This window comes from Xenopus laevis, chromosome 9_10L (assembly GCF_017654675.1).
Source record: "Xenopus laevis strain J_2021 chromosome 9_10L, Xenopus_laevis_v10.1, whole genome shotgun sequence".
Taxonomy (NCBI): Eukaryota; Metazoa; Chordata; class Amphibia; order Anura; family Pipidae; genus Xenopus; species Xenopus laevis.
Genome location: NC_054387.1, coordinates 114174657 through 114243967, shown reverse-complemented (window position 1 = coordinate 114243967; position 69311 = coordinate 114174657). Strand labels below are relative to the sequence as shown.

Here is a 69311-nt window from a genome sequence, read left to right as displayed (position 1 = left end):
TAAGTAATGATAACATGGTCCTTTCTGTGGCTGGTTCGGCAGGGAGGCGTTTTGATGTACTGTATACTATGGTATTTTCTGATGCGCAGATGCATGAATTAGTGGTAAAATTCCATTTTTTTGCACAACTAGTAAATCATCATCGATGGCCAGTGCTGGTACTGCAGACTGTGTGGAGGTCGGTTATGTACAGTATATAGGTCAGTCTAACCCTAACCCCTTGTTGCCATAATCATTGGTGAATAAGAAGCCACAGCACAGCTTTTTGTTTGTGGGTGAAGGTCAGCCACAGCTTTATTGTGCATAAATTACCCATGTCCTTTCCATTAATCGCATGACCATTGATGACTAGTGATGACCAATTTGTCCAGTTTCGATTCACCGTAAAATTATTTTGATGCGCATCAATTTTGACGCCCGCGACAATTTTTATACGTGCATCTATTTTGTCCAAATGCATTAAAGTCAATGGAGCATGCGAATCATTTTTATGCGAGCGACTATTCTGACACGTGCCAAATTCTTCTTGACGTGGTGGATTTTTAAACTGCAAATACTAGCTGGAGCCACGTCGTCTTGTCTCACTGTATATTCGTTTACTGCTGAGATAACAAGAAAGTTTGACTTTGACTATTCGCCACAGTTTCATGAGTTTATTTGCTGGCAGTGAAATGTGGAAATTCACCACAAATTCGCACCTGGCAAATTTATTCGCCCATCGCCATTAAAGACTAAAAAATGTCTGATATCCACTAACCATTACCAGCCTTCAACAATTGAGGTCATGTGAAGTAAAGTAACCCCAGTCATGTTCATTTATGAGCTCAGTGTATTGCAATACCCATTCCCACCACATAGTATTAAAGATTGTATAACACACCAAAAGGTGAACTGCTCCTTTAACCTATGTCTGGTCATTCTCAGCCTCTATCTTAGTGATTTATCTTTTGATGCCTCGAAAGCAGCCTTTTGCTTTAACCAGTCAGATCTTCAACTATCTGAAAGCATCTTTAGGGAATAATACAGTAAAATTTCTATGGGTCTAGTAACCTGTAGCAACCAATCAGCAGGTATCATTTACTAGCCACAGAAAGAAATCGTTAGCGCTCGGTCTACCTCACGCTGTGGAGCTGACCAGCTGCAGTAGACACCATTGTCCCATTGCTCGGACTAACCCACATTCTGGAATGACCAGCTGCAGAAAACGATAAAATGCCAATTTTTGTACACAGAAAGATTTGCCAGCGTTCGGTTTGCCTTAATAAAAATAATTGGCAAAATGTGATGTACGTGAGTCCTACACCGTTTGTGAGCATTACAAGTTTGTGGTGCATTTAAAATCAAGCCCCCCAGCAACCAGTGTGACGAGTAGTAAGACCATTGTGCACTTACCCTGAGCTCAGGAGCTCTTATGGGAAAGCAGGGAGCTTTTAAGCCCCAGCCACAGCCAACAAAAAATTCCTTTCTACACTATTAGCATTTTAACTTTGTAGTGCATTTAAAATCAAGTCCCCCAGTAAACATGTGATTGAGTAATAAGACCATGGTTCACTTTGACTTAAAGGGCATGTAAAGGCAAAAAAATAAAATCCCATTTTTACTTTCTTTAATGTAAAAGAAACCTATCTCCAATATATTTTCATTAAAAAATGTGTACCGTTTTTATAAGAAACCTGACTGTATGCAGTGAAATTCTCCCTTTATTTACTGCTGTGGATAGGAATTGTCAGACAGTCCCTAACTGCTGAGCAGGGAAACAATCATACTTATGAACAGCAGGGGGAGCCCCCGCCTTACTTCCCAGCCATGCAGAACTCAAGCAGCTTTGTTTATGACGATCCCTAAGCAGCCCAGACCACACTGAGCATGTGCACATGGTCTTGGTCTTGCAAAGATGTTTAACAAAGTTACAAGATGGTGACCCCCTGTGGCCAACTTTGAAAGCATAAATTATTTGTTTGATTAGGCTTGTGGTGCAGTAAGTTCATGTTTATATTTAGTATACAAAATACAGCATTTCTAGCCTTATTCTATTTTAGACATGCCCTTTAACTCAGGGGCTGTAGTTAAATAGCAAAAAGCTTTTTAGCCCCAGCCAATTAACATACATCTACATTATAAGCGTTTCCCTGTTTTGAAAGGCTAAGTGGCAGCCACCCATAGGCAATATTTGGCTACAATTTGTACACGAAACACAGAAAGAAATAATTTACTAGGCAGCTGTTTAAAAGGAAACACCTGATTGATTGCTTAGGGTTGCTAGACCTGGGCAAACATTGCACCTTTTATTATATAAGCCCTTTAGTTGTGGCTGGAAGGTCTGGCATTAAGAGACAGGTGGTAAGCCAGGCTTCAAATCGAAAAATATGATATAATGATTAATTAATTAATGACAATCCTGCATCTTTCCAATGGCAGCTATGGAGCTGTCACTTGATGTCTCTGTACCTAATCAGCTTTTTTCCCCTCATTTGGGGATTGTCTGGTGATTGGAGACTAGGGCTAAATGCTCCCTCTTTCCCACAGAGTGAAGGGAGCTGATTGTATACTGTCAATCTAATTATCTACCTCTCAAGGACCAAACATGGAGTACCCACTGTTCCCTGTTTATCTCAAGAAATAACATATAACCATATATTTTTCTTGATTTAAACAATAGGCAAAAAGTAGCCCACGGCCTATATATGGCACTTGTGCTGAATTACCCCATTAACAATGGAATTTTATTACAAATCCTAGCATTCTCCATTGGCCAATTCCTAGAGGGCTTCTAATTGGAATGCTGCTACTTGGGTCTCGGTACTGAGCTTGGTATATGAGAAATCTGCCTATGGCTCCTGATGGGACACGTGCAGAGTTCTCTATCACTGGGCACCACAGGAATTTCTGCTATTTCAATTGCATTACTTGTGCCATATCAAAAATGGCTGGATGAACAAGTTCCAAATCATTTTGAGGAATTATTTCCCCAGTAAATACTTGAGTAAGTAAATATAAGGATGTATCAAGGATGGAATAAGTAAATCCATTCTTGAGATTCAGTTAGGGCCAAATAATTACATGAGTCAGGCATTGCTAAAGGTCTAGTGCACCTGCCCATCTTGCACTCCCAACAACACTCCCCTTTGAGAATATCCATGTTTTTGATTAATTCCACAACTTAAACAGATAAGTAAATATAGCATTATAATACACAAAAGCCATGAATATCTTGTAAATTATATTCTTATATCCCTTATATCCTTATAATACAGAAAAGCCATGAATAATTTGTAAATTATATAGTGAATAAAGTACCCCCTCTTGTAAAATATAAGGATATTATAAGTTACCGAGGCGTTTCATGACCATATAAAAACATGAGGCCGAAGGCCGAGTGTTTTTATACAAGTCATGAAACTCCGAGGTAACTTCTAATATCCTCATATTTTACAACTGGGGGTACTTTATTAATTATAATACACAAATTTTAGTGAGTCATGTGACAGAAATTACATCACTACTCACCGTTTATAACTGATGACATCACTACTCACCGTTTATAAGGATATAATTTACAAGATATTCATGGTTTTTGTGTATTATATCCTTATAAACGGTGAATTCTGATGTCATCAGTTATAAACGGTGGGTTTTGATGTCATTTCTGTCACATGACTCACTGAAATTTGTGTATTATAATAAAGTACCCCCAGTTGCAAAATATGAGGCTATTAGAAGTTACCTCGGAGTTCCATGACCTGTATAAAAACACTCGGCCTTCGGCCTCGTGTTTTTATATGGTCATGAAACTCCTCGGTAACTTATAATATCCTTATATTTTACAAGAGGGGGTACTTTATTCACTATATAAACAGTGAGTACTGAGTACTGATGTCATCAGTTATAAATGGTGAGTAGTGATGTCATTTCTGTCACATGACTCACTGAATCTTGTGTATTATAATAAATAAAGTTCCCCCTGTTGCAAAATTTCATGGATGGTCATGAAACTCCTCGGTAACTTATAATATCAGTATAATTTACAAGAGGGGGATACTTTATTCACTGTATAAACTGAAACTTGTGTATTATAATAAAGTACCCCCTGTTCGGCCTCTAGTTTTAATATGGTCATGGAACACCTTGGTAACTTATAATATCCTATATCCTATAATATCACTATATAACGTAACAAGATGGTTTAATTTCCAGAACATAAGGAACCCTTTATGGCAGTAGTTCTGAAACTGTGAAGAAGGCTTGTAGCAGTGGCAAGGTCAATAAAGGTCCCATAGCAGAGTCGGATTGGGGGGCCCGGAGCCCCCCTCTGCTGCCGTCAGCCCCCTTTTGCTGCCGCTGGACCCCCTCCACCACTGCAGAAAAACAAGGGAGGTAATTGAAACAAGTGCCAATATTTGGCATCTGTCTTCAATATTCCTCAATATTTTTCTGCATGGGGCAGGCAGCGGGTTAGTGGGAGGACATGTTCCTCCAAAGATTTTTTTGCAGGGGCCCCGGCACACTCTAGTTTTACCACTGCTTATAGGTGGTAAAACTATTCTTTTGGGTTAATTTAATGTTTAAATACATTTTTATAGATCCAAGGTGCAGTAATGGAAATACTCCTTAACCCCAGGTCCCAGGCTTTCTGAATAATAGATCCATACATATATACATGATACTCAAGCAGACTGAATGTGGTTTGGTGGAGTTACATTCAAATAAGTTTGGAAACGGCATTCGTAAATGTATGTATTTGATCTTTTAAACCAGGGATGGACTGCTTTAATGTATTCTCCTTGTTTTGTGGTACAGGTATGGGATCTGTTATCCGGAGACCCATTATCCAGAAAGCTCCAAATTACAGAATGGCCATCTCCCATAGACTCTGTAATAATAAAACAGTAGCTTGTATTTGATCCCAACTAAGATATAAATAATCCTTATTGGAAACAAAGCCAGCCTATTGAGTTTATTTAATGTTTACATGATTTTCTAGTAGACTTAGGGCATGAAGATCCAAATTACAGAAAGATCCGTTATCCAGAAAACCTCAGGTCATTCTGGATAACAGGTCCCATACCTGTATTGTACATCCTGGATGTCATGTAAATCATGTTGGCAAGATAATAATGCAATATGGTGTGCTTTTAAAATGACAAGATTTGGGAGATAGGTATATTAACACTAGTGATAGTGTGAATTTGCGGCAAATTTCCGTGTTTCACCAGCTGCAAATAAATTGTTGAATTTGCAGTGAAAATTTGATGCCTGCGACGGTTTTGACACCAGCAACAATCAATGGATGCCCATTGACTTTAAGTCAGCTTCGACGCTGGTGCCAATTTTTACGAATTGTTGCCGGCGTCAAAATTCCATTTAGCTAATTTTTTCAACCCCTCACTAATCAACACAAATTTAGCCCTCTAATGACTCTAATGGGCAACAAATAAACTGTCCTCCCTTTAAAGTATATGAACTGTATTACTGGAGCTCATGAAATTAAATGGGTAATTCCATAACAGATTATATATGTCCAAAACAACGGTCTTTATTATTATTATTATTATTATTAGTAGTAGTAGTATTATAAATAATAATAATAATGACACACAGAAGTATTAGGCTGGGGATTGGCTATAAATACTTGAAGTGAAGTGTAACCAATGACAGCAATTTTATGTCATGGCATTTGCTAAAAATACAAAGTACAGCTTTGCCTAGTGATCCACTCCAAACCAGATCGGGTCGGTTGATCCATGTCATAATCTTGGCAAAGGAACCTGATATGGATCAAATGAGTCTATATGACTAGGGAGAACAGTATGTCTCAGGGGACAGGCTTCTATTCTCTCTCTCTCTCTCTGGTTGGTTTACTTAACACATTGGCGTGTCCATCTAAATATGGGGTTTTGGCATAATGTTGTGTAAGTCTGGGTCTAAACAAAGTGAATAAATAGTAATTAAACTTATCTGTTGTGATTGGCAGTAAGTGCAGCCTTTTAGTGTCACTAGACAAGCAGCCCTTTTCCAGCCAAAAATCTAAAGAATGTCATAAAATACAATTTAATATTCACTAGAAAAAACTGTAGAGCTGCCTCCCTGTGTTATGTAAAAAGATGGCAAATGTGGCATTGATGGGCAGGATTCTCAATGGAGTATTGTCTTGTTCCTGTAATTAGTTAGTTAATATTGTCTTGTACCTGTCAGTTAGCAGACATGACAACTCACCTGTATTTTTAGGGTGTCATCCCGCCACCTAACTGGCAGTTAGGCAGGTTAAAAAAAGTTAAAAGGTTGAACTTGATGGATGTGTGTCTTTTTTCAACCTAACTTACTATGTTACCTGCTGTCAGTAATTTGTTCCCAAAACCTAACCTGCTCCATTAAATGCAAAGAGTCATCACTGAAAGTCCCCCTATATCATCTGAAGCAATGGATCATGGAGCACAGCAGGGGGTCAGGTTGGAATGATAGTGTTGGCAAAATTATTGTTATTATTATTATTATTATTAATGTATTTTTAGAGCACTAACATATTGCGCAGTTCTGTAAAATGAATGTGCTTATACAAAGAATTACATACATATAACATACAGAGTTACATACATAACAACCGGTACCGGTACAAAAGGTAATGAAGGCCCTGTGGAAAAGAGCTTACAATCTAAAGGGGAAGGGAATAAGACAAAAGGTGCGGGAGTGGGCAAAATCAAAAATAACAGGTGAGAGATGTAGAATATGGTTTTGCATTTGGTAGCTAAACAAAATGTTCCCGGATCCCTTTGGATCCAAGTTGATATCTCTGGGTTTGCTTTATGGAAGGTATCGGTAACCTTTAAAGGAGACATAAAGCAAGACCACCGGGCTCCTTCAAATGCACCTCCCCCCCTCACCACTATAGAGGGACCAGGCCCCCCAGCAGGGGTGTAACTATAGAGGAAGCAGACCCTGCAGCTGCAGGGGGCCCCAAATGTATAGGGGCCCCATGAGGCAATAATTAATGAGCAATTTCAATATATATTGTAAAACAGGACAACCTCTGCATATTTTTGTGGCCCTAAAATTAATTTGCTGTGAGGCCCAGTAATAGCTAGTTACGTCACTGCCCCCCCTGATTGTGGGGGGCCCAGACCGTGGGGGTGTGCTTCCTCTAAAGTTGAGTTGGCGGGAGCAATGAAAACGGGTGGGCGGGAAGCAGGTCAGCGGATAACTCTACATGTCGGGAATCACTTAAGACATTATTTGCAGGGGGAGCCCGGCAGCAAGTTTTTTACACCACTGACCACACACCAGAGAACATCCTTATTTCCCCAAGAAGAGTTTTGGAGTTTGGGTTGGTAGTTGCCATGTCTGGCCACTTGACTAGTCTTTGGGTCACTGACCATTAGGGATTGCTCCGAATCCAGGATTCAGTTTGGGATTCAGCAGAATTCGGATTCGGCCATTTTCTGCAGGATTTGAATTCGGCCAAATCCTTGTGCCTGGCCAAACTGAACCAAATCCTAATTTGCATATGCAAATTAGGGCCAGGAAGGGAAATCGTGTAACTTGTACTCACAACACAACACAAGTAAAAATATTATTTTCCACTTTTTCCATTTCCATCCTTAATTTGCATCTGCAAATTTGGATTCGGTTTGGTATTAGGACGAATCTTTCATGAAGGATTCGGGGATTTGGCCGAATCCCAAATAGTGGATTAGGTGCATCCCTACCGACCATGAGCATGTGTAGGGGAAGCCAGAAAATACCCAGTGTTACTTAATAATTGACATTTTTGATTGACATGAGATCACAATTACACAATCAGAAAAATAAATGAGTAAGAATGAAATGCCCAAATGTTTCCGCCGATACCTCCCCTTTAAAAAATCATGTGGTTCTGTTTGTTTCTCTCTTATGATCTGGAGAGCGGCTCCCTTGCATATTCTGTGTTTCCCTTACTGTACAGCTGTTATTGCAAAGGAAGAAATTGTTTTGCTGCTGATCAAGTGTCTTACATAATATCCATGAGAGCACTTTACTCCCGCTTATTTTTTTTCTTTTAGAAATGAAAGTGCATATTTTAGGAGGGCATTAGGGCAGAAGTGGCACTTATTGAGATTTTATGTTTAAGATAGAAATGCTAATAGGCATGGGCTGCCGATGTAGAAAGGACAGAAACATTTGTTGTAATGCTGCTATTACACCTGAGGAAGGTGTTGGTTCCTGAAAGCTTGTGCTTCAATTTCTGCAATAAAATGAGATGAAGGCATTTGCCAGAATAAGTTGGTGTGCTTTTTCCCTATATATAACCTGGACAGTGACGTAACTAGAGGGGGGCGGGCCCTGGCATGGGACACGCTGCCGGGCCCCCCTCCGTACACCCGGAAACGGCCGGGAATTGTGGCGCGTGAGCTGCTGGGGGGGCCCTGAGGGAGTGTGGGCCCTGGCCCAATCGCACCACCTGCTCCCCCAGTAGTTACACCACTGAACCTGGAGTGTAATTGTGGCCAACATTACTCACTGGCTAGATCTTTAGTAAGCCGCTCCAGGGCAGATCTTTCCCTTCCAAGGGCAAACAGGCTCTGGTTGATTGTAATCTGTACTGCATAGATATTATTCAAAAGCATGAGTAGACTTTGGCCCTTACCGCTGAAACACAAAGAGCTGTACCCAATTCTGAATGCAGCACTACTTGCGTTTGCCAGTGCCGTATGCAGAAAGGGTGTACTTCAAAGGACTGCATTATACACCTTGGTGCAGATTTCTGATTTGGTGCAAAGGACATTTACAAAATATATATGAAAGAATGGATGCAGTCATCATGCGAATCAACACCATTTATTAAAGTTGATTATTTCCATAGTCGCCCCTTGAATTTCTGCATAGTTGCACTACGATTCTGCGTCTGTCCCTCCTCCTGTTGCGAATTGTGCCTATTGATACTGGTGAACCCTTGTGCTACACCAACTCAAATGTGGCGGTAGCTCAAGGGTTTCCATTTTGGACAGTGTCAATAGGTGCAATAGCATACATGGGAAGTGACTGAGTCCCATTTCAGTGCAACAGTCAGTCGGCATATGGCAGGAAATCTGCACGATATCTATTAATTAAGTTTGAAAATCCCATTGGGTGAGGACCATATATACATATTCTTGGGGTCCACATATAACAGGTCCCATATTCCCTGCAGTATGATCAGATCATACTCAACTTTGCTGGCCTTACCAAACAAGCTATAGAGAGTAGAGAGTTACCAGGTATTGAAATTGACTTATTGAAACAACATCATTGAAATTCATCTGTGCAGTTGGCCATATTTGAAAACCAGGGACAAAAACAGTCGAACCACATGGGGGACCATTGGCAATTATATGAATTATAAATTATATGAAAACAGGAATGTTCCATTGCCCCGTGTGAGTTCAGCCCCTGACTCAGCATTTACTGTGCAAGCATGTGTGCTAAGAAGGAATGCAAGGAGGGATCAGATGAAGAGGAATGGGCTGCATTCTAATTACAGTGCCAGAATGTTCCCACAGCATGCATTCTAATGAATAGATACTCAGAAAATTCCAAAGGACATACTTATAACCTTCAAAAGATAACAAAATACCTAGGCTTTTACATTTCTTGCTTGGTCAGTAGAAATCAAACTAGGGAACTTGCATATAATACAACGTTTTGATGATTGCAAGACATAGAGCAGGATCACTCTTTAAAAGGGCTCATCTAGAAAAACAGATGCAACTTCAAAGCTGCCAATCACCACCAGTATCTTAATCCTCCCACGGACCAATAGAATTGTCCAGTGGCCCATTTATGTTACTATGAGAAAATATCCAATGTTGGCGAGACTTGAGGAAAGGTTGGAGAACTTTTGGTCTATAGTATACATTCCATTCAGCAGGGAAAACAATAAAAGCCTGAATTAGTGCAGTTGCACTGAGCCAACCTTGAACTAACTCTAGCAACTAACCTGTGTCTATGTGGAATCTGGAACTCCATGTATTGTGTTGTATATTAATTCTTATTGTGGAGTAAAGAAATGTATATATAACAACGATGTGAGCACTCCGTTCCTCAAATATTGTATTCCTGATTGAGTAACTTACTGAGTAATTACATCTTACATCTCGTGTTCTTTCAGTTTTTGCTCTGTAGAATGCAGGAGTGGGAATGACGGGGGAATTACTATGCTGCATATGACCAAGTAGATGGTACTATCCATAGGACACCAGATAAATACATACTTTATTGAATTAGCCAACGAGAGCTATCAGTTTGATTACAGTATGTGATTTACCTATTATTGGAACTGTGTTATAAATCCTGGTGGCAGCAAGAGGATGGCAGCTCTCCATATACTATATAATTTACATAGAGGGGGAAAATGAAGCCAAGTTACACAGTTCATGCCTGAAAGTATTCTCTGGTTACAAGCAATGTCACCACTGAAGACTGGTAGCTATCTAAATAAGATGGCATCAGTAGGTTAAGATGGTGAAAGTAGCATTGTCCCTCCCTGCTGCCACCCACTTCTAAACTCTGTACAAGGGCATCTGTTGACGCAAGGACACCCTGGAGTTACCTAGAAGGTGACAGCAGCTCCAGAGTCATAAATGAAGCCTTATTTGTTTCAAGCTCTGAACACCTAAAAAGAGGCACTTTATACCACTGGACACGCAACATTTTTGCTTCATTTTCTATCCCCCCCATTATTATATTCATTAACTTGAGAAGGACGGCCGATCATTTTGCCCACTTTGCTGCTTGAAGGATATAAGGATCTGCAGCAGTCGTATTTCTCGTGTCAGTTCTTTTCCAGAAACCTGCAATTACTGCATTCCCAGCATATGAACTTCACATATTTCTTCCCAGTGGCCCTGCTAGATGATTCTGATTTTCAGAATAATTGGATGGACACAAAAGACTGCTTTGTACAGCCAAGTGACACACAATCCCATATAGAAAGGTTTTGGGGAAAAGGATAAACATTTTAGTTACCAAAAAGAGACACAGGGTCTGCTTAGTTACATGCGTCTATTATATCTACCCCAGCCTTGCCACCACTAAAGCTTGGCTCAATAATGAAGCCAATGTTATAATGTATGATATGTAGTAGTGCTGGTATTCATTGTGTTTTACACAATCCGATAACCTTACTCTAGTTAGTTACTTCCTTAATGGCTCTCAAGTGAAAAGTCATAGGTCATAGCATTAGCAACCCCCCCCCCAAGATAATGGGCCCCAATTCAGCCAGCAGAAGGTGTACAGAGTCACAAGTGACAGTGCTAATAAAAGTGGTGTAAACCCTCCAATAACAGCTGGGCAAAGCATGGTTAAGCATCAACAATTAAATCCAATTTTAAGGTAAGCAGGTTCAGTTAGAACAAAATTTTTCATTTTTAGAATGTAGGAATCAGGCTCAGTTTGCTAATCTGTGGGTTCTGTTTGGGCCTATGTGTGTGCTGTTTGGGCTTCTGTGTTTTCAGGGCCTATTTTGAGTCTCAGCCCAGGCCTGGTAGGAATAATTCATTTTTTGAGCACCAACAACACATTTCTTGACCCTACATGCCATAAGCTTAATTTAGTGTAAAGTTTTAGTTGTGACAACCAATATAAAGCTTGCCTGGATCATTCCTTGGGGCACAAGTAGGGTTGCCACCTGACCAGTATTTTACCGGCCTGGCCGGTAAAAATGATGGCTGATCCCAATGTTATTAATAGGAAAAAAAGATAAATATATAGGAAGGCCGATATTTTTTTCCAGAAAAGGTGGCAACCCTAGGCACAAGGGGACATAATAAGTCATTAAGGTATTCACTCTCACCACAACACACCTGTGTGGAGGCTAAAAACACAGCTGGCAATTGGTCTGCATGTGGCAAACAGAAACCGTGAGCTTTGATTGGATAATGATGATACATGCTTTAAAAAGGTTGTACACTCTGTTCATTGCACCCCCAGTACGTGGCCTAAAATGAACTCTTCTTGAATGCCAGTTCCCCTTTCCTCTATATTTAACAGGACTGTAATCCCAGAATATACAGAGCTAAGGAGAAAGAACTGGCATTCTCAGACAGCCAAATTGCATTGTGAGCCAATAGACTTACACTTTTCCCTAATTGTCTCTGGACCTCCCCATCTTTGCTTTCTTGGTGAGCCCTTTCCTTTGGTTGGCAACCTTTGACATGCTCAGTGACTATAGGTTTCCTTCAGAGTAGTGGTGGTTGAAACTGTACCTAGAGCAGCAGAAATCAACTGCCTCTATCAAAGAAGTATTTTAATCAAAGTAGATAAAGTCAGTCATGTTTTGGGGCTGATGAGCCCAGGTATAGCTATAGAAATAAGTCAAATCAACTGGACTTTCTGTGTTTTTCTTGAAGACGTTTCACCAGTCATCCAACTGGCTTTCTCAAATAACTTGAATAACTTGTACATAGGATCTTGCTTCGCTATATACAGTATCTTCTGGAATGTTGCTCCAATCAGCATAATCTGTTTCTCATAATCCACAATGATGTCTTTGCGTTAGGTGTTGATTGTATTAGCAAGATTAGAGGTTTGATGTGTTATTGAACCTTCCAGGGAGAGGTGACAAAACCTTTGCATGTGGCAGACAATAGATGTTGCACCCCCCCACCTCTATTCAAACTTGGTTTTTCAGTTTTTACATATATGGCTTCTTTATCACCTCTTTTGAAACAGTCGCTCTCCCGGTCTAGAATCTGGACTTGGCAGTCTTCAAACGTGTGTCCTTTTCCTTTTCTGACCAGAGGAGCTGGCTCTTCTGTGCTGTGCCATACGCTGGTGTAACTGTTGTTTGGTTTCCCCCACAAATCAGAGCACTCCTCACTGCACTGCACTGCATACACAATGTTACTCTTCTTGTGCTTTGGGGTTGGGTCTTTTGGGCAAACTATTTGCTGCCTCAGTGTGTTGCTGGGTTTAAAGCAGATAGGGATGTGGTGTTTATTAAAAATCCTTCTAAGTTTTCTCGACACCCCAGCTACATATGGGAGGACCAAGTTCTTTCTCCTTGGTGTCTTGGTGTTGTTGATTTTTTTCTACCGGTTTTCACAAAAGCCCATCTGGATACCCACATGTCTTCAGGGCCCCTCTGAGATGTTCCCTCTCTTTCAACTTAGCCTCTGTGCTGGTGGAGATCTTGTCTGCATTGTGATGTAGAGTTTTGATGACCCCAGTTTGTGATCTAGTGGATGGTGGGAGTCAAACAGCAGGTACTGGTCTGTGTGGGTAGGTTTCCTGTAGACCTCTCTTTCCAGCTTATCACAATCTCTGACTCTTACCAAACAGTCCAAAAAAAGCCAGTGTGTTATCTTGCACATCTTCTTGTGTAAACTTGATGTTGTGGTCCACTATGTTGATGTGTTCAGTGAAAGTCTGTACCTCCTGTGTGTGTATTTTAACCCATGTATCATCCACATAATAGAACCAATGACTGGGAGTGATTCCTTTGAAGCTATCCAAGGCCTTTCTTTCCACTATCTTCATGTACAGGTTTGTCACAATGGGCGAAACTGCCGACCCCATGGTGCAGCCATGCTTCTGCCTGTAGAACTTAGACTTGTACTTGAAATATGTGATACTTAGGCATAGGTCCAGTAAGGAATATACTTGCACACACACAGCAAGTCCAGTTGAGTTGACTTATTTTTATAGATATACCATGACCTGGATGAATGAGAACTTTCACAAACATGAGCCCAGGTACCTTCTTCTGCAGGGAGATGTTTGTCATCCCTCTTTAAGCACCACTGGAGGGTTTGGTACTCACCTTCCATATTGAGGAAATGCCCCTGCATGTGCCGACATGTAATCGTACCAAATAAATAGTTAACTGTGGCCAAACAGTCTGAGATAGTCCTTCAGTGACCCAGACAACTTAAAGTGTGTGCTCTAATTTTCCAGAAATGTAAATATGTGCCCTCATTTGCCTTTGTCTCCAAAGCTGTAAGACAAAGGCAGTTTCAGGTAGGTTCCCAGCAGCATCAAAGTTGAGAAGTTGTCTGAAGCCTCACCAGAGTCTTCTGCACCCTGGCGGGTCCATGATGTTGTCCTTAATGTAAGTTACTATATAATATATAGCAGTGGTTGTAATGTTTTCACTAAGGCCAAACATGTTTTTCATAGTGAACACCCAGGCTGTTCAGAGGTTCTATAATCCAGCTCATGCCAACCAGACAGCTTCTATTTGTGTTGTTATATTGCCAGTGTGAAAGAAAAATGAACCAAACCAACTACTATACATTTATATATATATTTAGTTATTAGTTCTACAATGGAAACCCTCAACCACACAAAAATGTCACCCTTCAATGTCACCCTTCACTCTGAATGGAATTAGCATTTGAAATGAATTGGTTCCTAAATTAGGCCTTTTGTGTGAAAAACAAGAATTTATCAGTGCATTATTCCTATAGAAGGAATGTGTTTTTTAGGAATGTGTGTTTTAGGCTTATTTATTAAACACAAACAAAGAAGAAGAAAGAAATGACCCATCCAATTGCACCATCCCATTCAAGTATTGCCAAACTCCAGTGAAGTAATTCATAAAACTTAACTTTTAATAAACTATTAAAACCATAGTCTAGATAGCACCATTAAAAAGAAGGTAAAGGTAAGGAGGCTGGTAGACTGAAAACCAGGGGGTTGGAGGGGTTTGCTGAAATCAGGAGTGACGGTTGGTTCAGGAGAGTTGATGTATAAACAGCCAGCACATTGTTAACACTATATATCTGTAAGTACACCAGTAGTGCCCCGCGTGCAGCCACCCCTTCACCCACTTCAGGATCCCTCCCTTCAGGTGTACGGGCGAATCGCTAAAGGATTCGATTAGCAAACCTCAATACATTTAAATCGTTCCAGAACTGTTTATATTAGGATGCTAGCTTCAATTGGTAAACCCACGGATCGTATATTGAGCCAACCCCTTCACCCTCCAGAGTCCCCTCCCGATCCGATTGCCCCCGTGATAGATTCTTTGACGCCTACCTAACCAGAGCTAAAAGTGCGCCTGACGCGCGTTTCACCCGCCAATTTGCGGGCTTGAGTTTGAATGAGCCAATCAGTAGGCTCCAACTCACTACCGGCATCACGCCCCAGCAGCCAACCGGCGCACTGAGCGTCATCAGGCAATGACAGGCAATGACACGGAAACATACCTATAACTATTTGCCATTCGCAACTCGTAGTCCCTTGTTCCTACCCATTACGTAGTATGCGCTGTGCAATGCGCAACATTGTAACATCTGATGCTCAGTCTCTCAAAATAGAAACGATGTAACAGACAATGTTGCTAAGGGTAGGAAGGTGTAGATTGGAGAATAGAAACATTTGTAGCATAAGTAGCTGTCCCTTATTATCCACATCGACCTATATGAAATACTGTAACCGTATTAATGAGCCCAAAGGCATATGGAATATGAGAGTAAAAACACGATTAGGACATATTAACAATCCAAACTAATAAATATAAATATGGATCGTAGATATAGAACGTAACAACTGCCTACTAAAGTGGTGACTAACCACCATCCACTGTGACTACTACCAAAGAGAAAAGTATAATATTTACAATTGAGTTGATCACAGTTAGGATACGAGGTCTTGATGGCAACATAGTTAATATGAGAGCAAGTTTATTGAGTAAGATGGTCAGTGTATTCCTCAGGTCAATGCATAGACCCTGATGTATAGGATAGCAATCCCTCACACCATTAAATAAATATATTCATTGTGATGCTCTCATTGAGGCCGTTGGGGCTTAACGCATTCATTAAGATTATCCACTCGCTCTCTCTAGATAGAAGAGCTGTTTCGAGGTCTCCACCTCTGATACCCAAAGACACTTTCGATAGGCCCATTGCTTTCAAGCCAGAGCTTGAATGGTTGTGTACTTCAAAAAAATGTCGGCTTACCGGCGGTAATTTTTTATGATCTTTTATTAGATCCAATGCATTATCAATACTGAGGATATGCTCCATTAGCCTTTTCTTGAAGGCTCTGTTAGTTTTTCCAATATATATTTTGCTGCAGGGACAAGTCAGCATATAAATGATATTATTGGTATTACATGTAAAATCATGAGTGATCTTGTGACTTCTACCAAATCTGTCAACCACAGGATTTTGATTATGCATATACTTGCAAGCTTTACATTTGCCACATATAGATGTACCATTCACCATTGTCCTAGGTTGTCTGAAGAAATTGCTCTTGACCAGCCGGTCTCTAAGATTCGGTGCCCGTCTGCAGCAAGTCAGCGGACGTGGGCCCACTATTGTAGAAAGGACCGGATCTGTGTGTAGAATATGCCAATGTTTATTCAGAACTGAATCAATAATTGGCCATTGTTTACAGAAAGTCCCTATGAATCTGATAGGTTGACTGCTGTTATGTGATTTCTGTCTACGTGAGTCCAATAATGAGTTCCTAGGATAGGAAGGATAGAGTTGGTCGCAGTAGCTTTGCGATATAAATCTGTGCCAATGGTGCCATCTTCCCTGATCATGATAGTAATGTCAAGGAAATCGATGCTTTCCTTGCTTATAGTGTGTGTGAGCTTGATGTTCAGATGATTTACGTTCAGGCATTGTAGGAATTCACTCAGATCTTCCCTATTACCAGTCCAGAAGAACATCAGGTCATCTATATAGCGAAACAACAATCTGATCTTGGATGGCCTACACACTGGTCTTATCACTGCCAGTGAATCCAAAGCACTGCGTAATGATGTATCAGTGACCCCTACCTTTTACATGCTCCCCAAAGTACACAAAAGTTTAACGAAACCCCCTGGGCGCCCAATTGTATCTGGTAATGGGAATATGTGTGAGAAGGCGAGTCAATTCATTGATATGAAACTACGTAAATTTGTTACCACTCTTCCCTCTTACATCAAGGATACTGGGGACCTATTAGAAAAGTTGGTGGAAGTTAAGGTTGATAAGGATACATATATAGTGAGCTGTGATGTTGAATCCCTCTATTCCTCCATTTCTCATAAGTATGGTTTACAAGCAATACGGTACTTTATGGAAACGGAATCGGACTGGGACGGTCAATTTATTGACTTTATGGCAGACCTGACTAACTTCTGCCTTAATCATAATTTCTTTGTGTTCAACGAAAAATTCTATTTGCAAATAAGGGGTGTTGCCATGGGTGCAGCTTTCGCTCCTACGTATGCCAATCTATTCATGGGATGGTGGGAGGCCAATAGTGTATTTGGAGATCAGATGACACAATATACCCAATACATATCATATTGGTTTCGCTATATAGATGACCTGATGTTCTTCTGGACTGGTAATAGGGAAGATCTGAGTGAATTCCTACACTGCCTGAACGTAAATCATCTGAACATCAAGCTCACACACACTATAAGCAAGGAAAGCATCGATTTCCTTGACATTACTATCATTGTCAGGGAAGATGGCACCATTGGCACAGCTTTATATCGCAAAGCTACTGCGACCAACTCCATCCTTCACTTTCAGAGCCATCACCCAATGGCTACAAAAAGAGGAATTCCGGTGGGTGAATTTCTTAGGTTACGTCGTAACTGCTCTGACTTTGATCTCTTTCGTAAGAGGGCCAGCGAACTAACGGAACGCCTAACACAGAGAGGATATTCAAAGAATGTTATCCACAAAGCTTACACTAGAGCAGTTGGAACACCTAGGAACTCATTATTGGACTCACGTAGACAGAAATCACATAACAGCAATCAACCTATCAGATTCATAGGGACTTTCTGTAAACAATGGCCAATTATTGATTCAGTTCTGAATAAACATTGGCATATTCTACACACAGATCCGGTCCTTTCTACAATAGTGGGCCCACGTCCGCTGACTTGCTGCAGACGGGCACCGAATCTTAGAGACCGGCTGGTCAAGAGCCATTTCTCCAGACAACCTAGGACAATGGTGAATGGTACATCTATATGTGGCAAATGTAAAGCTTGCAAGTATATGCATAATCAAAATCCTGTGGTTGACAGATTTGGTAGAAGTCACAAGATCACTCATAATTTTACATGTAATACCAATAATATCATTTATATGCTGACTTGTCGCTGCAGCAAAATCAGCCTTCAAGAAAAGGCTAATGGAGCATATCCTCAGTATTGATAATGCATTGGATCTAATAAAAGATCATAAAAAATTACCGCCGGTAAGCCGACATTTTTTTGAAGTACACAACCATTCAAGCTCTGGCTTGAAAGCAATGGGCCTATCGAAAGTGTCTTTGGGTATCAGAGGTGGAGACCTCGAAACAGCTCTTCTATCTAGAGAGAGCGAGTGGATATTCTTAATGAATGCGTTAAGCCCCAACGGCCTCAATGAGAGCATCACAATGAATATATTTATTTAATGGTGTGAGGGATTGCTATCCTATACATCAGGGTCTATGCATTGACCTGAGGAATACACTGACCATCTTACTCAATAAACTTGCTCTCATATTAACTATGTTGCCATCAAGACCTCGTATCCTAACTGTGATCAACTCAATTGTAAATATTATACTTTACTCTTTGGTAGTAGTCACAGTGGATGGTGGTTAGTCACCACTTTAGTAGGCAGTTGTTACGTTCTATATCTACGATCCATATTTATATTTATTAGATTGGATTGTTAATATGTCCTAATCGTGTTTTTACTCTCATATTCCATATGCCTTTGGGCTCATTAATACGGTTACAGTATTTCATATAGGTCGATGTGGATAATAAGGGACAGCTACTTATGCTACAAATGTTTCTATTCTCCAATCTACACCTTCCTACCCTTAGCAACATTGTCTGTTACATCGTTTCTATTTTGAGAGACTGAGCATCAGATGTTACAATGTTGCGCATTGCACAGCGCATACTACGTAATGGGTAGGAACAAGGGACTACGAGTTGCGAATGGCAAATAGTGGGTTTACCAATTGAAGCTAGCATCCTAATATAAACAGTTCTGGAACGATTTAAATGTATTGAGGTTTGCTAATCGAATCCTTTAGCGATTCGCCCGTACACCTGAAGGGAGGGATCCTGAAGTGGGTGAAGGGGTGGCTGCACGCGGGGCACTACTGGTGTACTTACAGATATATAGTGTTAACAATGTGCTGGCTGTTTATACATCAACTCTCCTGAACCAACCGTCACTCCTGATTTCAGCAAACCCCTCCAACCCCCTGGTTTTCAGTCTACCAGCCTCCTTACCTTTACCTTCTTTTTAATGGTGCTATCTAGACTATGGTTTTAATAGTTTATTAAAAGTTAAGTTTTATGAATTACTTCACTGGAGTTTGGCAATACTTGAATGGGATGGTGCAATTGGATGGGTCATTTCTTTCTTCTTCTTTGTTTGTGTTAATTATTATTTGACCCTGCACACCATTCTTTGTGTTTGATGGATGGTGCTCCCCAACCCCTAATTTGTTAATTATTTATTAAACAAAAGTTATAATATCACTAACATGCTGCAGTCTATAAGGCCTGTTTATTTCCCTCCTGGGCGCTTCTTGTTGTCCTTATTTTTCAGTTGTACAATGATCTTTCAGTGGCCACTTCAGTATAAACAATTAAAGGTGGTACACGTTTTTCACCCATCCTGTAGCGCTTGTTGAACTGTGAGACCAGGAAAGAAATGAAATCGAATACATGTGCTCTCTTTCTAGAGAAGTTGTACCAACAGAGAGGTTCTTACGTTACATGCTATTTTTGAAGATAATGGTGATCTCCTCCCAAAGTGATTGTTGATAAATACACGACATAGAAATACCCCCTTGGGTTTAATTGCTCCCTAGATGGTTTCAGATGGTACTTTGTATTATTCAATAACTCATGCATTGTCTGAGTATGTCTAATTATTTTTTTATTTCCATACTATCCTTTTCATGGTGAACAAAGGCCTTACAGAGCAAGAACCCCGGTCACTATGGGCTATAGAGAGCTAGGTTATTCATTATGATGTTTAAAAAGAACTTTTTGGATAATAACTGTAAGGAATATTTATGCTGTCCAGTACTTCCGCGTGGCACATTCTGACTCCAATGTGTCAAAACGTGCGCATCATCAGGACGCCGGCACGTGACTCATGATGTCATCATGCCCGTTTGGCGTGAAAATAGGCCTATAAAAGATGCCAGAGCCTTACAGACCTTGCCCAGTTATAGGTTCAACTTGTTGTGTTCCTGGGTGTGTTTGAATATACTATTCTTGATTCCTGTTATTGACCTTGGCCTGTTATATCGACTAAGAATCTTGCTGCCTAAATTGACCTTTGCCTGGACTTGACTTTTCTTCTGCTTTAAACCCTTTCACATAACTTGAACTGTATTTGGACTTGCCACTTCCTCCTTGGTCTGCAAATCCTTGAGGAGCCTTCGGGCCCTGACAATAACACAACTCTTGTCAATAATAAGACCCTCATCTTTTTAACCTGGGGCATAAACAGTGGAGCTCATTTGACAACACTGGGCAAATTTGTACCTTGGCAGTAACCCATAGCTGTCTGGTGTATTTGTAAATAACCCCTATTGATCTCCAATCTCTGCACTTCTGTCTGGGGTCTTCCTACCTTTTCCTTAATTGCACCTTTTGTGGTCAGTTTGGTGAGTGCAAAAAATCAGAACAGCATAGGGACCAGGTGCAAAATTCCAAGAACAAAGGCATGTTACCCCTTGACCTGCAATAATAACTGAGCAATAAAAGATGTAAATGCAACTTGAAAAACTGATTGTTATAACAAAATAAAAGATAGAATTCAATACTATAGTGATGATTCTTTAACTTCAGTGTTGTCATTCCTGCCTCCCGTTACATGGCACCATTGTAATACTATATTGTTATGATATGACCTAGAGACTGGATAAAAGAGAAACAGCATGGTAGTAATACCAATTCCAGCACAGAATAGAGTTGAGCAGCATTTGCTTTCCAAAAAAAAAGAGAATGTACCGACTTTAAACCATGAGCTACATAAATGAATAGCACGCAGACTCACGTTACTTACTACAGTTATTGTAGGTATGAATGAGACCCTGATGCTAAGCCTTGATTGAGTTTCAGGGATTAGAGTCACAGTGTTTCTTGTTTCATGGAAATATCTGATGCATTCGCCAAACTACACGACTCACGTGGCTCCTACAAAGTCTTCGATTTTCTTTGTCCAAGTAAACAATGGACCACTTGCATCTATTTATATTTATTTTCCAGGAAGGAATTAATTATCCTCTATGGTGGTGAGAAGCTCTAGGAGTGAAGATCATACAGAGACTATTTCTTTAACTGAGAGGACCATGGCAAAACTTATAGCAACTACTAGTTTTGATAGACTTTAGTAAATTGTGCCTTGTTTTATAAAATGAATTGCATTTGAAGGATCAGGACAGACGGTTGCTGCCTTGGGAAATAGCTGGAGGACATAAGATGAAGATCTATTAAAAGTAACAAAAGAAAAACACTCAGAAATTTGGGATTGTTCAGGAAAAAACAAGTACAAGGATAATAAACCTGGTTTTCAATGCACAACCTGTATGCTGAAAAGTAATTCAATGGGTTGCAATATATGTTGGGAAATGGGTAAATGCAAGTATCTATAAGGACTTTGTTATTAATGGCTCCTCACAATGCAACTCCATGTGGGTCATTTGGTGCTCCAAGGTCAGGTAAACAACTGTCAATGGTCATATGCTTTCTACTGTTTGATGGCAGCCCCACGAGGGTAAGCTTGGTCCTAGGGTGGTGGCAGACAGGGAGATTAGTCGCCCAGCGACTCTACTCTACTCTACTCTACTCTACTGAGGCAACTAATCTCCCTGAAAGGCCTTCCCGGAATGGCATATGGATCGCTTCAGATTAATGAAGTCTCCTTGTGAGGCAAATATGGCTCACTAGTTATTATATACATTGGTCAGGTTTGGGAAAATACAAATATGGTGTATTTTCATATATTAATATCCAAAATATAGAATGGTTGATATATACGGCCAGATTTCTATTTTAGAGTCTGTCTGCTCCATGCGCACACGCTTTCAGCACTGAGGACTGAGCGCGCAGGTAAGTAAAGATTGTATTCCACGTAGTCCCCTATTTTTAGGTTGGCAAATCAAGACCATCTAAATACATATAAAACATTCCTATAACCAAATAATTTTCTAGGAAGCTTGCTTCTCAACTGAAACAAGACACAGTAGTGCAGATTATTTACTATTAAACCACAAGGTTAAGAGCTTCTGTTGACTGCCAACATTTTCCTACTTGCAGGTCTGTTTATTTGGTAACTATAGAGAGGGATGCTGCCAGTAACCACTTAACAATCGTAAAAGTGCACCTTCTTGTGAATGGCAATACCTAATGTGCCCCTTGACCTTCACCCAGGGCATTCGAGACGTTGCAAGATATACAAATACACTCACCAAGAACATTAAAAGTGATTTAGTTCTGTAGGTTTGTGAATCTTTTTAAAGTTTTCATTTCCAAGGCTCATTATGAGAGGAGAGACAACAGGAGACATTTGTTCTGGTGAAACTAGAGCTGGGCCAACACTATAGGATGCCCAAGACAAGTCCCCAACCTGACTCCCTACAACTGCCCCCCCAGCTCCCTAAATATATTCCTCTATCTGCTTGCTCCTCTGTCCTACCTGATGGGCAACTCTCTATTATCCCGCTGATACTACACTCGATAAAGCTGCTGATCCGATTTACAGGGCCGGAGTTAGAGGAGGAAGAAGAAGTATGTGCCTGTGGTCCAACTCCCTCCCGTCCCCTAGGTACATGCTTCCTGTGACACTTGAATGGAAGGTTATAAGGAAAGCTGTAGGAAACGCTTGAGAAAAAAAAAACTGATGTGACCATAAACTGCCAGATGCACTTGTTTGGTGAGGTTACTAAATATGTGGATCTGGGTCTGATTGACCACCCACGCACAGGACCAAATCAGAATAATCCAAATGTAAAAATGGGACTTTTTAGAGATTTATGTAAAGCTTGATTTTTTGTTGTTATTGAGACATTGTTTAGGTGGATTCTGTAAGCATTGGAAAAGGTGCTCAGGTGTTGTTAGATGTTTGCAAAGAGAACTAAAGCTCAGCAAAGAATTAGTCTAGAAATGATATGCATTATGTTTTGAGCTTTTCTACCACAGCCCTTTAGCAGTCAGTGAAGATCTGTACCCCTAAAGATGCCTCTAGAACTCGGGTGCCCACAAGTTAGATCGGAATCTACCAGTAGACCTTTAGTTGGTGATCAGTAGATCTCAAGACACTGTCAACAAACATCTTGTCTAAATCACCCTCCTGTTTCATGCTTTTCATTCAGATATTTATTATGTTAAGATTACATAAGAAATATTTGTTTGTTAAATATAGCAATATAAATCTTTCATAAATCAATATTTAAGTCATATTTTCCATGGAAGAGAATGCTAATGCTTTTATGGATGTAGATTATAACGGGACAACATCACTAAAAGTAGACCTTTCATTAGTAAAGTATGGGCGCCTCTGCTCTAGAAGCTCCCAATGTTGTTAAGAATGGGTTTAGATTGGATCAAGTCTGAATTGCTCATTGCTCATGGGCGAGTTAAACCCAATGATCAGAAAGGGCAAAGAGTATGAATTTTGTTATGGTCTCCTACTGGGATCCCTTCAGTACACTCATCGATAAGCACAACTCAGGAGTGCAGGAGGTATATAACACACCTGAGAACACCCAACCACACAGAATTATTGTGGCTTAATACAGCATCTCCAGGTAATTACACCAGATCCATTAAACTACCTACCGCCATTGTGTTTTTGTGAATCACCATATAGGCTTCATTAATTGTCCCCTGAATAAATTATTTCCACCCACCCCCAGTTAAAACCAATTGCTTAGACAATAAAACATTTCCATATTCTTTTTTTCATACATCTGACCATACTCTCAACATGTGGAAACCACAAGGCCCTTTTCTTGATCCCATGCTATCTGGTCATTTGTGTTTTATGGATCCTTTGTTTTCTTGGGTTATTCATTGACCCAGAACAAGGGCCTGTGTTTGTATGAGTGTGTGGGTGTGTTTTTCTGTGCATTAGAAAGCAAGGCAGGAAGATGTATTGCAGTACAATGTTGTTTGGTAACTGGGCTCTTCAAAAACTTGTTTTGCCAGTCTTCGTAGATGACATACATTACATAGTGAAGTTGGCAGAGCAAAGACATGTTGGATGTAACTGTGTGGGTGGCCTTATAGAGCTGGGATCTAGTGATGGGTGAATAAATTCACCAGGAGTGAATATGCTGCGAATTTCAGCGTTTAAATTTGCAAAACTGGCGCGAAAATTCACGGCGTCAAAATATTTTGGACACGAGTCGGAAAAATTGCTTGCATCAAAACTGTCGCATGTCAACACTATTCGGACGCCCATTCACTTTAATGCCGGCATCAAAATTGACGTGAACGTCAAAATTGACGAGAATTGACTCAGGGTCAAAATTTGTGTTTCGCTAATTTTTTGCTGTTTCGACGAAGCAAAAGAAATTTGCCCATCACTACTGGGATCCTGTCTTCACTTCTACCTGGGTACAATGTAGAAAGAGTTGCCATGTATTCTCACTGTGCCTGCAAAAGCTTATGTTCACATGCCAAATAGGGTTGCCACCCTTTCTGAAAAAAAATACCAGCCTTCCTATATTCTTGCCATTTTTTCCTATTAATAACATTGGCATCAAGCATCATTTTTACTGGCTAGGCCGGTAAAACACCGGCCAGGTGGCAACCCTAATGCCAAAACATACAGGTTAAATTACACTTTTGATGTATTTGATTGTTATTATTAAAGTCTATGAACGCTTTACATTAACTATTGTGTAAATCGGTGACCAACCAGTATTAGGGGGTTATTTACTAGATTTATTATACCCTGATGTTGCAAAAAGCCAGAATCTGAAAATCTGCCATTTCATACCTGTCAAGGTCATGTATAAGTCAATGGGAGATGCACCTATCCCAATTGGAAGTTATCTTGTTTTACGCTGGGTTTAAAATTTAATTATGAGATAAATTTGGATTTTAGTAAATAACTCCCTTAATGTTGTTTATGATGTAATTGAAACTAGAAACCCATCTTTGAGGACAATACGATTCAGTGACGATGTGAAAGTTAAAGGGGTGGTTCAACTTCAAGTTAACTTTTAGTATGTTACAGAATGGCCAATTCTAAGCAACTTTTCAATCAGCCTTAATTTTTTTAATATAGAATTATTGTAAGGGCTTACCCTGGGCTTACCCTGGTGGTCTAGCGTGGGAACGCCAGCAGCCCTAGTCCTTTCGGTTCCTGTGCCGGCTTCTCTATGGTACGCGCGGCCGCGCACTTCCTTGTTTTATGTGCCGGCCGCGTGCGCGAAATTCAAATATTTAAAGGGGCTTCTGATCCAAACTTATTGCTTATTTCTGAGTTCCTGGGTGCGCTTTGTTTGTATTCTGATTCCTGTTTTGGCCCTGACTGCCTTTGCTGACTTCTGTGATCCCGACCTCTGCCTGTTATCCGACTATCCTGCTATCCGTATTCCGACCCGTGCCTGTCTTGACCATTCTGATTGATCTCCTGGCTTTGATCCTTGCCTGTCTGAATTCTGCCCGCAGACCCGGCCTGTTTGACTACGCTTTACGTCTGTTCCTTGAATTGTAACCTTTTGCCCAAAGACTTTTGTTTAACGATCGTGCCCCTCTGATCATCCAGAACCCTTCGCTTGGCTCTTCTCTTATTAAGACCTGGCGGCATCCAATTAGCCGAGGGCTCCTCCCGAGGTGAAAGGCGGCTGTTAAAGGCGGAAGCAAGAGGCGAGACCAGGGAGCTTCGCATTGGTTCTGAAATCTGTGCCGATCCTGACAATTATTTGCCTTTTTCTTCTGACTCTTTCCAGCTTTCAAATGGGGTCACTGACCCCATCTAAAAAACAAATGCTCTGTAAGGCTACACATTTATTGTTATTGCTATTTGAATGAATGAATGAATGAATGAATGAATGAATGAATGAATGAATGCATGGTTGCTAGGGTAATTTGAGTGCTGACATTGCTAGAGAATTGCTGAATAAAAAAACAAATAACTCAGAAACCACAAATAATAAGAAAAAAATGAAAACCAGTTGCAAACTGTCTCATGATGTCATTCTTCACATCATACTAAAATTGAATTTAAAGGTGAACAACCCCTTTAATAAGGTGCAGAAACAGGGGAATACCAGTGGAAGCCGCATAACTAACTCCCCTAAAGAACCAGGTTCTGATGGGATTTGCCTGAGATATATGACCAGGTGAAATAGCCAATTAATACCCACCTGTTAACTTTGCACTCAAATCCTAGTAGCAAAAACCCCTGTTAACACCTGTGCATCCCATTATACGCCCATTGCAATATGATAGCATCATAATCTTCTGAACCTCAGGCACCTACTCCTGCCTCACTGCTCATAATAGTATTCCCACATTTGCAGAAAATTACAATGTAGGGTACTAGCACGTTAAGTTTGGGTTTAGCTTGGATCAAGTCTGAATTGCTCACAAGGCTGTCGTCAGACCCAAAACAAATCTGGCAGTCAGATGCAATTCATTTTCTGATTCTCATTAGGTATTCTAGAATGTCATTTTGGCATCTTCCATATCCTGATACATCAGCTTACATAGTAGTATGTACCAGATCTAAATTTAGAACTGGAGATACCCACAGCTTCTCGACCTGCTCTAACCAAACACGACTGGTTTTTGCTGGAACAGATGTAATCAGGCCAACATTATGACACTGGATCAATTAATGACACATTAAATCATTTGATACAGCCCAATGTATTATCTTGATATAGAACACACATGCCAAGGGCTGTCTCTGCATTAGATAAAAATGGCAGATCAATATAAGGAACTGGAACACAAATTCCAAGGGCTGTCTCTGCATTAATGCAGAGATACACGGTCAGATTCTGGGAACAATTTTGCCTTTGCAAACACTTTGCCCCTCACGCGACAGTAGGATAGGGAACTTTATAGTTTGCACAGTGTATGTAATAAAACTTCTTAATTAGGGATGCACCGAAATCCAGGATTTGGTTCAGCCAAGATTCTGCCTTTTTCAGCAGGATTCGGATTCGATTCAATCCTTCTGCCCAGCCGAACGGAATCCGAATCTTAATTTGCATATGCAAATTAGGGGCAGGGAGGGAAATCACGTGACTTTTTGTCACAAAACAAGGAAGTAAAAAATGTTTCCCCCTTCCCACCCCTAATTTGCATATGCAAATTCGGTTCTGTATTCAGCCGAATCTTTCACAAAGGATTCAGGGGTTCGGCCGAATCCAAAATAGAGAATTTTACTTACCTACTTGACGTAAATTCCTTTTCTTCTAGTCCCGACATGTCAGTACACATGGGCATTGCCCCTCCCAGACCTGGAGGTAGGACCTATAACATAGCCAATCAAAATGAATCATGACCTATAAGACCACATGACCTCCTCCTCACCACAGTTATACTTTTGCCATAGCAGTACAGTAACCAAAATAAATAATTGGGATGGGAAACCCTGTACTGACATGTCGGGACTAGAAGAAAAGGAATTTACGTCAAGTAGGTAAGTAAAATTCTCTATTTCTTCTACGTCCCTCCATGTCAGTACACATGGGATCTACCAAGCCATGCACCGAAAACAAGTGGTGGGAATAACCAACATAATGCAAAAACCAAACTGATGCTAAGGAGGCCCTGAGAAAAGGCCAGCATCACATCCATCCAACAGGGGAGTTGATAAATGTATATCTCCTGAAAAGGGTAGATAAAGGCACAAGAACATGTCCTAGGACATGATAAACGATTAACAAGAGCTACAAAATAAACCACAAAATTACAGAGATCGGTACTTGAGGATCAAGCATTGCAGATTACGAATAAACATATTCTGTTTAAAAAGGTTCCCTCAGTGACTAGAGGGATACCTGCAATATGGTTATCTGACAAAACCCCACCTGGGGAAGAACAAAAATCCTGCAACTGTTAAAACAAAAAAGGTGCCTAGGACAAAACCAGAATGATGGCAATAGCCATCTCAGAACTAAAACACCCTAGAAACCACCAGGAAATCAATCAGATCAGAAACTAAACACAACTTGAATGCATCTATCACCAGTGCTGGAGAAATACACGATCCTCAGCAATAGCAAGTGGCCCTAAAAAGACTTGGCCCACATTAGCCTGGTCCTGCATCTTAATGGAAGCAGCTCAAACCAGTGCTGACCAGAGTCACCTCTACACCAGAGATCAGTCCAAGCTCCACTAACTCCATGCTAATAATACCTAATGAAGACTTAACTAAATGAACACCAACTCTGGGTTATCATAAATCAGCATATCATTGTAACCATTGTAGAGCCATGCTGGTACAGCCCAGTAGCTCCACCAACCACCAAATCTAAACTGGGTATACAACAGCACAAGGATAAGCTGCTGAACCAACCAATGTGACTTAAAGCCATCTACCAGTAAGCTATGCTGTTGCCCCAGCCAACTGCTATACAAGCAAGCAATGGGACCCAAGCCAATTACAGTTCTAGAAAACACCCACAAAAGCCGAGGCCACTACAGCTCAAGCTGCACAATGCTACAGTTTATGCAAAAACTGAACCAAACCTGTGACCATACATAGAAGCTACTGAACCAGCCAACAGCTGGGATCACAATCCAAAATCAGGCATGCCAGAAGCTTATAGCCTACAAAAACTGGAACCAGCAATGATGCACAATCCACTGGCAGAGAGCCAGCCACCATACATGCAACCAGTGGTGGACCAGCCAGCTATTATGTATTACAATATAGATGTGCAAGGCCATTGTCACACTAGCAGGCCAAGATGCCCGTCAGCTGAAGTGTTTGCAAAAAACCAGAGTGGAATTCTAATACACAAGCAATAGAAAATAAGCCAGCTATTGTGAATGCCACCCTTAGGGACAAGGTAACCAACTGCACTGGCACCTGACACAAACGTCAATTTCCATACATGCAACAACGGAGCACGTCAGTTGTTGAACTTGCAAAACCCTGGTCCACAAGCCAGCCTTATTGATAATAAGCAGTGGCATACAAGACCAAAAACATTGCATGTAAGGCAGAAGAAAAGGTTAGCTGTAAGCCAATATATGACCAACATCAGCTGCTGAATACCAATCAGCAACAAAATTAGCTATGGGCTGTGAAACTCAGAGCAAACACCAGCTGATGGTACAACCCATGCTAGATCCAACCAAATAGTCAATCATGCCTACGGTGTAACCAGAACCATACCTGCAAGGATTGCAGACAAGACAAAAAAAAAAAAAAAAAATGGCTGTTGTCCTGCCAAGGATTGCCGCAAGGCAAACAGACATGCCCACCAAGGGCCACAGCAAGAATAGTAACCATGCCTATCAGCCGCCACAGCCTGGCTGGTGACCTATGCACCATAGGTCACAGCCAAGACTGGCAGCCACAAGCGGCCACCTTAGCCAGGGGCCACAGAAAAGGCCAACAGCCCAAGAACCCTGGTAAAAGGCAAGCAAGTGCCTAAGTTAAGGGCCATGAAAACAGGCCTGCAGCCATAATAACCCAGGTAAAAGGACAACCAAACAAATTTGCCAAGGGTAAAAGACCACATGAGCCAAAGGCTCATGCAACAGGCCAGCAGAACAAGGGCCCTTGTAAAAGGCCAGCAGACCCAGGAGCCGAGGACCATGGTAAAAAGCCATGGACCAAAACAAGGGCTCTAATCCAAGCCAAGGGCCATAATGAAAGCTAGAGGCCACACAAACCCAGCTCCCTGGCGAGATGCCCGAGGCCACACAAAGGGCCATAGACTACAAGCTGGCTTCAAGCCTGTTAAGGTGCCAATAGACATAACAGTAAGTGCCCTTTAATCTACCAACAATTAAAGAAGGGAAACCTACAGTCACAAAAACTCAGTAGATGTAGTATAACTACAACTGAGCTCCCAACAAAAGCCACCAGATGGGAATAGAATATCTAAGAGAAGGCCTATATCACACAAAAAGACACCATATAACTCGGAACACTGCCTGTTAAGTGTGGAAACATCATAGGAAAAAATGGGGTACAATGCTGCTACAGCAGAACAAACCCCTAGCCGGTCCTGGAAATACCAGGTGTAATAAGAGCACACTTGCCTACTGTGTCTGCACAGAGAACTCGGGCTCACAAACCTAAGACCTCAGATGACAACTATACAAGAAGTCAGAGGAATACAGGCACCTAACCAGATAATATGCGCTAGACAGTAGGAATAATCCAGACAGATCCTTGGTGGCAGACTGCTTCTAAGGAGCAGACTCAGGGGCGTAACTAAAGAGGAAGCAGACCCTGCGGCTGCAGGTGGGCCCAAAAGGTATAGGGACCCATGAGGCCCAAATAAGAGCAATTTCAATACGTATTGGTAAAAAAGCACAACCTCTGGATATATTAGGGGCCCTAAAATGAATTTGCTGTGGGGCCCAATGAGATCAGGTTACAGCACTGAGCAGACTCAATGTAAGGAAGGGGCTACCATACTGCTTCAGCAGTGCAAGCCTCCAGCCAACCCTGCAAGCACCCAGTGTAATAAAAGGCAAATATAACCTGTGTCTGCACAGAGGACAATAGAAACAACAGAAGCAAACTGAGGAGTATCTGCCCATTACCTGATAGCAATGAAAAGTCTGCAGGTTGGAAACTTCAGCTAGAACCCGGATAGCTTTCAGCTGAGGGACATAATTAGCTTATTAACATGCAGACTTAGTACCTTGTGTAACTGCATTTTGCACAGAGGACTCCAGCTCACAACATACGACTTCATATAATATAAGAAGGAACACAGGCAGCTTACCAGATAGCTCAGACTTGTCAGCAGGAATATCCAGTCCAGTGGAACACTGCTTGTTAAGAGCAGACTCATAAGAAAGGAAGGAGGTGCCATACTGCTTGAGCACATGAGCCAATATAACCACTGTGTCAGCCAAGAGGATGCAGGTTCACCCATACAAAACTTAAAATATTAAACAGCAATAGCAAATGGGCCAAAGGAACACCTGCACCTTACCAGATAGTGACTAGTTAGCTTGATGGAAACTCCAGCCAAAGCCCTGATAGCTTTCAGCTGAGGGACATATTAAGCATATTAACATGCAGACTTCCCAGTGAAATTAATGTTTCAAATACACAATGGATACTGAGAAATCAAAATCTCTGGATTCAGGTACCACACTGCTTAGGCAGAGGGATTCACCAGCCAGTACTTAAAGTGTAGCAAGAGCCAATACTGTATTTGGCACAGAGGACTCCAGCTCACAACATAAGACTTCAGATAATACAAAAAGTCAGGGGAACACAGGCACCTTACCAGATAGCTCAGGCTTGTCAGCAGGAATATCCAGGTGGAACACTGCTTGTTAAGAGCAGACTCATAAGAAGGAAGGAGGTGCCATATTGCTTGATCAGTGCAACCTCTAGCCCTTCCTGGAGGTGCCAATATAACTTCTGTGTCTGCACAGATGATGCAGGGTCACCCATACAAGGCTTAAAATATTAAACAGCAATAGCAAAACGGGGCGAAGGCACACCTGCACCTTATCAGAGTGGCTAATTAGCTGGATGGAAACTCCAGCCAAAGCCCCAATAGCTCTCAGCTGAGGGACATAATTAGCTAATTAGCATGCAGACTTCCCAGTGCACTACACACAGTAGATAATGAAGAATCATACTCACCAGCTTCAGGCTGTTATAACTAGCCCATATGCATACCCACGGCCCTTTTGCAGAAGTTCTGTAGAGTTCTGTAAAGTCTCACATAACTCAAAAGAAAAGGGGAGTCCAAAAAGCTCACAGGTAACAATGTGGGAAGCCCACACCTGTGTCTGTTCCCAAAAAAGCACTAGATTGAATCTTGTGCCTCGCTGGGCATATAGCAGGGGGGCTATTTTAGCACAGGGCTAGGACCATGGGTATGCCCACACCTGCACTTCTTCCCAATAAGCGATAATTTACAGATTATGCGTCTTGAGGCATCAGGTAAATTCTTCTCCATTACCTGGGAATCATCCCTCTGTGTCTACACAGAGGTAAAAAATAGATAAACAAATAGAAAATGCAAAAGAAAAACAAAAAACAAAAACTGTGTTTGATTTCGCTCAAAATTTAACAAAAAATAAAAAGTGAGGAGGGAGATCCTACCTCCCTGTCCAGTAGGACAAAAAACAACTGTGGTGAGGAGGAGGTCATGTGGTCTTATAGGTCATGATTCATTTTGATTGGCTATGTTATAGGTCCTACCTCCAGGTCTGGGAGGGGCAATGCCCATGTGTACTGACATGGAGGGACGTAGAAGAAATAGTGGATTTGGAGCATCCCTATTCTTAATGAAAAAATTCTTACGTTTGCTCCAAAAATTTACACCTTCAAACAGGTATTAAAGGTTCACAGTGCGCAATTAAGATTCACAATGCAATAAAAGCCTAATGAAGAATTTACATTATGACATGCAAATTTTTATTCGTAAATTTGTTCACTTTTACAAATTTAATTACATTGCCCCCATAATCCAGATTCCTGTGTGTTTATTTCACATGGCAGTGAAGTACATGGCAGGGGGCAGGCTATAGTGCTGCAAAATGTATACAGGATGCTGATTGGTAGACAATATATGAATGCCCCCTCCATACATTGCCAGATGGTGCTCAAAGCTGTAGGTTAATGGCAAATAAGGAGATTGACAATGTCACCCAAATTTCTCATTGGTGACAAATCTCCTTGTCTGCCATTACTCATAGGAGTTGGAAGGCAGCAGATTCTAAAGCAAAACTATATCCCAAGTAACAAAATAGCTTTGGTCAAAAGAGGTCCCCAGTAGTGATGGGCAATTTAATTCCCCAGACACGAATTTGCAGCGAATTTCCACGTTTCACCGCCAGTGAATAAATTGCAAAACTGCGGCAAAAATTCACCAGAACAAAATTGTCACCCGTCTGAATAGTCGCACATATAAAATTGATGCGTCAAATTTATTCGGGCACCTATTGACCTTAACGCATATAAAAATCGCCACTTGTGTCAAAATTGTTGCGTGGCAAAACTATTTTGACGCCCATTGACTTCAATGTTTCGCGAATTTTTAGATGAAGTGAAACGGCACAGATTCGCCCGTCACTAGTCTCCAACCCAACATTACACACATAGGGGCAGATTTATCAAAGGTCGAATTTTGAAGTGAAATATACTTCGAAAGTCGACCATCGAATGGCTATACTTCAACTTCGAATATCGAAGTCGAAGTTGTTGTTACTGAATTTGACCATTTTGCGATCGATCAAACGATTTTACTTCGACTACAAAAAACTTCGGCAGGTTTAATTTGGCGAACTATTGAAGTCGAAGAATTTTTTAAAGAGACAGTACTTTGATTATCGAATATTCGAATATTAAAACTATTTTACTTCGAATTGAATTCGAAGTAAATTTGAAGTCATAGTATCCTATTCGATGGTTGAAGTATCCAAAAAATTAGTTAAAACTTCTATAATTTCATCGAATTCACTTCGACCCTTGATAAATCTGCCCCATAGTGATATATATAAATTTAAAATGTAAAATAGAGAGTTTGCCAGTGGGAAATTTCACAGCTCTCTCGCCATAGTACTTCCAGACTGGATTTGTCAGTGATATAATTTTATAAAAAAAAGAATATATATTTACATATATATGTCACTGCGTTACAACATATTTAAATATCAGGACAGGAATACCAACACTCTACCATCGACTGAATAAGACAAACGTAAGCTGAGAAATGTTTATAAATTGCTAGCAGTATGATTCTATGTACCACGCAGTTGTTAGTTGCATTCCGCTGGGGATAACAAACAAATTATAATTTATATAGCACCAGCACATTTGCATCACTCTCTGTCCCTGACAATTTCCATTAGAACCCAATTAGCCCGCCTGTATGTATGTATTGAATGTGGGAGGAAACCAGAATAATCCTCATGCAGTCATAAACGAAAATGATCTCAGATCTCCAGGCCTGCAAGTCAGCTGTACAACCCACTGAGCTGCCCAGGTTTATGTTTGCCAGTCTTGGAATAACATGGCAGTAGGACTGGGTTGTTGCTGGCACATACGATCATTATGTGAAACACACCTTAAAGTGAAGTAAAGATCATACACAGTAATTTGGACTAAATGTTCCTTAAAGCAAAAACCTGTCACAAGCTTATTACATTAGCATTTTGGGTCATATATTGTCAGGTAGGTTGGCCTCTCTTCGCAAGCAAATTGTATAGTTACATAGGCATTAGTAGAATCTGGCATCACAACATCATCCGGGAGGGCATTCCCCAACACACCCTCACAGTGAAGAACCACCTACTTTGCTTCAAAGGAAAGTTCTGTTCCTTTAGTCTAAAGGGTTGGCCTCTGGTTCTCTGTTCTTTTTTCATGGGAAACAAGATGCCCCACTACTTGTAAAGAGAAAATCATGACCCCTCGCAAGTGCCTAACAACTCTGCTCTTTCCTCATAGTTTATTCTTCCATGCCTTTTACCAGTTTAGTTGCACATCTCTGCTCTCTCTCCAGCTCTTTAATATACGTGTTAAGGGCTGGGGCCAAAAGCTGCACTGCATACTCAAGGTGAGGCCTTACTAGGGATCTATAAAAAAAGGCAGAATTGTGTTTTCATCCCTTCAGTTAATGCCCTATTTTATGCAAGACAGCACTTAATTTGCTTTAGTAGCTGCTGAATGACTCTGCCCAGAGTTACACAGCTTGTTAACCACAAAAAGCCCCAGATTCTTCTTAAAGGAACAGTAATGTCAAAAAATGAATGTTTAAAAGTAATGAAAATATAATGCAGTGTTGCCCTGCACTGGTAAAACTGATGTGTTTGCTTCAGAAACACTATTATTGTTTATATAAATTAGCTGCTGTGTAGCAATGGGGGCAGCCATTCAAAGGAGAAAAGGCTCAGGTTACACAGCAGATAGCAGATAAGTTCTGTAATAGTGTTATCTGTGATCCACTATTTAAAGGGGGCTCGTCATTTAAAAAAAATATTCCAAATCCTATTTTATCATGTTAGTCAAGCAAAATGAACTTTAATTACACTGTATAAATTATTTGAATCTTGTTTTCTTCAGTCTGGGAATTCATAATTATAATAAGCAGGCTGGAGCCATTTTGTGGACACTGTTATTAAGACAAGCCTTGTATCATCTCAGAATCTTGTTTGTGCACCAGAATGGGGGACCCCATGTCCATCTCCATGACCTGCCTACACAATTAAATGGTTAAGAGAACTGGAGGAATGTGGGGAGGGCAGTGACATCTAGGAATGGAAAGTGAAAGTAGTTGCCTGCCCCGCCCCTATGCCTAAGGTACAGAGGAGGGGCAGGCAGTATTTCATCGACAGATGAGATTTTTAAATGAGTTTACAACAGCTATGAATGCTTTAATAATAAAAGGAATTTGTAATTTCATGTTTAATTTGAAAGGACTATTATTGTACAGCTTTTTATGTCTGGGTAACAGGTCCACTTTAACCTGTGCCATATAACCTTTGTTCAGTTTCCACCATTGCTACACAGCAGGTTGTTTATATGAACTCTAGTAGTGTTTCTGAAGCAAACACATCAGTGTTAACAGTGCAGGGCAACAGTACATGATATTTTCATTACTTTAAAATGCTTACCTTTTTTGGTGTTACTGTTCCCTTAACTAAGGAGGACCCATACTCAAACATACTACCAATTAGTTGCATGAGTTTGAGAAATCCTACACTCAGTTGCACGCTCACATTGTTTGTTTGCTACCTGCACCATGAATGTGTATTATAAGGCAAATCTTTGATTTTACATTTCCTCCTACTTTTAGAGAATCATTGACCACATTCCAAAGTGTGTTTCCCCCTCTCACATTTATAACCTCTTATAAAATGCTTTTTCGGTTTATGGGGACAGTGACCCCCAACACCATTATAATCTGCAAACTGGTAAGAGGCCGAAGAGAAAGGAAAATAAGTTTAATGTAAAAAAAAAAGAAAAATGAAGACTAATCAAGAGTTGGTAAAAATAGGACAATTCAACTTAAAGGAGATATAATGCATAACTACAACACCCTCCCTAATATTGTAGGCAATAATGATTAATTCATAGTCCCGGTTTTTCTTTGAGACAAAAATTTATATTTATCTTTAAAAATGGCTCCTTTATTGGAGCTCCCTATATGTCTCTACAGTCCCTGTAGGCGTGTCCTAACTGTGTCAGAAGCACAGTGTCACGGTCGGAATCCTAAATCCAGAACCAATGCTAAGCACCCTGTTCTTGGCTCTTGCTTCTGCCTTTAACAGCCGACTTTCACCTCCGGAGGAGCCCTCGGCTAATCAGATGCCACCAGGTCTTATTAAGAGAGGTGCCAAGTGAAGGGTTCTAGACGAGCAAAGGGGCACGACAGTAAAGTCTTTTGGGCAGAAGATCACAGTACAAGGCGTAGGCGGAAATCAGGCCAGATCGGGGCAGGCAGAGTGCAAATGGAGTCAAAGGCATGGGTCAGACCAGGAGATCAATCAGGAGGGTTACGGATAGAAGAGTCAGTTACCAGGCAGGGTCAGGATTTCGGAAGTCAGAATCATCACAAAACAGGCAGGGGTCACAACAGGTATCAGAATCAGACAGGAATAAACTCATATAGGCACCAGGAACTCACTAGGAATGAACCTATAATGGGCAGTGAGAAAATGTATACTGGCACTTTAAATACTTTAAACTTTCTTGCCATTGCACGCTGGCGTCAACAAGCCGCGTGCCGCGCGCGCCCTAGTTACTGGCGCATACAGGATAAACAGGACGGTGAGGCGGGTGTCCCCGCCGCAACACTGGACCACCAGGGAGGTAAGTTATTACACACAGCAGGAGAGGGACAGCCAATCATAGACCTGCAGTCACACAAGCAAAGACAGGCTTCAGTTCCCTATCAGGTCAGCTTAGCTGCTGATTGGTTCCTGTCCTACAGTGCCGCTGGCTCCCCTGCAGTGCCTGGGAAAGGAGGCAACAGGAAGGGGAACCGATGGGCGGGACTAGTAAGGTTTTTGCTGAAATTTTCAATAAATCAACCAGAAAAGCAGCTTTTTCATCACTTACCTTCTGTATTTAAAAGAATATAATGTATTGGCACATTCTTGTTTTTCAACCAAAATGTCTCCTTTAAAGGTGAACTATTCCTTGAAGTATAGAATATTTCATATTTACAAGTATCAAATTTTCCAGTAGAGATTTAACAGAATTCAGTATCTGGCAAAGGTGAATATATCATGCACATGGACACATTTTTTAATCCATACATCACTTTATCTATGGAATAATGTTTATCATATAATAAACAGAACACGTAAGTGTGACAATGCATCAGAGAATAGTTCAGTCATTGTTTCATAATGCTGTCCTGCATGCTGACCGATCATGATTAAGTACATGTGCCAAGAGGTTTACAGGTATTGCTTATAAAGCATGTTTTGTACCATAGGATATACCTACAGGGGAATCAAATTGCAGAAAGTCAACGCCTTGAAACACCAGAAATGAGCATAATTATAAGGCATTATATGACATCACAATACCAATGATCCCTTGTGTCCTAGTACAGAACGGTTGCACTCTCACTGTTATGATTGCATAATAGTAATAATAATAATAATAATAACAATAGAAGAAGACATATTTAACAGACAAAAGTATTGTTTAAAGTAATTGCAGGATAGTTGTCAATCAAATGATTAATTTTAATGAAATGCTAACAAGGCAGGGTGTGAAAATCCACACTAAGTTGCACATTTTGTAATTTTGACTTTCATTCTTTATTCTTATAAATGTTAGGCTAGAGCAGGGGTCCCCAGTTTTCCAGCATGGAAAATATTCCTCAGTGGTTCAAAATATGGGCTGTGATTGGCTATTTGGTAGCCCCTATGAGAACTGGCAGCCTACAGGAGACTCTGTTTGGCAGTACTCCTGGTTTTTATACCAAACTGCCTCCAAGCCAGGAATTCAAAAATAAACTCCTGCTTTGAGGCCACTGGGAGCAACATCCAAGGTGTTGGTGAGCAAAATGTTGCTCATGAGCCACTGGTTTGGGGATCACTGTGCTAGAGGCACCTAGTCAGTAAATGCTCAGGATTACTAACTATTGGAAACAGTGGTCTTTTTTTAAATGGGAGTATCAGGTAGATTTTTGACCTGCTTGTAAAGATGGGGAGCGGCAACTATAGGTGCATGTGTGTCCCTTAATTTCTGCATTTTATACCAGTGAGTACTAGTGATGGGCAAATAAATTCTGCAAGCGCTAATTCATGGCAATTTTTTGCATTTCGGCACCGGCAAATAAATTTGTGAAACTTCCGTCCAAAAAATTTGGACGCGCATTGGAAAAGTTGCTCTTGTCAAAACCGTCACGCGTCGGCACTATTCGGACGCCCATTGATGGTCAGGTTGCAAAGCTATCAGGGAAAAGGTTGAGAGCCATTTACGGACTATAGGGAATAATTTTCTATTTCTCCTTGAATTGAATCTCATCCATCAGTTTTTACGTGATAAAGCAATAAACGCTACTATTTCTAACTCAATTTAAACTGACCCTTTATGTAGAAAATCTGGTTCTTCCCTTTATTCTAAATTCTTCTGTTTAATTTGTTGCCTCGTTATTATTTGCATTTGATATTCTGCCTCTCCTCAACCTGGAACCCAGCTTGTTATTTAATTGTTATGGACAGTGACCATATAACAATAAAGATGAAGAGAAAAAAAACATTGTTTAATCTTTATTAAAAGTATGTGTAAGCATCCCATTTAGTCAGTGTTGAACCTGATGACACCATCTAGTGCAATAAAGCTCTCCTAATGATGTTTATATTAAATGCACGTCATAACACAAACACACCCCATCTATAATATAATTTCTACGCACAAACATACATATTATTGAGCAGGTTTCATCAACTCTCCATTTCGTTAATTGTTATATGGAAAGATGAGCTACGTTTCAAAGAATATTAATTAAGTCACCTTCTGTTCCTCATAAATAGAAAGGGATTGTTCGTCAGTTTCCCACTTTCACAAGGGAATTATCCTGGCCGGATGTGTAGAACTAAGCCACTTTAATCCCTGACCATTATTTGGATGGGTACAAGAAGTTATTTCTGGGTACAAGCAAGCAAGGATAAACGCATAAACGTTTGTCCCCTGATTCATTAGACCGGTGATTCCCAACCAGTGGCTCACATGTTGCTCACCAACCCCTTGAATGTTGCCCTCAATGGCCCTAAAACAGGTGCTTATTTTTGAATACCTGACTCAGAGGCAAGTTATGTTGCAAAAAACCCCAAAAAAACAGGTGTACTACCAAAAAGAGCCTCCTGTAGGCTGCCAGTTCACATAGGGGTTACCAAATAGCTAATCACTGCCCTTATTTTGCACCCACGGGAGCCTTTTTCATTCTTTCATGTGTTGCTCCCCAACTATTTTTACATTTGAATGTGGCTCACATGTATAAAAAGTTGGGGACCCCAACATTAGAGGCTACGCTGAATGTAGGGGATGCAAAATGTTATACACAGCTACAGTATGTCCTGCTAAATATACAGTTTGGTTGTGGCTTATGGGCAGGTCTGGACTGGAAATTTATAGTTTATGGCAAATGCCATAGGGGCTGTTGTAAGATGCCATAGACAGTCACTATTTATTGGGCTGGTGGGAAGGCTGTTTGGGCCTCTGTGTACTTTAAATGCCAGGGTCTATTTTGAATCCCAGACCAGGCCTGCTTCTGGCCTCTATATTAAACATACAAAAGTAATACTTTTACCATTTATTGTACTATTAAATCTGAAAACCCAGTGTGGCTTGACGTATCATTATGCATGCTTATATGTACTCATTGCTCATTCATACTTCTCCGCATACTTCGTAGTTCTTCAGCGAGAAAGTTGGCTGCGGTAGTGCTGACAGAGAATGGAATGAAAATAACAAGTTTGTACAGATCTCTCGAGTTTCAACTGAACGGAGTCCATTATCACCTGATCTCAGGAAGATCTCGGTACTGAGTGTTCCCACATATTAAAACTCAGTTCCGCTGGGAGTTTTTTTTTTTTTTTTACATAACTACTGTACTGCATTGAAAATGGAAGTTTCTGTGCCCCATGGCACAGTTGCCATGTCATAAAAGTTGGGAAACAAGCAGACAATCGAATTACCAGTAGCAACCAAACTGCAAGAACCATTTAATGGCCACCTGTTTGAAAACAAACAAAATGTTTTCTAGGGGTTAGAAGGCCCGGGCACAGGTTGCAACTTATTTTACTACTGCAAGTTGCTACAATTATGTTTCATGTAGAAATGGGGTAAATGTCATATTCCTGCAGTGTCAGACTGGGCCACCTAGAACCCACCAGAGAACCTGACATCAAGGGCCCATTCTCACAGCAATTAGATGTAGGTGATATAAACTGTGGGCTGAAATAAGAAAGGGCTGATGTGAATTATCCCAGACTGGGGGCCACAAGGATAGGTCAGCCCAACCTGTACTGTACTCTGTCTGTGTATTCTCCTGGATAGTGAGGCTCCTTGTCAAGAGATCAATGTACCGGTCAAAATGATTATTGGGTGAGCTTGGCAATAGACCCAACAACCAGTTATGTTTGCTTTAATCATTTATCCAATAAATGCTGTCTTCTGTTAAAGGACAACTAAAGCCTAACTAAAGAAGTAGGTAGAAATGGTGTACATGATGTTTTGTGCTTCTGTACCAGCCCAAGGCAACCACAGCCCTTAAGCAGTAAAGATCGGTGTCTCCAAAGATGCCCCAGTAGCTCCCCATCTTCTTTTCTGCTGATTCACTGCACATGCTCTGTGCTGCTGTCACTCACTGACACTCACAATATACAGTACACATAGAATAGAAATGTCACAATTTAAGGCTGATTGGTAATAAATACAGTTTGAAGCCCTGGATCATTGCTGCTATTGACAAGCTGAAACTTTAGGCTGGTGCAACAAGTTCAGTATTTAAAATATGGCATTTTTAGCCACATACATTTTTAGGGTTTAGTTCTCCTTTAAAACTTTGCCTTTTATTACACTGCCTAGTGGGGATGGCTAAGGTTGCTCCACTGGTCAGGTGACCTTTCTCAGTGCCATATTTGGCTGAAATAGCATGAATCTAGATTTGGAAAATATGCATTTCAAAGGCAAAGTATTTGGAGCCGTTTGATTTCTGAAGATGGTGGAGAAATCTTTATAAGTAGAACACCTATAAAGAGAGGGTTAGACTGAGTGCTACCTAAGCTGGTACAGGCTTAACAGTGGCCTATAAATTATTGTGGGCAGCAGTGTGGTGCAATGATTGGATTCCTGCCTTGCAGAACTGAGATCCTGGTTTCAAATCTAGACAGGGAACAATTTCTAATGGTTTTGTATATTTAGATCCACTTTAAGGGCTTACCAAGGGAGTCAATTTGGACCCCCCCTACTTGAAAAAAAATTGGAAAGTGGGAAATGAGGAGGGATTTAGATTGCAAGCTCCACTGGGCCAGGTGGTAAAAGGTGAATAATGTATAATCTCTGCTGTGCTGTGAAACAAGGCAGTGCTATATCAATAAAGAAATATTATTTTGTATAAGAATACTTTGAATACTTTTGAATACCTTGAATACTCTGTGATAAAATAGTGTGTTGCTGCAACCCTTTATTAATTGCAATGGGTCACTTACATGGGAATACACAGTGGCACATTACTGCTGTGGGAATAACGTTGGCCCTATTATACGGATCTGTGGGTGCCCAGAGGTCTGTGTTGCAGCAACATGTAAACTTCACTGTGCAATAATAAGTCACCCCCTTCAACCATTATCCAACGGCTTGCACTGATAGTCAGTGGTCAGGGGATATGAACTAAAGAATATCAAGAGTAGATAAAACAGTGACTGGGTGCACAGCTCATTATATCAACTACATGCCTGTAAACTTCCAATACAGATATAGGATCCATTATCCAAAAACCTGTTATCCAGAAAGCTCGGAATTATGGAATGTCCATCTCCCATAGACTCCATGTTTATCAAATAAGTCACATTTTTCAAAATTATTTCCTTTTTCTCTGTAGTAATAACAAAAACAGTACATTTTACTTGATCCCAACTAAGATATAATTAATCCTTATTGGAGACAAAACAATCCTATTGGGTTTATTTTATGTTTGAATTATGTTTTAGCCGACTTAAGGTATGGAGATTCAAATTAAGGAGAGATCCCTTATCTGGAAAACCTTGAGTGCTGAGTATTCTGGATGACAGGTCCCATGTCTGTATGAGCATGGTGCTATAAATAATCAAACAAGGAAAGAATTATTTGGTCATCAACAACCCATAGTCGTAATACTTTGGAGTCCTATTTATGCAGCATTGGTAGGATATTAGAGCTCATTCAGAATGTGAAAGGCAGAAAGACCAGAGGATGCCAGGCACAAAATAATCCTTTAACTTCCACCTGCCAAGTGCTCCTTCTTGCACCTGTTACGGGTTCCGGCACAAATGTATGGGCCCTAATACACTCAATATACAAATAACCCCTTCCCTCATATTTATAGTCCCACTAAGCATTAGGGGAAGCCACCAGGAAAGTTTCTAAAGCAATTTAAGTCATGGAATAAAATGATTATATTATGTAATCTCTTTGAAGTTGGTTTTCCCAGAATAATCTTACTAATTGTGTAGGTATCACCTTCCTGTAAAACAATTCCTATTCCCCTTTGTTTATAGGTTCTGACTCTGGCTGTGATTTATTGGCTGAGAGACAGGAGGGTGTAGCAACACCCGATGGGTATTAGTTTCTAAAATATTCTATTTCTGTTCCCCTACCTGCTGAGTCATCACCAGCAAAAAAAGATTATTATTGGTTTAGCGTGTTAAATCTGTGCATAGCCACCCATGGACTGTGAAGGAGACAGAGAGAGTTGTTGTGGATATATAATATCATAAACCTTATACATGTCTTTGCACTCAATGTGTTTTTCCTTTATCCACAGAAGATAAACATATTATAACAAACAAAAGCGATCAATTACATGTAAATATATCCTAGTAAAACAATGCTGAGTGATGTAATTAGTTATAATTGATGCTTAGTGGTGCCATTTTTGCCCTATGGCTGCACCCAGGCTGACCCTGCTGAAAAGGAATGGGGGAAGTGGGCACTGATTGGTTGTTAATGGCACCCTAAAATAGACCCCTAGATCTATGGTTGATTTTGTTTTCTTTTGAGAAGTTGAGCTAACTTGATTGATTCAACAGAATTGATTGAATTGAATAGTTTCAGTCTTGGGGTGTAAAATAAAGTTTGCAACCGGTCTAGTTCATTGCAACCAATCAAATGTTGGCTTTCACACAGTTTACCAAGTGCTTCCTGCTGATTGGCTTTTATCATTTATTAGACCCAGAGAAAATGTGGCACCTTTTGTTACATTACCCACCAAATCATGCTGGAGATATTCTAGGCAGTGATGAGAAAATGGCAAGCAGGAATCGTAGCCAGAAACAGACCAAGGGCAGAACCGGGGAATCTGCATCAGCAGGAATCAGGAACTCGGATCTCGGGGGCAGCAAGGTCACACAGGGAAGTGAAACAAACAATGACCAAGCACTGAACAAAGGTCAGGGCTGGGCTTATGAAGGGTCATAATGACAATATGGGTGACACATGAAATGAGATGGGTGGAAACAAGGGAGTAAACAGAGAGAATACAGGCAGAATCAGGAAACACAAAGGACCAGCCCTAAGAGCCTATGAGTGGCTCACAAGGTAGATGCAAAAGTCCTGAAGCCCCAGACACAAACGTCTGAGTCCTGGCTGGTCCTTACAGTAATAAAATGTAGTGTATGGAGATTTTCTTCTGGTTTCTGCTCAACTGTTGCACTAAACCAATGGTTCCCAAAATGTGGGGGCTCAGGACTTTGAGCAGTGGCAGAGGAGTTTATCATGAAGTTCAATTAGGGTGAGAGGTAGGGAGAATGGCCTGTCCTAGATACACCTGAAAGCCAAGCTTGAAGATCAGTTAGAGTGAATATGTATTTTCTGTTCTTGATTAACTTGAAAATATACCTGATAAACTGATATTTATATTTTGATTTACATGTATTCATTTCAGGCGCTAAGAAGGGTCCTGACCAAATTTTGGACCTTCGAGTAGTATTCAACAAGAACTGCCTTAAGAAGATTTGCTGCAGGAGAACACAGTAAAGAATCAGCCAGATAAATCATCTTGCTGAAAAGTGTGATATACAAACTTCTGATATATGTTACGAATAATAAAAAAATGTCTGTGACACTCACATGCTCAGTGGGCTCTGAGTAACTGTTGAGAAGCTAAGCTTAGGGGTCGTCGCAAATTATCCAGCAGAAAATGAAGTTTGTCTGTAATATAAGCTGATGCTACAGGGCTGATTATTAAATTCTGATGCTAATTACACTGGTTTCTGTGCTGCCATGTAGTAATTATCTGTATTAATTACAGATCAGCCTTATATTGTGACATTTCTAGTCTATGTGTACTGTATATTGTGAGTGGGTCCCTAAGCTCAGTAAGTGACAGCAGCACAGAGCATGTGCAGTGAATCAGCAGAAAAGAAGATGGGGAGCTACTGGGGCATCTTTGGAGACACAGATCCCAAAACATAATGTACAACATTTCTAGCTACTTCTTTACTAAAGCTTTACTTCTCCTTTAAGGTCCAACATCAATCCTTAGTCATAATTGGAGCCCCCTCTCATAACTAGATTACAGATATGTGAAAACACAAGTGTTTTCCTCTGTACTGTGTGTCCATCTCAAATATCATTCTTATTGACCTTCAAGCTGGATGTCCAGGATTATCTAGGAGATCAAATAGGCCTAACGGCTGCCCACCTCCAGTCTTTGCTTTCTGTCACCCTATACACCAGCAATTGTATGTACACCATCATAATATATGTGGTGTTATTATGAACTAAGTGGACAAAAAGTTGGACCTCCAAGAAGGAAGGAGGAACTGAACTAAATAATTACAGCAACTACTGCTCTGCTTGCGATAAATTGCAACAAACTAAGGGCTTTGTTTCTCTTCCCACTGGGGAGCCTGTTATGTGTATAATCCATTGTTCTAATTGCGTTCTTTTGGTAACTTGGGTTTGCTATGGCCGTGTGACCGTTTGTGTAAATGTTCTGCTTCTCGCGCCAGTCTCAAGTGACACAGGCATGTTTAAACATTATGCTTTGAGTTTCTAAACAGAAAACCTGACATCATGGGGTTTTCCTACCTTTATCTGTCATGAGTATTGTCCTGTACTTGAGCTGGAAGGATGAAAGATGCACCGATTTACATGGAGAATAATCACTGTCAAGGGAACAGTATGCATGGCATTCATGTAACAAAAGACTAGGTCCTGCCAGCAACAGTGCTGAATACAGTATTAAAGGGGAAGTTCACCTTTAAAAAAAAGGTAAAAAAAAAGTATGCTCTTGGCACCCTATGCTGTTCATGTAGGAGCTCTGTAATCATATGAAATGTCATCATACTGTGCGAAATAATTACTAAAATGGGCTGCAGAAACGTTCTTGCTATGGATAATTTGCAATTGGTTTTCATTTTTTATTGTTATTTAGCTTTTTATTCAGCAGCTCTCCAGTTTGCAATTTCAGCAGTCTGGTTGCTGGGGTCCAAATAACCCTAGAGACCATGCATTGATTTGAATTTGAATAATAAGAGAGGGTCTGAATAGAAAGATAAGTAACGAAAAGTAGCAATAACAATACATTTGTAGCCTTAAAGAGCATTATTTTTAGATGGGGTCAGTTAACCCCCATTTGAAAGTTGGAAAGAGTCAGAAGAAGGCAAATAATTCAAAAACTATATATAAAAAAGAAAACTTTAAGACAAATTAAAAGGATGCTTAGAATTGGCCATTATATAACATGCGAAAGGTTAACTTAAAGGTGAACCACCCCTTTAATTGGAGTTGCATTGATTGGATAAAAAGCAATACTGTCACGGCCGGCACCCAACACCAGAAAAAATGGCAAGCACCCTGGTCTCGGCTCGTGCTTCACCTGTAATGTGACCGCCTTTGGACTCGGGAGGAGCCTTCAGCTACTTGGATGCCACCAGGACTTAAACGAGAGGTGCAAGGCTAGAGGTTCTGGATAGGCAGAGGGGCACGACTGTTAGCGAGAGTCTTTGGGCAGAAGGTCGTAGTACAAGGCGTTTAGGCAATAGAGTAGTTAGATCAGGCCGGGTCGGGGCAGGCAGAGAATAAACATAGTCAGGCAGGCAAGGGTCAAACCAGGAAGACAATAAGAAGGGTTAAAGCAGAAGAGGTAGTCGATATTCAGGCAGGGGTCAGGATCCAGAAGTCAGAGTAGTCAAAAGCCAGGCAGAGGTCACAACAGGAATCAAACAGGTTCAAAAACAGAATAGCAAACTCACAAAAGCACCAGGAACAAACTCCTATCACGGGCAAATTCCAGTAGTGCAAATGGGCTATTTAAACTTTTGAATTTGGCGCCAATAGCGCGCTGGCCTGGCTGAGGTGCGTGCATGCACCCTAAGAGACCAGCACCGGGTAAGGGAAGAATTGGCGCGGTGTGGTGGGCGGGCGTCCCCGCCGCACTGGGTAAGCCCTCACAAATACCCAACTGTGGGATCTAACGTGTGCCATAGGCAGCATGCTGCACTTTGACTTCAGTGACCATGCATACAGGAATAGACAATCAGAACATGGCGCACACGAGACCCATATTTCATGCACAATCAAGAACATTGTTGCTTAGAGGGTGTGGGATTAAAGGAACAGTAACACCAAAAATGGTTGCCCTCATGGCTACACAGCAGCTTGTTTATATTAATTAAAGTAGTCTTTCTAAAGCAAACACATAGCTTTTACCAGTGCAGCGCGACAGTAAACTTTCATTTTTTGGTCTTACTGTTCCTTTAAGGGGACTGAAGGACCTAGGTGTTTGGGGAAAGGGTTCTGCACCCTTTTGCATAATGAAAAATTAAACCATGCTTAAAAAGCTTCTCTTTCTATATTATAAAGAGTGTATAAAGAGAAAGCATTTTTTGTTCTATTACGGAATCCTGTTTTCTCCAGTTAACTGATTTGATCATTTAAACCCAAATTTAAGGTAATAAAATAGGCTGAGCTGGCAAAGGATCCACCCCATGTAACCACATCACCATTGCTTTTCTGACTGCAACTTGATGTCAAATTAATTTCTCAGCTAGCGGCAGATAATATTACAAATAAGTCCAAAGGGGAAAAAAAAGTATTTTATTACATTTATGAAATCGTTGGACAGGCATGGGATTATTTATCCATAAAACGTTATCCAGAAAGCTCCAAATTATAGAAAGGCAATTTCCATTACACTCCATTTTAATGGAATAATTCACTTTTTTTTTTTAAATAATTTCCTTTTTCTTTGTAATAATAAAACAGTAGCTTGATCCCAACTAAGATATAATTAATCCTTATTGGAGGCAAAACAAGCCTATTGGGTTTATTCAATGTTTAAAGTATTTTTAGTAGACTAAGGCCAGTCCGGGTCTGGTGTGTCTATGGACAATATGAACTTGTTCTGAATCTGTTGACCTGCATTTGGTTTCAAACATTGATATTGTAAAGGTTTTATTTGGCTCCATGGTGCTGAATGGTAATTTTAGATTATTTACCTGGTGCATAAATGTATCTGCCTAGAGCGGCGTATTCTAGGCAGATGATATGTATTTCCAAATGAATTGGGACCTGGGGTTTCCCAGATAATTTATTTCCGTAATTTGGATCTTCATACCTTAACCCCCATATGTAATAAAGGGCACTAAATTTGCCCCAGAGCAATAACCCATAGCAATCAATCAGCAGGTAGCATTTACTGGTCACCTGTTTAAAAGCAAACATCTTATTGGTTGCCATGGGTTACTGCCCCTGGGCAAACTTAATGCCTTTTATTACATATGGGGGTAAGTCTACTAAATAAACCCAATAGGCTGGTTTTGCTTCCTGTAAGGATTGATCATATCTCAGTTTGAAACAAAGTACAAGGTACTTTTTGCAGAGAAAAAGGGAATCATTTACAGTGGCAGCACTGTATTCATTGGGGAACTACATGTTCTTGCTCTCCAGACCTGCACCCACCTGTGCAAAGTTCAAATTCTGATGAACGATATTCTGATGAACATGAACACTTAACAAGATATGAGAAAATGTGTTCTGATGAAAAACAGGACAAAATAATTATTGGAAAGAAACTATGGAGGCATTGAGGTAAAGTTTTATTATCTGGGTCTGTATTGTAGGTTTCTAGATGGCCGTATAGATATAGTAGGTTTACATACCTGATACAACAAACACATAAAATACCCTGTGCGGTTTCTGCCAAAATTGGAAGCTGTGAGTCATTTTGATCACAGAGTAAAAATGAAAAGAAACGGAAAAATTCATGCAGAAGGTAAAAGGAACAAGCTGAAAAAGCAAAAAGAAGTTAAAATGAAATAACTGAAGAATGTAGATATTAAAGTGGAGCATGTCGACTCCTTGTTAGTGAAGTAGTCTTGAAACCTAAATAACAGAGGTTTTTTTTTAGAAAGAACGCACTTTTTGTAATTTGTATGTAGTAATATTTTTCCCATACAGTTATTCTATACTGTTACTGTACTCTTACAGTTTGGAAATATTCATCGAAAAGTATCATTGAATCCTACATTCCCCTTACAGCAATGGGAAGACAATGGTGCATTGAAGAAGAAACGTCTGAACTTTAGCAGTATTTAATGACGTTTTGAGAGAGAAACCCCTCCTATTGAGTTCATGGTGGTGCTACAATCTCAGGTTGGAAATGGATTTAAAAACAATAACAACATGGGAGTTTCTCATAGTTTTAGAACTGGCAAAAAAAACAAAACAATTTAAAGCCTCACTAATTTGCCTCAGAGGGGAAAAATTCCTTCATGACTCCAAGATGACAATCAGACCAGTCCCTGGATCAACTTGTACTATGAGCTATCTTCCATAACCCTGTATTCCTTTACTTGCTAAACACCATCCAACCCCTTCTTAAAGCTATCTAATGTATCAGCCTGTACCACTGATTCAGGGAGAGAATTCCACACCTTCACAGCTCTCACTGTAAAAAAAACCCTTTCTGAATATTTAACCAGAACCTCCTTTCTTTTATTCAGAATGGGTTCCTACATGTCATCTCGAAGGACCTATTGGTAAATAAGGCATTAGAGAGATTATTATATGATCCCCTTATATATTTATACATAGTTATCATATCACCCCTTAAGCGCCTCTTCTCCAGCGTGAACATCCCCAATTTGGCCAGTCTTTCCTCATAGCTAAGATTTTCCATACCTTTTTACCAGCTTAGTTGCCCTTCTCTGTACCCTCTCTAATACAATAATGTCCTGTTTGAGTGATGGAGACCAAAACTGTACGGCATATTCTAGATGGGGCCTTACAAGTGCTCTATACAGTGGAAGAATGACCCCCTCCTCCCGTGACTCTATGCCCCTTTTAATACAGCTCAAGACCTTATTTGCCCTTGATGCTGCTGACTGGCATTGCTTGCTACAGCCAAGTTTATCATCTACAAGGACTCCAAGGTCCTTTTCCATAATGGATTTGCCTAGTGCAGTCCCATTAAGGGTATAAGTGGATATTTTTACATCCCAGGTGCATGACTTTACATTTATCAACATTGAATCTCATTTACCACTTAGCTGCCCAGATTGCCAGTTTGTCAATATTCAAGGATGTCACATCCTGAATGGAATTTATTGGGCTGGATAGTTTTGTGTTATCTACAAACACTGATACATTTCTTACAATACCCTCCCCTAAGTCATTAATGAACAAGTTAAATAAAAGTGGACCCAATACTGAGCCCTGGGGGACCCCGCTAAGAACCTTACTCCAAGCAGAGAATGTCCCATTAACAACCACCCTCTGTACCCGATCCTGTAGCCAGTTTCCTATCCACGTGCAAACGACTTCATTAAGCCCAACAGACCTTAGTTTAGAAAGCAGTGGTTTGTGGGGCAAGGTATCAAACACTTTGGCAAAATCTAAATAGATCACATCTACTGCCCCCCCCCCCCACTGTCCAGTATCTTACTTACCTCATCATAAAAAGCAATCAAATTAGTCTGACATGACCTATCCTTCATAAAGCCATTCACTAGGACAAAATTTTGAATGTGATCCCTAACATGGTTGGTTTGATAGGCCTATGAGGATTGGCAGCAATGTAGTAGGCTCTGTTTGGCGGTACATCTGGTTTTAGCCAACCAAAACTTGTTTCAAAACCAGGAATTCTAAAATAAGCACCTGCTTTGAGGCCACTGGAAGGAAAAGCCAAGGGATTGATGAGCAACATGTTGTTCATGAGTCGCTGGTTGGGGATCACTGAACCTGAGAAAGTGTGGCAGACTAAGTCAGGGTACAAGGACATTTTGATCACAGTTACCCATGTGCCCTCCTATTGGTAAATTATAATCTTTGAATATTGCTAGGCTCACTTATATATATATTGATAAAAAGGAATCAAATTGTCTTTACTGTATTCAGTTCCACCCTACCTTCAGAACCATTTCAATGTCAACACTTTTTTTTAACATCCATATTTGCATCTATGCCGCCTTTGTGACTAGTCCATTCTCCTGTTTCTGGGGACCCATGGCTCCAAACCTTCCCTCTCATCTATAAAATATACAGAATTTATAAAGTGTCTCCACCAGTACACTATATTACATGCAACTCATTACAGTTTTATTGCCTCTTCTCACCCCCCAAAAATCTGCCCCAGTAGGCTCAAGCCTTTGTGGCATTTCCACATACCTAGTCCTGATTCTTTGGACTCTAGTTCTCTTGTGACCCTTATATAATAGCGGTGTATCCACACGCACAATTTGATGCTGATATTTTTAAAACTCATTATGATAAAGCTTAAGCTGTGACAGTAAAGTAGTCAGAAGTTGAACATGAAGCCCTGAATTTGCATGTTGACCTTCACTGCTTTTCACAGTGGAGTTACCCTATCCTCCCATGAATCCACATACCCCCTTTTACCATAGGACCATATCTTGCTGACCTTGTTGCTGGCACTGCTTCCCACAGCTAACAAAATCTTCAGGTACTCTTAGGTCTGAAGACTCAACTAACTTAACCTCATTAAAGATGATCAATATCAATATTTAGTTGATATTGGCTCTTAAATAGCTAGATTGCTAGGAAATAGTCATCAATACTTGTCCAAAATGTGTCCTATATCTATATACCGTAATACACAAAAGCCATGAATATCCTGTAAATTATATCCTTATAAACGGTGAGTGCTGATGTCATCAGTTATAAACGGTGAGTTCTGATGTAATTTCTGTCACATGACTCACTGAAATTTGTGTATTATAATAAATAAAGTACCCCCAGTTGCAAAATATGAGGATATTAGAAGTTACCTTGGAGTTCCATGACCTGTATAAAAACACTCGGCCTTCGGCCTCGTGTTTTTATATGGTCATGAAACTCCTCAGTAGCTTATAATATCCTTATATTTTACAAGAGGGGGAACTTTATTCACTATATAGAGCCTACAAAGTATTTGAAGGTTGCTACTGAAAATGATTAGTTTTGGCAAGAAATATTCACAGCCCTTATATGGCACACCCAGGAACTTTTTGCATGCTTGTGTTTCTCCCCAACTATTTTTACATTTGAATGTGGCTCATGAGTAAATATAGTTTGGGGACCCCCCCTGATAAAAGAATATTTTAATATGCTGAACCGGCAAAGGACCCAACCCTGCTAACCATATCACCATACCTAAAAGTTTACCCTTTTAAGACTTTACCTGGATTTTAATTGCAAATTCATTTCTCAACAGACTGAAGATCATTTTACAAATTAATACAAAGGGAAAAATCGAAAAATATTTTATTACAAAAATCTTCACAATAACATCTTAAATATGATCACATCAAGTACAGACAGGTCTTTATAATATATAAATCTGTATGTCTTATAAAATCTAATCCTTTGCATGTATTCTCACGTGTATAAAACAGGAGACTTTTTTTTTGTTTGTTTTGCAGGAAATTCATGTCCCAAATGTTTCCAGTGACATTCCAGTCTACTAGACTTGTCCACGGCCTTCATGACTGGATAGAGGTCAAGTGATGGACTTGATGGCCATGCATGCTGATCTTGAAAGTTGAACATGGCCGTCTTAATAAAGCAGTTGTAGGTACCAGCCATTCTTCATGTAGATGTTGTCACTTGTATTCTATTATGTGTGCAGCACAAATGTCTTTCAACACACAGACAATGAGAAGGAGTCACGTAGTAAGCAATGGGCTTCTGAACCCTTTAGTGAAGCACAGCTTTTGAAAAATCCTTCACTTGACTGCGATGATTAAGGTAAAATATTTGTGAACAGGAGAAAGACTACAGAGACACATTTACATCAGACCATTATAAAATATTTGTCAGAGGACCATGCTACAGTTACAACCGGTGACTTCTGAATTCGGTCAGGTTGTGGCACATTATGAGGGATACGGACCTTAAACAAGTCCTTAGAGACTTGTATTCAAGCACCAAAAGATACCATATCAGCAAGACCCTCTCTGCAATGTTCTGAGGAATTCTAAGTTTGATGAATTCTTGCTGAGCATAGTGAGTGCAACACTTATTATTGTAAAGTGTCTAGGCAGTAGGAGTTCCTAATGTAGAGATTGAAGCTTCTCTCTACATGGAAGTCAAAGCGAATACTTAGAGTCTTTCTACATCCTCATCAGAGTCTATTGTCTCCAACTGGAAAGCAGATTGTATCCGTAATGTGTTGTACTTTGGAGGTGGAGTTCTTGGGACATGAGAATCCTGGGATTGAGGAAGCTGAAGGGCAGAATTAAATGTAGGGGGATCCTCTTCCCCAAGACAGATGGGGTTATCAACACAGAGTGGGTTGTCATGCCCAGTCATGGTTGGTACAGGGATTTCAGGGGTGTCTTCTGCTTGATTCTCTTTGCGATTTTCCCACCAATTGCGCCATCGTTGCCTTAGGACAACCCAAAATGAGTCAATGAAGAAAACTTCAATGATCTCAAGCACACAGATCATAGAACAGCTCATCCACAGGCCAAGTTGTCCTCCAAAGTTTGAGAGCAGCGTTACAATCTGTAAGAAAAAATGAGAAGCTAAACATAATCAATGTATGCACATCACAAATATGTACGACACGGAGAAGGCTGCCATTGTTGAAGGGCAGTAGAAAGTACTACAAAATAAGTCATGGGAGTGCATCTTAAGGTGGCCATACACAGGCAGATTTAAGCTGCCAATTTGTTTGTTCAGACTGATTCAGTAGTTAAGGGCCCCTGTGTATAGGGCCCTCAACTGGCCTACCTGACAGATCTGCACTGATGTCAGTCAGGCAGGTTTGATTTTCCTGTGGGTTTCAGGACTGCATATGCCACATCTATGCGGCCAGTATAGCGCCAATTATAATCCAATTTTTGTCCCAAGGGCCAAACGATTGGATCAGCCCGATATTGCTCCCCTCAAGGTGGTCATATCAGTATCAGATCCACTTGATTGTCAACCTCTCCAAACAAGTGGATCTAGACCTAGGAAATTCTCAACCTTTTCCATGTATCACTGTGGAAAACAACATTAGCTTTCCTATTATTTCATAATATTTGTAACAGTTTTATCCACCAAAAAGCTTCCAATACACAGCCACGATTAGGACTTGCATCTGGTATGAACATTTTTGCCTATTTTTTATGTCCATATTAAGATTTAACTTTTTGGTGAGATCACTGACTGGCAAACAAATTTAGCCAAAAACCCAAAAATGAGACTGTTTCATTGTGGGGAAATTCAACTTTTGATGGAAGTTGAAAATATCTGTGCAAAATCTGCATTTATACTTGAATTTGCACAGTGAAAAAAAAGTCAAATCTAAGTAAATCTTCTCTTGAATGTCCTTTGTGCTTCTCCACAAATAAGACCTCTGAATATCAACTTGAAAAACAACCTTAATATTGTCTTATTATGCCTACAAAATGTTCTAGCCTGTTCTCAGATACAGAAGAGGAAAGAGATTAAACATGCCACATCATCTTACATATAAAGTATAAGACCTTAAGGGCAGAGACACACATGGATATTCCTTGTGAGACAACTTCGGGCACTTCGGAAAACGAAGCTCTCTGAGTGCCATCCCAGCGATTTAGATTCTAGCTGGCGGGAAGGGGAGATTAGGCGCCCGAAGAAGAAGTGATTTGCCACCGGGCGACTGATCTCCCTGAATCTCCATGTGTGTATCTGCCCTATTGATTGAAGCTTCTGATGAAAACACTTACATTGTATGTAGGACTTTCAGATATCGATCTGCTATTCAGGTCCTGGTAGAATATATTAAGATTTGCTAGGTCGTTCCTGTATGAAAAAATAAGAAAAAAAAATCAGTCTAAAACCAGAGAAATTCTGTGTTTAGATAAAAATGTTTTGCAATAAGGATAACCATTATCAGTAAATGAGAAGGGCAAAGGATTTGGGCATCTGTATATTCTCTAAATGTTCTTGTCTGGTATCATGGAAAGCCTTTTAGTCTCGACAAACCATTATACAAACCAAATTTCCATTTCGAAACAACAAGAACAAACCGATGTGTGTAGAACTAAAGCCTAGTCCAGCCAGAAGTTATTCTGTCATATTTGGTGATCATTTGGGCACTGCTTCATTGAGATATATGAATGACAACGCATTCTGCTGCATTTAAGTTGACAGTGTCCCATATTTCACTAATAAAAATGTACAGATAAAGAAGAATCCAAAAGTCATATGACCTGCTTATACTGTAAAGCTAAGCCTCATTATATATATATATATATATATATATATATATATATATATATATATATATATATATATATATATATATATATTGTGATGGTTGCGGGATCACAGCGGGGTTTTTTTCACCAAACATGCAGGCCACTCCACGTTAAGGGAAACATTTAGTTTATTTTCTTCCGTTCAAATACATCTCTCACAGACAAGCAGTGGCTAGTGATGGGCGAATTTATTCGCCAGGCGTGAATTCGCGGCGAATTTGCGCGTTTTGCTGCCAGCGAATAAATTCGCGAAACGCCCGCGAAAATTCGAGGCAAAAATTCGCCGGCGTCAAAATTTTTTTTTCCAAAAAACGGACGCCGGCTTCAAAAACGGGCGCCGGCGTCAAAAACGGGCGCCGGCGTCAAAAACGAGACGCCGGCGCCGGTTCGCAAATTTTTCGCCGTTTCGCGCGGCGCAAATTCGCCCATCACTAGCAGTGGCATAAAAATCAAAACAGTTTCAGTTCAGCAACAAAATAAGTCCCAACAAAAGAGCCATGTACTTGCCAAGAAAACTTGCAGTGTCCAGTCTGCCGGGAGTGAACTCCCTAGTCTTTTAGAAAGGAACTTTCTCCAACTCCACAGTGAGTAGCCACACATGAAAACCAAACTTTTCTGTTTAACACAGCAGTGAGTTTCCACCCCCTCTCACCTGCTGCTCACCTCCATTAAACACCCCTTGGATGTCCAGCCCACCTCTGGCTGGTTAACCCCATGGTGTCTTTTAAAGAGGTAATTTTAAAACCTAAAGAATGGGGATATATACCGGTCATCTACAATATATCCCCCCCAGCTTCTACAATATATATATTCAAGGGCAAATAAGGTCTTGAGCGGTATTAAAAGGGGCATTCGATTCACGGGATGAGGGGGTTATTCTTCCACTTTATAGAGCATTGGTAAGGCCCCATAGAATATGCCGTACACAGGCCTGGACTGAGAATTAAAATAGGCCCTGGCATTTCAGGTTAACAGAGGCCCACTTAACCCACATAGTGGCCCAAACAGCCACCACCAGCCAACTAAAACCTGACTTTCAATGGCACCGTATAGCAGCCCCTCTGGCATTTGCCAGAACCCACAGATTGCCAGTCCGGGCCTGGGCCCGTACAATTTTGGACTTCAGTGCTCAAAAAAGACATTATTGAATTAGAGAGGGTTCAGAGAAGGGCACCCATTCTGATTAGAAGAAAGGAGGTTCCCTCTAAATATTCGGTAGGGGTTTGTTACAGTGAGAGCTGTGAAGATGTGGAATTCTCTCCCTGAATCAGTGGTACAGGCTGATACATTAGATAGCTTTCAGAAGGGGTTGGATAGCTTTTTAGCATGTGAGGGAATACAGGGTTATGGGAGATAGCTCATAGTACAAGTTGATCCAGGGACTAGTCATTTTTGAGTCAGAAAGGATTTTTTCCCCTTTTAAGGCAAATTGTAGAAGCTTCAAATGTTTTTTTTTGCCTTCCTCTGGATCAACTAGCAGTTAGGCAGGTTATATATAGCGTCAAAAGGTTGAACTTGATGGACGTGTGTCTTTTTTCAGCCTAACTTGCTATGTTACTATGTTACTATGAGCTTCCATCAGTTTTACTGAGGGTAGAAGACCATCTTTGAGACTTACTTGGTAAGATTTTTGTTTAGTTTCTCTCCCAGTTCCCAAGACAGAACTCGCAGCATCCATTCCTGTGGAAGTAATATAGAAACACACAATAAGAAATCTCTATTGCTAAATACACGGATGTGTCTGTGGATGCGTTTGCGTGAGTTTTTTTGATGACCTACATTTGGTTTCAGACTTTGGGTCAGATTCAATTCAGTGAGAAAAAGGTTTATCACGTGAAAACTCATGGACAATATTCTATTCGAGATGCAATTCAATTCAGAAAAATGTATCTCGCGGTTTATCGTGTGAAAACTCTATTGAAGTCTATCAAAGAAATTGGAGCTGAATTAGGAGAAACAATCTCTAAATCTAATTGAATCTCATCCATGAGTGTTGACGTGATTTTTTTTTCTCACTGAATTGGCCCTTTGTTTTCAAAAATGTTTTAATTTGGTGCAGATTTATATTGGATGATCAATAGATCATTTCAGTGCTGCATAGTATTATCTGCTAGTTTACATTGACAGCCGATGATGATAAAAATAGAGCAATAACTAAGCTGACTCTATTCCATCTTAATGAGTGTTTCACAATGTACAAGTACCCAATACTAGTTTTGCTGGACTAAAGAGCATAAAATACCAGAAGAGCCCATGCAGAACGTACCTCTGAGTTTAAAGAGGGCCACTTAGCCAGACTCCGTGTTAGTGTCCATTCTTTGAAACTGAAATACCAAAGATTTTTTTATGTAAGAACACAATTTTTATTATAAATTGTATGTAATACTATCTGATCCATCCACAGTTACTCATTGCATGATGGTGAAATTGATTTATATATTTAAATGTATCATTAAATACTATATATTCCCCTTACAGTAAACAATGAAGAAGGAATATGTGAAAATTGGTAGCGTTTAGAGATATATATTGAGAGAGAACTGCTCCTATTGAGTTCATGGAATTTCTGATGATGGTGCTAAAATCTCGGATTGATCTCTTGAAATCTTATCCAAAAACAACAACTGTAGGGAGTTCCTCGTAGTTTTAGAACTAGGCCACCCATAAGTCTTACCTGCAGGACTCACGGCATGCACTCTGGCATCCAAGCTCCTCTTGCACAAATTGTTTATACACTTTGAAATAGCAGTAAACTGTAAAATACATAAAAGAAAAGGGTTATTAGCAGCTTGACAAAGTGTCTCAGTGGTGTGAACCACCTTTATTAAATGAGAGCTAATGAAGCAAAATGGGGTTGCTTTTATCAATTACTTTTATCAATGATGGCATTGAGTCTCATTGCAACTTCCAACAGTCAGCATGCCACATAAGTTAAAGCCCCACTACAATTTATTCTACCTTCCAAGTTTCACCTTCTGGTCTTCTGGGCTGAAGAAACTGTGCAGTGCACTACCCTACCAGGTTTGAATGTGTATTAGTTCCTTTAAAGGAGAAGGAAAGGCTAAAACTAAGTAAGCTTTATCAGAAAGGTCTATATAAATACCCAAGTAAACCCTGAAAGTAATGCTGCTCTAAGTCCTCTATCAAAAGAAACACAGCATTTCTTTCCTTCTATTGAGTACACATGGGCTTCTGTATCAGACTTCCTGTTTTCAGCTAAAACCTCCAAGGCTAGGGCTTATGCATGCTCAGTTTGATCCTCTCCCCCTCCCTCATCCCATCTCTGCTGTAATCTGAGCTCAGAGCTGTAAGTGAGCAGGGAGAGACTCGGTAGGAAGTGATGTCACACCAAGCTTATATGGCCGCTTCTATCCTAAACAAACAGACACAGTATCTAGAGCTGTTTACTCAGGTATGGTAAAGCATTTTGCAGAATAAATATAGCTTTCTAGCTTGCACTATTGTGGCTAATCTGTTGGCAATAAACCGTCTTGGAGCTTTCCTTCTCCTTTAAGGCCAGAGGTGATTCTGTATGCCTAAAGGTCTGAACATCCCACTCGACATAAATAATTCAAACCTGTTTTGCCCTAGGCCTGCTACTATAAAAAGAATTTCTTTCAACATGCATGTCACTTACTCCAGCTAGGATACTCTTCGTAGTTGCAATACTTTGCACCATTGGGCAAGGGTTGGTCATAATGAGCACAGCCACAAGAACGAACCATCTCTCTCTGAAAGCAGGAGTTTAGGCAGATCTGCAGCAGGAAACAAAGTGCATAACAATCAATATCTTTAGAATCTGTCTTTTTGTCTGTCCATCTATCGTGTGTTCTTATTGTGCTCTATTTCCAAATTGAAACAAACAAACCATGGTGGTAATATCTGTAAACGAGGATCCAAAACAGCATTTTTAACAAGAACCCTCGATTTAAACAAGAAGAGGTCAGATAATAATGGGGACATACCTGGAGAGTATATTTTTTATTATACAGGTTTTCAACTGAGACATCTCTCCCATCCATGGTGCAGTCACTGTATGGGTCGCTCAGCTTTGCAGATTCAGTCTGGAATCATAACAACATAATAATTAGCAGACCTTAGGGCAAAGTTTATAGAACTGGACTGATTTTGCCACAGCAAAGTCTACTGTGATAGTAACACAGGCCAGTCAAAAAGACTGATAAGCTGCAGGTATGCAACATGAAATTACTTATCCATATAAGCAAAAATGCACAATATAAACAAGGCCTTCAGTGCTAGCAGGCCAAATGATGCGAAAGAGTCCTTCATTGATAATCCTGCCTGCCCTATTTTGACTTAAGTCCATGTAGAAAACATACAAACCCCATTTAATACCTCACTGTACTTACTCATAGACACCCACCTATGAATGAGTACAAATAAGTACTGTGAGGTATGAAACGTGTCAGGCAAAAATTGATGCAAAGTCAATAAAGGGGATACAGGTGTGTATGGCACTGGCCTAGCCACTCGCCAGTAGTAAATCCAAAAGAAAGGCAAAAATTTATGACATTTGTAGGTTTTAATATGTTGATATTGTGGTATATTGGTTAAATTAATTTTGTCAAGCCTGTTGGTTTTGAGGGACTCATCAAATGCTCTTCTTTTTACAGGACAAAGAGTATTCCCGTTGGAGAGTAATTAAGTCCATGGTGCCTTAGAAAGTGCCTGGTTCTCACCAGTTGCATCCCTATTGAAGTCTCTGTAGCAGTTTCAAGTTCCGTGCCCAAATATTCAATAAAGGGATATTCATCTTGGTCATGAACCAATATCTTGGCTCCTGCTGCTGTGGACAAGTAGGGGTTGTATTCATCTTCGTCAATGTAGAGGACAACTTTGAGCCCTGCAATGTACAGACAAATGGGCTGTAAATCATATGAGACCATAATGCATTGTACAATTGAGCGTGCATAATTATCATTGGCTTCTCACCATATTCTGCTCCGCCCATGGAAGAAACAAGTAAATTTCCCCTCTCTGCACTGTTGAAGGTATAGCAGTTTCCGTACAAGGGGTGATGGAAAAGAGTGAAGTTCCTGTGGTCAAAATTAAAGATTATATATATACATTATATATAAAGATTATATATATATAAGTATAAATAAGTAAAACCAGTTAAGAATGAAGAGCAAAAATTTTTACTTGGTTGAAGAGATAGCAGAAAAATCTGGGGCTACTAACCGAGCGTCACAGGACAGGCCATCGAAAAAGCAAGTGACAATCAACTCATCAGCTTTGTAGCCCATAGCAATCTTGTCTTCCATGGAGATCTTAGCCAGGATGTTGGTATAGTGCAGACGATACCACTCTTGGATGGCATTGACTCCAGAGCTGAAGGTGAATATGGTGCAATCGGAGCTGTTCTTGGGGTCGCACTAGATAAAGTGATACAGGGAGTAAGAATGTTGGCATCTATGTGGCTTATGAGGTTATTAAATAGGGACAGAGGCAGTTGAAGGGACAGGGTTATTGAGGACCCAGAAATATAGAGATATAAACACATTATATAGAGATATTTGTGTGAAAAGCTGATCATCATTCTTAAAGTGGACCCGTCACCCAGACATAAAAATCTGTATAATAAAAGTCCTTCTTAAATTAAATATGAAATCCAATATCTTTTTTTTATTAAAGCATTCATATCTGTTGTAAACTCATTTACAAATATCAGCTGTCAATCAAGTATTGCCTACCCCGCCTCTATGCCTAGGCATAGAGGTGGGGCAAGCAATTACATTCACTTTCCATTCAGCACTTCCTAGATGTCACTGCTCTCCCTACATTCGCCCAGTTCTCTTAACGATTTAATTGTGTAACCAGGGCATGGGGATGGACATTGGGTCCCTGTCCCCTGGTGCACAAACAAGATTCTGAGATGATACAAGGCTTGCCTTAATAACAGTGTCCACAAAATGGCTCCTTCCTGGTTGCTATAATTATGAGTTCCCAGACTGATGGAAACAAGATTCAAATAATTTAGACAGTGTAATTAAAGTTAATTTTGCTTGACTAATGTGATAAAATAGGATTTGGATAATTTTGTTTGGGTGATGGGTCCCCTTTAAGATTAAGGGAATGGGGACCTCTTAAAGATTTAGCTGTAGGATCGAGCATCTTCAAGTTACACAGCATCAAGAGAAACTTAAGGAGAATTGTCCAACAATCAGGATCTTACTTGATAAGTACTACCTTTTATTTCATAGATAATTTCATGAGGTCTCTCCAGCAGTAACCAATATAAAGCTAATTCCTTATTATTATTCTTTACAATAAATGAATGAAGGCATCTGGACACTTACCAGTTTGAAACCGACCATGTTGCCAGGATCTTGCACTGACTCTGCATCTCTGTGTATGACCTTGGCGCTCATTCGAGTCCTCTTTTTGGTTTTAAGGTCACTTACAACCAGCTGGCTGCCTTTGACACTCTCCAGTCGATATAAGGGGATCTGTTTGAGGAATATGTCCTCGGTAGAGTTTTCCACATTGACACCCACATCACGCTTACTGCGGATCAGTGGCTCAGTGAACCCATAAATGTTTTTAAGGGTCTGGCTGGTTTCCTTTTCGAGCGCGGCCAATCGATCTTTTACTTTACTGTAACTGTAGGTCACACAATCAAGAAACATTCTGAATTAGAACCAAAGAACATTTTTTTTGGAGTGGCACATGCAAGGTATAGTGTTCTGGTGCAGAAGGGAACAAGTTGTGCCCTGCAATAAAGTACCCCAGGTTGCTGCATTTTATATGGAATAGACTCACTTTCCTAGGGCAGATCTGGTTCACTGTAGGTACCCAACAAATTGCCAACTTCACGGTGCTTAGTTTTCCTTTAAATGGGATCATTTAAGCAGGCAGAACTGAACTAATATCTATTCGATGATGACTCATTGCCAATAAAATTGGCAACTTTTCCCAGAATGCTACAATAAATCAAAATATATACAAGTTGAAATAACTATATATCTGCCAGTTGCATGTTGGTTACTAAACGAAGCACAACATGTTTCAACTAGCCCCATAAGGGTTAATGATAATGATCCAGTCCTAGATTTTATAAAACCCAATAACTCTTCAATAAGTTCTCAGAGTTTCAAGAGTGGATCATTACCGCCGTAATAAAATGGGGTTAGTTGACATCCCTGGAGTCGTGATGGGCTTCCCAGATTAGTGTTTTTTTTTGACTACTAACAACAAGTGCTACAACCATCCAATTTTAGGCATAGTCCCACTTGAGTACAGGTGAACAAATGACATTGCCTCTTCTAGTACTTTTCTCTAGCTGCTGAGGAATGTCCTTAAATGTTGACTTTGTAGGGCTGGGCAAAGAAGTTGCTTTATTTTCTCTTTATTTGCAGTAAAAGAAAGACAAGAAGGGAAAGTCAGAAATCAGAAGCAGGAGTAATTAGGTTTTAGAAATGGCTGCATTTACGTCGCTAGGACAGGGGGCAGTTGCACTGTCCTATTAAAAGAAGAGCAGAGTTGTGTCTGGGTGGATTTTTGCTTCCCTCTTGAGACAAGGTTCTCACCTTATGGCTGATGTGAGCAACATTCAGAAGTAAAAGGAGTTGGGGAGCAACACAAGTGAGAAAAATGTTCTTGGGGTGCCAAATAAGTGCTGTGATTGGCAATTTGGCAGCCCCTATGTGGATTATCACCCTACATTGAGGCTCTGTTTGGCAGTACACCTGGCTTTTATGCAACCAAAACTTGCCTCCAAGCCTAGAAATAAAAAATAAACACCTGCTTTGAGGCCACCGGGAGCAACATCCAAGGGTTTGGAGAGCAACATGTTGCTCACGAGCTACTGGTTGGGGATCACTGGTCTAGAGTTTATAATATTGTTTAGCCAGGGCCGTTCCTGCCATGAGGCAAGGTGAGCATCTTGCCTCACGCTGCAGTGAACGACCAGTTACAAGGGGCGGCAAAAAGTCGCCTCCTGTAACTTTAAGAGGTAAATTTCCGTTTTTTAAACTTTCAAGCGCGGAGCGGGAGAGGGGGCCGGCATCGGGGTTGCTGCCTTAGGCGGCAGCAGCCCACTGATCGCCCCTGTGTTTAACTATGTATGGTGGTGATGTATATATAAAGTTGCGCCTCTATCAATGGTTTTAACTGCAAATGGTAGTGCGGAATGTACTATACATGTACTATATATATATATATATAGTAGCTACAGCTACACTGAACATTCCACTGTTATGCATAGAAATCTGCTTCCCTTTGGAACTCTGCAGAATCTCTGCCAGAAGACATCATTGCTGGTGTACTCTGACCTCCAAATCTGCTGTATTACTTATGTCGGGGGGCATTCAGGGGCGCAACTCCAGAGGAAGCAGATCCTGTGGCTACATTGGGGGTGAGATAGGAGGTATAGGGGGGGCCCATGAGGCCCTAATTAATGAGCACATATACTCGTATAGCTTGACAACCTCTGTTTATGTTGGAGGCCATAACATTACTTTGCTGTGGGGCCCAGTAACATCTAATTATTCCACTGGGGGCATGGGATATTTCTACACATACCATTGCTTTAATAAAGTATCTCCCCCTGTAGTTTGTAAGACTTGTACTGATTAAAAGAAAGGTACTTGCAGGCCTGATAATAATATTGGCTTTGAAAGCAACTTATAAATTTGCCATTAAGTATTTGCCCAATGCTTTTACATTACCTATCTGGTCCCTGTGACCGCCATTGGAAACTTTAACTGACAGGCTGAGATGGGATAGTCAGGTTGGCAAAACAATCAAGTTTAGAAACTTCAACTAACAATAAAGCCCCCAGGCCCAGATTTGTGGCAAGGCCACAAAGGCCCGGGCCTAGGGTGGCAAATAATTTGGGGCGGCATGCTGCCCGGCCGCTTGGTAGGGAGCACTGGGGATGTGCAGCTCCCCAGTGCTCCGACATGTGCGATCGCGCGATGGAGGGCACTAGGACCGCGGGGTCATGCCACCGACAGGCGCTAGGACCGCGCGGCCGATCCGGCCCTGATGCCAATAAAAGCTGCAGACAGACCGAGTTGGCAGCTTATTGGCCCGTCTGTGGGGCCATCGAACGGGCTTCGCCAATCGATATCTGGCCGAAAGTCGGCAAGATCGCAATTGGGCAGGTTAAAAAATCCCGTCGGATCGCGGGCGCATCTGTGCATCTATGCAGTCAACATGACCTATAGGTAACTTTTAATGTACATTCATGTTTAGTAGGTTTTTTTAGTAGTTTTTTTTAGTGTCAGTATCACTTTAACTGTCTGGATACCTCCCTTTTACTAAAGTGACCATGGACAACGTTTGATATGTATTCACAAAAGCAATTCACGTGGCAAATTGCAAGTAAAGAATTATTTCTTGGTTTAATAACGAGAGAGAGAGAGAGAGAGAGAGAGAGAGAGGGAGAGAGAGAGAGAGAGAGAGAGAGGATAGAGAGAGAGAGAGAGAGAGAGAGAGAGAGAGAGAGAGAGAGAGAGAGAGAGAGAGATGATAGATAGATAGATGATAGATAGATAGATAGATAGATAGATAGATAGATAGATAGATAGATAGATAGATAGATAGACAGATAGATAGATAGATAGATAGATAGATAGATAGATAGATAGATAGATAGTGACCATGGACAATGTTTGATATGTATTCACAAAAGCAATTCACGTGGCAAATTGCAAGTAAAGAATTATTTCTTGGTTTAATAAAGAGAGAGAGAGAGAGAGAGAGAGAGAGAGAGAGAGAGATGATAGATAGATAGATAGATAGATAGATAGATAGATAGATAGATAGATAGATAGATAATAGATGGTGAGAGAGAGAGAGAGAGAGAGAGAGAGAGAGAGAGAGAGAGAGAGAGAGAGAGAGAGATATGATCGATAAATAGATAGATAGATAGATAGAGAGAGAGAGAGAGAGAGAGAGAGAGAGAGGGGGAGAGAGAGAGAGAGAGAGAGAGAGAGCATAGACAATTTACTTTATTTACTTTACTGACAGACAGGTGGATATATATGGTTACAAAATATGGGCTACAGGGTCAGTATATAAATGTAGTATAAATATAAATAAAGGCTGGTATCAAGCTAGAGAGAATTGCAATTGAAGGTGAGCGCTTTAGAAGAAGCCGTACCGTAGTGAGGAGCTTACTTACCTGTAGGGGTTCAGGTTACAGATGGTGACTGCGGGGTAGACCAGTTTCTGGAAGGTGACGGTAATGGAAGCGCTAACGCTATAGTAGGACATGAGGAGCAGGGCGCACTGCCAGAAGATCAGCGCCACGGCGCACAGTGTCAGCGAAATCCAGATCCACCTGCGCAGCCTTCCCTTAGACACCACGATCCTCCGGCACCCATGGGTGTTAGTATTGAGGCAGTACCATTGCATCAACTCGTACAGCGTCGGGGCTTGCGGGCCGGTCACCGGCAGGTTCTTCTTCAGCTTTTGCGTCAGTTTCTTCCCACTTTTAGACATGATGGACCTGCGGCAAAACAGCACTTTCTTATTATCACATGGGCGCTATGATGCTGCTTCAGGGCACATTACGTCCCAGGGTGATATTAAACAGTTTTGCAATAAGTGTGTGTGTGTGTGTGGGGGGGGGGGGTCCTGAGATAAATCCCCAATCTACACAAACGTTTGTTGGAACGCAGCAAAGGTCCAGTAAAGCGCTTGAAACTGAGACGTTCTATGGAATGTAACATCTGTGAGCCATAGAGAAATGCAGCTGTATTTATCACGGATAGCAATTGCTTACCAATGTGTCGCTTGCACCAGAATTCAGGACTGGGTTCAAATCTAAGCAGCTAAATACTATATATACAGCTAAATACCATATTGTGTTTGTAGGAGAAAGTGGACAGCCTAGACGTGTGTCATTGCCGTCAGAATATTTAACCTAGAATTAATTCATGATGATAAATATACTGTCGTCAGGCTTGGTCGTGATTCATTCGTTCTAAAAGGCGTTAACTATTAAACTATTGTTAAACTATTAAAACAGGACGTTCATAATGTCTCTCTAGCGCAGAAAGGGAATTCACGAGATGCAAGCAAGCAATAAAGCATCGATAGTAAATACAAATCAAAAAATGATGAAAGCTGCGTTCCATTGGGCAGTGGCGCAAACGAATGTGCCATAATCGCTATAATGTATTATAGCAATAGATAGACACTGCTTTGGGCTATAAAGGCATACAGCTGGATAGTCAGGTTCAGATAGATATCTATCCACATGATAGATATGGAAGAGAGACAGATGAATATGAGAGCAAATGGAGAGTGAAATACTCATATATATAGGAATTCAAAAAAAAGAACCTCACTCTCAGGACTTGATCGAAGTGTAGAAAATAATAAATGTATTTTTCAACGTGTCAGCTCCAAACTCAAGCCGTCTTCAGTAAGTCGGCTTGAGTTTGGAGCCGAAACGTTGAGATAAACATTTATTATTTTCTACACTTTGATCAAGTCCTGAGAGTGCGGTTCTTTTTTTTTAATTCCTATATTACACGTTTAACCAGCACCCTGGCAGTGACTACTAGAGGATTTTTGAGTGCACCGGTTTATGGTTGGCTATATATATATATATATATATATATATCTATATACATATAAGTCCGAGAAGCATGAGTGCAAACTGGGGTTTAATAAAAATATAATTTTATTTAGTTACATTACAGGTCAACGTTTTAACGTATCTATATACATATATACACGTGTGTATATATATATATATATATATGTGTGTGTGTGTGTGTGTGTATATATAAATATATATTATGTATTAAATGTAGCTATGTAGAAATAAGGGAGATTGAGACAGGGTTAATCTATTATTTGGGTTGTCTCACCTGTCCCAGAGATCTGACTGCATTATCCCTGCTGAATCCCAATCTCTCCCTTTTGGCTCAACATACAGAGATCAATTACAAACCCCTGGCACCAGGAACAGAGCGCACCCATTCACTTTCAGCAGGCTCTGGCATGGACTGAGCTCTGTCTCTCTCTAACCAGAGAACGATGCCATGACAAGTAAATGAGATCTGGCACCGCTCCCTCCGCCTACACTCCTGCACTTTGTGTTCTGGGAAGAGAACAGGACTGTGCATGGGATACCCCATTGGCATTTGCTACCTGTAACATTTAGAAGGGGCAGAAAGCAGAGAGGTGGGTGCCCAACACAGTGACCCTTACAGATTGGTATTTTGTAGTCTCTAACTACATGAACACTGGCACTAACCCACTAACCCATCTGGCTTGGCATCATTTTCAACAGGATCTAACCCACAGATGAAAGGAAGGAAAGAAGAAAAAAAAAGAAAGAAAGAAAGAAAAAAGAATGGATAAACGAGGGACAGAATTAGGTAGATTAAAGTAAAACCCAATAAATACATTCTGGCTCCATGCTCTATTGAACTTGGCACTGCTATACTTAGAAGGAAGAGTTATGGAAATGGAGCCACACACACACACACACACACATATATATATATATATATATATATATATATATATATATATATATATATATATATATACACAGATCCAGGGTAGTGAACAGTGCACACCAGAATTTAAAACATCATGTGTATATATATATATATATATATATATATATATATATATATATATATATATAAAGTAGACAAGGAAAAAGGCAGCACTCGTTGTATCAAAAAGTGAAAAATTAAATACTTGTCTTTTATATATATATATATATATATATATATATATATATATATATATATATATATATATATATATATATACTTTCTGTAAAAAATCATAAACTGAAGGGTTGTAAAGTAAACACAAGTTTTCATTATGACTCTACATTATTATTATTTTTAATAAAATTAAAAAAATATAAATAAATATATAAGTATATGATGTCTCACCTGTATAGTTCTTGCACACTAGAGTTAGCTGTGCACAAGCTCACAGAGGGTATAACAATCTGAAATTAAGATCTGAGATATTTCCCCTTCTTTTTTTTTTTTTAGTACTGTAGGTCAGTCCTGGGAATTTTCCACCTGCAGGCTGTGGCTCTCTTCATCACTGAAGTCCTTTCTTGGCTGATATTGTATTTAGCACTGCCTACTTGCTCTGCAGATTTCCATCTCTGCCCTCTCTGCCCAATCTTACAAGTCAATAGAAAAGAAAAAAAAAGAAGATTCTAGGGAATTCTCAGTGCTAGGCAGAAGTCTGATTAGTGTCTGAGCGCCACCTTGTGATCGGAATTGTGAATGAGTTTTTTAAAGGGAAAAAATACCCCCCCTACTTTTTGACAAGATGCGAAAACTTTTGGATGAAACTTTTTTTTTGTAACTTAGATTTTTATTAATAATCACAATGTTACTTGACAGTATAGAATACAAGTATACTATTATGTATGTAGCATGATACGCAAAGTGCATAATTCAATATAATCATACATACATCAAGAAAAAAGTGTAACAATATTAATTGTAAGGAAAGTAAAGCATTCATGTGGGAGAAAGACAAAAGGCATGTTTTAAAAAAACAAAAAAAAAACAAAGCATTGTTACATTCAAGTAAAGTTCAGTCATCAGAATTTAATAACACCCAGGGAGACCATATTGCTAAGGATTGGGGAACCTGATTGTGTAATATTGCAATGCCTTGTTCAAATATTTTGTTAGTTTCCACTCTCTTCTTTAACTCTGTTAAGGAGGGGGGAATAGCAGATTTCCAATGAAATGCTATAGACAATCGAGCAGCAGTAAGAATATGATTGATTAATGTCTGGGTAGATTTCCGCACCTTAGGAAATGGTTTACCTAACAGAAAAGTGCTCAGATCAGCCGGCGTAGGCTCTTGCAATATTCTACTCAGGATACCCGATACCTCAGACCAGAATGGTTGTATTATAGGACATGTCCAGAATATATGTGGTAGAGTGCCTATTTCACCACAGTTCCTCCAACATAGTGGGGAGTGATCTGGGAAGAGAGCATGAAGTGTGAGTGTGAGTATGGTACCAAAACATAAGAATTTTATAAATATGTTCTTTTTGCCTCGAGCATGTGACTACTCTTTTTGCATTATTCCAAATTGAGGCCCATTCTAGGTCCGAGAGGGGCTGTGGGAACTGTATATCCCATTTAGCCATATAAGGATGCCTAGGAGGTGGGTCCACCTGCAGTTCCGAGAGCAGCTGATATATTTTAGAAATGAGCCCTCTTTGTGGAAGACCTTTCATAGCAATTAGTTCAAAACATGTTCGCGGGGCCACTTTTGCATTATCACTATATGGTTTGACAAAATGCCGCAATTG

The 69311-nt window shown here is 40.4% G+C and overlaps 1 protein-coding gene across 1 annotated transcript; it reads right to left on the bottom strand.

The window, feature by feature from the left end:
* Positions 1 to 52034: 52034 nt before the first annotated feature.
* On the bottom strand, positions 52035 to 68057 carry scnn1g.L (sodium channel, non voltage gated 1 gamma subunit L homeolog). Its single transcript, NM_001085654.1, is given in 13 exon segments — positions 52035 to 53291; positions 54482 to 54557; positions 56634 to 56695; positions 57282 to 57339; positions 57690 to 57768; positions 58653 to 58770; positions 58981 to 59079; positions 59716 to 59879; positions 59969 to 60072; positions 60218 to 60411; positions 61336 to 61639; positions 65166 to 65492; positions 67912 to 68057. Coding segments are annotated over 12 exon segments (1983 nt in total). The 5' UTR covers positions 65486 to 65492; positions 67912 to 68057; the 3' UTR covers positions 52035 to 52886.
* Between the last annotated feature and the right edge of the window lie 1254 nt (positions 68058 to 69311).